Below are 72,089 nucleotides of genomic sequence, written 5' to 3'. Positions count from 1 at the left end.
AGGCCCAATATACCGGGGACTAAGCTTCCCCTTTTTGCCAAATCTCATTACACCCTTCATTGGTGACACTTTCAAGAATACCCAATCTTTCACTTGGAACTCTACGTCCCTTCGACAATTATCCGCATAGGATTTTTGACGACTTTGAGCTGTTAATAACCGATCTTGTATGAGCCTGACTTTCTCTATGGCTTGCTGGACCAAGTCTGGCCCTATCAATTTTGTCTCTCCTGCCTCGAACCACCCAATTGGGGATCTACACTTTCGCCTATATAAAGCCTCATACGGTGCCATTTGAATTCTAGAATGATAACTATTGTTATAGGCAAATTCAATGAGTGGCAAGTGATCATCCCAATTACCTCCAAAATCTATCATACATGCCTGTAACATATCCTCAAGAGTCTGAATGGTACGTTCAGCTTGTCCATCAGTCTGCGGATGAAATGCTGTGCTAAGGCTCACTTGGGTCCCTAAACCTTCTTGGAAGGACTTCCAAAAATTAGCTGTAAACTGGGTCCCTCTATCAAAGATAATGGATGCTGGGACACCATGGAGTTGCACTATCTCTTTAACATAAAGCTTTGCATAATCTTCCGCCACATATGTCGTTCTAACTGGTAAGAAATGAGCTGACTTCGCGAGTCTATCCACAATCACCCATATAGAATCATACTTACGTCGAGAACGGGGTAAGCATGTAATGAAGTCCATGTTGATTTCTTCCCACTTCCAAGTTGGAATTTCTATAGCATGCAACAATCCGCCCGGCTTTTGGTGCTCGATTTTCACTTGTTGACAGTTGGGACATTGAGCGATGAATTCCGCTATGTCTTTCTTCATCCCATTCCACCAATATATAGATTTAAGATCATGGTACATTTTCGTTTCCCCGGGGTGGACAAAATAACGGGACCAATGAGCTTCTCTCAATATTTGGTGCCGTAAACCTGCCACATCGGGAACACATAATCTGCCTCGGCATCGGAGAACTCCATCTCCTGCAATCTAAAATGATACTCCTCCTTCTGAGGGAGTGTATCTCTGTAATGCATTAGCATGGAATATTCGTATTGTCACTCTTTCACTTCCGCTACTAGCGACGAGACTGCTAAATTCTTAATGGTAGTTCCCCTGCTACCTGAGTCCACTACTTGAACTCCTAGGCTAGCTAACCGCTGGAGCTCACGAGCCATTTCTCTCTTCTCTGGTCGTACATCATGTAAACTTCCCATAGATCTGCGGCTAAGAGCATCAGCCACAACATTTGCCTTTCCGGGGTGATATAAGATATCACCATCATAATCCTTTAGCAATTCCAACCATCGTCGTTGCCGTAAATTCAACTCTTTCTGCTTGAAGATATACTGAAGACTCTTATGATCTGTATAAATATCCACATGGACACCATATAAGTAATGTCTCCATATCTTTAATGCATAAACCACTGCAGCCAATTCTAGATCATGGGTTGGATAATTTTTCTCATGTTTTCGCAATTGCCTTGAAGCATACGCAATCACCTTACCTTTCTGCATCAACACACAACCTAGCCCAATGCCTGAAGCATCGCAATAAACAGCATATCCTTCCAATCCCTCTGGAAGTGTCAGGACTGGGGCAGAAGTCAATCTATCTTTTAACTCTTGGAAACTACACTCACAAGCATCTATCCATTGAAACTTTGCTGATTTCTGGGTCAACTTTGTGAGTGGTGCAGAAATGGAAGAAAAACCTTCAACAAATCTCTTGTAATAACCTGGTAAGCCCAGAAATCTACGAACCTCCGTAGGAGTCGTGGGCCTTGGCCAAGTATTCATGGCCTCAATCTTTTGGCTATATACCCGAATACCATCGGCTGCAACAATGTGCCCCAAAAATGTCACTAAGTTAAACCAAAACTCACACTTAGAAAATTTGGCGAATAGCTCTCGAGTTTGAAGAACTCTAAGGACAGCACGCAAATGATCTGCATGTTCTGCCTCGAATCTAGAATACACCAAGATATCATCGATAAATACAATCACAAACAGATCTATGAAGGGCCTGAACACGTTGTTCATCAAATCCATAAATACTGCCGGTGCATTAGTTAACCCAAATGACATTACCCGAAACTCAAAATGGCCATATCTTGTTCTGAAGGCTGTCTTAGGGATATCTTTCTCCCTAACTCACACTTGATGATACCCAGACCTCAAATCTATCTTGGAAAACCATTTGGAACCTTGCAATTGATCAAATAAGTCATCAATCCTTGGAAGAGGATATTTGTTCTTAATATTCACCTTATTCAATTACCGATAGTCAATGCACATTCTCAAGGATCCATCTTTCTTTCGGACAAACAATACAGGTGTTCCCCACGGGGATGAACTAGGCCTAATAAAGACTTTCTCAAGTAAGTCTTTCAATTGCTCCTTCAACTCTTTCAATTCTACGGGAGCCATTCTACAAGGAGGAATAGATATAGGCTTAGTGGCTGGCAATACATCAATAGCAAAATTAATCTCCCATTCAGGAGGAAGGCCTGGAAGCTCTTCTGGGAACACATCCGGAAATTCATTTACTACGGGAACTGACTGAAGAGTCGGCAGTTTAGCTTCTACATCTTGAACCCGAACTAGATGATAAATGCATCCTTTCGTGATAATTTTCCTTGCCTTTAAATAGGAAATAAGCCTACCTTTTGGTAACGTAGTATTCCCTTTCCGTTCAAAAACTGGTTCCCCCGGAAACTGGAAACGAACCACTTTCATTCTACAATCGACATTGGCATAACAAGAAGCCAACCAATCCATGCCCGTAATAACATCAAAATCTAACATTTTTAACTCATGCAAGTCAATCATAGTACGATGGTCACAAATCACAACTATGCAGTTTCTATATACTCGGCTAGCTATTATCGATTCACCAACGGGTGTATATACCTCAAAAGGTTTGATCGACTCCGGTCCGACACTAAATTGACCCGCAATATACAGAGTAACATATGATAATGTCGAGTCCGGATCAATAAAAGCATATACATCATGAGAAAATACCGATAATATGCCTGTGACCACATCAGGAGAAGACTCAAGATCTTGGCGTCCAGCCAAAGCTTAATTACGGTGATGAGGACCGCTAGAACTGGGGACTCTCCCTCTGCCTCTACCATGACCGACTGGTGCATGTAAACCTGGCCCCATAGGAAGTACAGACGATGAAGATCCGGCTACCGACCCTAAAGGCTGGGTCCTACCTCTACCATGAACTGAGGGGCAATCACGCATAATATGGCATGGTCGACCACAAGAATAGCAAACCTCTGAACCCAATTGGCACTGACCCCAATGTAATTTCCCACACTGGGAACATCGTTGTACGGGTGGCCCTCCTGACCCAAATCACCTCTGAACTGAGATCCCGAAAAACTCTGATTCGGCCCGGAACGAGTAGATCTATCAAATCTCTGGCCTGAAAACTGTAGAGGCGCACTAGTCATAGAAAAGCCTGAATGCCTAGAAAACTGTTGTCTGTGCTCGCCTCTAAACTCACTCATCGGACCCGAAGATCTGGCCCTCTTGCTATGTCCCCTATCATGCTCACGTTCACTTCTTTGCAGTTGTAGACTTTCTTCCAAATTTTGAGCATGGGCCTAAATGCGTGAAATATCCATATATGTCCTGAAATACACAATACACGGTTAAGGAGAAGGAAGTTCTTATATCATAGCTCTATCGCACGATGTTATGAAGAAAGAAGGTCAATCATTCCTAAAATGACCGCAGGCTCTTGTTTATAAGTGTGGCACGCACCACACCCATAACCAAGACTCTACTGGACACGGCTCGTAGACACACCCTGGGACAGAAATGCTCTGATACCACTTTTGTCACGACCCAAAAGGAGGGCCACGACGGGCACCCGGTGCTAGCCCACCCGGGCAACTCTTAACGTACCTTCACATTCACATCTAGGTGAGCCACATATTATATCATACGTTTCTATTCATCAATCATACGAATTCCATTGGTCAATAATACCTTTATATCAACATTAGCAACTAAGCCCACATCAATGTACAAAAGCCGACGAGGCTAACAAAAGGATATACAAAATATAGGCCGACAAGGCCAAACACGCCTAACTATATACACATGTCTACGAGGAGAGTATGTCATATCATATAGGCGGGACAGGACCCCGCTATGCCCATAATTAAGTACACAAAAGAATCAATACCAAAAGGTATAGCTCCGAATGAAATGGAGCTCCGCTAAGTAGTCCCTGAGAAATGTAGCTATGGATCAAGTCTATCTCTCTGGGAACCTGCGGGCATGACGCAGCGTCCACAAACAAAAGGACGTCAGTACGAAGAATGTACTGAGTATGTAAAGCATGATCAATATCAATATAGAGGCATAATAAGCAACATGAGAAATAGCATAAGATGGGAGATAGTAGAATCATCGTCATAAGCACTTTCGTGCTTCTCATGGAGACTTTCCATTTCTAATGCGTATTCGTGTTCATACAGCCATATCCGTAATCATTTACCTTGCGTCCATAATCGTGTTCATATATGTAGTCTTATTCGTATTCGTATCATATTCGTATTTATACTCATATCTATATCATATACATAACCATATCATATACATAGCATTTATATAGCATGCCCGACCACGAAGGTTCGGTGTTTCACGTACCCGACCATGGATAGGATCGGTTATCATACATACTTGGCCAACCAAGGCTCAAGGTTACACATACCTGGCCCTACCAAGGCTTCAGGGTTATCCATACCCAACTGTAAAGGTGCGCGCGCGTTACATAAATGTATATATATACATTCTACCCGACCTTATAAGCTCGAGGTTCCATAATAGTCATACATAGGCACATATACATAATAGCTCATAATCATCTTTAACATCATTACTGTTATCATCGTCATCGTCATTACCATTATAGTCATAATCAACATCATTATCACCATTATCATCATCCATTACATCTGTCTTTATAGGCTTACTCGTCATACAAGAAACTTAGTACAATCGTAACATGTCGAGAATCGTGAGCTTAATAGCTCTGAACATAGAATCATTTGAAGGACATCATAGCCTTATAGAAGATTCAAGTGAGTGGCAAAAGAACCATGCCTTAAGAAAGAAGGGTTAGCCTTACATACCTTTCCGTTCAACTATTCTATCACTTGCACGTTCTCCTTCAATGCTCACGCTTCTACCTTCATTAAAGTTATACTATCATTAGAAATCGATAGCTAGCATACATGACTATGGCTAGAGAAAATAGGACAGCATCTCCTTTACTTATACGACATTCCTCCATATTATATATCCACTCCCAAACGTAAATAATTCATTCACAATATCATAACAATAGTCTTTATTCATTCTACATTATCCATATTTCTCAATTCACTTCAAGTCACCCATATCCATAGTCATAGCACACTATTACATTCGTCCATATGCAATGTCTATCCCATGTTCTTAACATCATTTATAACATGATTATAATCATATCATCTCACGAATCATTACTCAACCCAAGCTACTACTCACAAACATCACTATTCTCCCATTCAAGACCCATTTTCTATATTCGTTTACAATCCAAGTGTTTCAACTTTAAAATACCTTAAACAACATGGAAATACCATAAATCGTACCTTAGATGTTGTAGGAACAAGCTTCGGGTGGAAATACTTCACTTGAGCCAAAACCCTAGTTCATCTCCAATGGAATTTCTTGTGGTCCTCTAACCCTTGGAAGCTTTCTAACAAATAAGCACTTGATTCTAGTCTTTGATCTTTATGTTATCTTGGACTTGAGTGGAATATGTTTAGAGAAAGGTTTTTGAGCTCTCAACACTTGTGGAATATGAAAAATGAAGTAAAAGAACCCAAGGCATCTATTTATACAAACATTGAAAAACAGCCCGTCGGGACTTCCACGGGCACTTATACGGTCCGTATAATATTGTACGGACCGTATAAGCGGTCGTGGTTCACCAAACAGAAAATAAACTCCCTAATGGGAGTTATACGGACCATTTATACGGACTGTATAAAGTTATACGGACCGTATAAGTAGTCGTATAACTCCATTTCCCTGAAGTGGTTTCCGTCGTTTCGTTCGATCTCCAATCCTTATGGAACCTTCTTGACACTTGTATAATACTTTATTAGCCATACAATAGGCTCTATATCATCCCTTTAAAACATCACCACATAAACATTAGCTCAATCATAACGGAATCTTTCCGAACACGACTTACGTTTCGCTCTCTTCAACAAACTAAACTTCACATATTCATAGAACTTCAAAATCTTATTGTATGAACTTCAAGCTATCTAATCGTTCGCTTAACCTCGTAGGGATTTCATAATCACCTTAAGCTCACATTAACCCATCCACAAAGCAACACATACGGAATTTCCGAGGTGTAACAGATATCTTCAACTTTAGCTTTTTGGTTGAAGTCAAAAGATGGTTTTTCTTATCAAATGAGGCCACTAATTTATGATTCAAACTTTAAGATTTATGAAGAAACATCCATTCCAATGGCTTGGATTTCCTTTCCAAACTTATTGCCAACATTTTTTGCTAAAGAAGCTTTATTTACATTAGCCTCGGCTATTGGAAAACCTTTGCAACTAGACTTGGCTACTGTTATTAAGACAAGGCAAAATTGTGCAAGGGTCAAAGTTCAGGTGGACTTATTGGCTAATCATCCTATGTTTGTGATGATGGAAATAGAAGATGAAGTAAAGAAGGAGTGTAGAGAAGTGAAGGTGAAAATTCAGTATGATTACTTCTAGTTATTGTACTGAATGCAAACTGCAAGGACACTCTGAAGATGATTGTAAAGTATTGCATCCTAAACTAAATTCAAAGAATAAAGGTTCAGATAAAGTTGAAGACAAAGTTAAAGAAAAGGTTGAGGTAGATGAGCCAGTAAAAGCTTATCAACAAGGCTATAGGAAAAATTACGAATGGAATAGACTAGTTCAGAAGTATATGCCAAAGGTCTTATCTAGTGGCAAGGTGGTGACTTATCCTGGCAAAAACAAAGGAAAGCATCAAAGCAACCAATTGACAAATAATGGAAAAAATGAAGTATTTGATGATTCCATGAAGGAAAGCAATGGAAAAACTGAGACTACTAACAAATTTGAAGTTTTTAACTCAATTGGTAAGGAAGGTGTTAGCAGTAGTGAGATTCAGATGAGTGAGGCTAATGAAGATAGACACACCTTTTTAGTGTCATTAAAAGTGGCTGGGAATAAAAAGGAGTGGGTAGAAAATACCTTTGGATCAAGTGTGGCTGATTCAAAGATTACCAGTGAGAAGTTGAAAGATGTTGAGATTATGGTGCAGGTGCAAAAGGAGGGGGATAGTCCTTCTATGAATAATGAGCCTAAAGAGGGGGAAACCCAAACTTCTAAGAGTAGGAAAACACAGCCAGTCATCAAGAATAATGAGCCTACAAGGCTGGTACAAAAGAGGAAGGCTTCTAATAAATCAAATTCTCAATGATGATTACAACTCTTTTTTGGAATATTAGATCAGTGAAGACTTGAAAGGCTTTCCACAGGGTTCAAATACTGAATAAGCATCATAAGTTTGTTCTAATTGCCTTACTGGAACCTTTTCAAAGTCAAGGCATATTAACAGTTACAAGAGGAGGCTAGCTATGCAATATGCAAACTTTAAATACAATATGAAGATTTGGTTTTTTACTCATGATGGTGTGGATGTAGAAGTTTTAATGGACACTGTTCAATAGGTCACAATCAAACTTTTGATCCATAATAGTGGAAAATCTCTAATTGAAACTTTAGTTTATGCTAAGTGCACAGTTACTGAGAGAGTACTCCTGTGGGATGACATCTATAGCTTGGCTAGTCAATTACATCTACCCTGGATGGTTGGAGGAAATTCTAATGTTATCATAAATGAGGAGGGAAAGATAGGTGGTTTACCTATTCATGCTGCAGAATATGAAGATTTTGCCTTCTGTACGAATTCTTGTGAGCTTACAGAAGTTGAATTTAAAGGAAGTCCTTTTACTTGGTGGAATGGAAGAGCAGGCCAAGATTGTATCTTGAAAAGATTAGACAGGATATTAGTTAACCAGGCTTTTCAAGACATGTTTTCTAATTTGAGTATGGAGGATCTTTCCAGGATTAGTTCTGGTCATGCCCCTCTTTTGTTGGCTGTTGGTGAACAAGCTCAACAATTCCACAAGAATTTTTTATTTTTGAAACTTTGAATTGATCACGAATCTTTTCTAAGAGAGGTGGAGCAACATTGGACAACTGAATACATGGGAGATCAATTTCTCACTTTCAAGTTTAAAATGAAGAAACTAAAGGCTTGTCTTTCACAATGGAGTAGAAATACTTTTGGAGATCTGGTCCAACAGCTAACTATAAGAGAGGACATTATGAAAATTTTAGAGAAATTGTTTGAGGAGAATCCTTCTGAAGAGAATAGGATGGTATTACAACAAGCACAGGTAGAGTTCAAAAAATACCTCCATTTTGAAATGGAGTATTGGAGACAAAAAAACAGTTACTCAATGGTTCTCAGAGTGTGATAGAAACACAAGATATTTCCATAGTCTTATGAAAGGTAGAAGGAAAAGATTATGTATATCCAGAACTCAAGAATTTAGAAGGACAATGGGTAGAAAATTTCGATGATATAGCTGAGGCAGCCATTTCCTTTTATCGGAAGCAATTTACACATAAAGAGGTTAACATTCCAATATGCTTGAGCACATTCCTGAGAGGATCACATAGGAGCAAAATGCTGAATTATGTAGAATGCCTACACTAGAAGAAGTGAAGACTACAGTTTTCTCATTATCAGGTGATAGTGCTTGTGGACCTAATGGTTTCTCTGGGGTGTTTTATCAGAAGTATTGTAACATCATTGGTGCAGATGTTTATAATGTGGTTCAAGATTTTTATGAGGATCATACTTTGCTAAAAGCTATCACTCACACAAGTCTAGTGTTGCTACCAAAAAAGGAGATTATAAATACTTTTGCTGATCTAAGGCCTATCAGCCTTAATAACTTCATCAACAAGGTAATTTCAAGATTGTTACATGATAGACTTGAGGCCATTCTACCTTTATTACTCTCACCAAATCAGTCAGGATTTGTGAAAGGTAGAAATATCAGTGAAAATGTGTTGCTTACTCAGGAGTTGGTCACTGATATAAGAAAGAGAGGGAAACCTGCAAATGTTATCATAAAGCTAGACATGGCAAAGGCATATGACGGAGTTTCTTGGGGATATTTGATACAAGTGTTAAGGAAGATAGGATTTGCAGACATATATGTAGATATGATATGGAGGATTATTGCTAATAACTGGTATTCTATTCTGGTCAATAGGCAATTTCATGGTTTCTTTCACTCAACTTGAGGGGTCAAGCAAGGAGATCCTTTATCTCCAGCTCTATTTGTTCTAAGTGTTGAAGTGTTGCCTGCAGCTATGAATGCATTATTTGAAGAAGACAGTTTTAGAGGCTATGGAATACCAAAAATGGAGTTCAAACTTGAATCATTTGGCATATGCGGATGACACAATAATATTTGCCTCTGCAGATAAGGTGTCATTACAGATGATTATGAAGATTTTGAAAGATTATGAAGAGTTTTCTAATCAGAAAATTAATGTAGATAAGAGCTCATTCTTTATGCATTTTAAGGTGGCTGAGGTTTTGATTCAAGAAGTGCAGCAGATTACAGGTTTTAGTAAAGGAGAATTTCCATTCACATACTTGGATGGCCTTTTCCCCAAGTATTAACCAAAGCACTCCATCAGACTTATATGACCCGTGCCTCGGGGCTTACGCCATGCTGAGGCATATGTAAAGTGCCTCGCCTGAGCCCACGCCTTTTAAAACACTGCTATAAACAAATTGAATATTTTAGGCTGTTGATATCTAATTTTCACCTGATAAAACACATATTTTTAATTTCAAATTTTCCTAGTCAAAGACGGAGTAAGGATTCCCTTAAAAAATTAAAAATTTAAAAATTTCGAGAAAATTGCGAAAATTGATGTTTAATTATTATTTTCATAAAAAATTAACAATTACAAGTTATTTACTTTCACACACGTGATTTGAAAAGAATATACATATCTCGCTCCGTCTAACTCGGAAAAATTGTTAATTAAAAATGACGTATGAATTACGGCTCATTTTGACCGCATTTTTTCACATTTTTAAATATTGCTCGGAAGTATATCATATTGGGCTCGTTTTGAAGCTCATATTTTAAAACGACGTATTATAATTTTTATTTTGTCAAAATATTATTTTACGAGGGGTGTATTAGAATAATTAACCTGAAACTATATAAAAACTATGCTACATTTTTATAAAAAATAAGAAGGGGATTTTATCCATTTGTACCTTTGTTGGTACTATTTGGATAAGGTCTTTTTTTTTGGGGGGGGGGGGGGGGGGGTAAGTAAGGCCAAGTGGCCTATTTTTTTCCATAGATTTCTAAATGTTTAGTTGGATGATCTTAAAAATTTGGATAAGGATTTTTGGGGCGAAACGTACGGCCAAGTGGCCTATTTTTGTCCATAGAATTCTAAATGCTTAGTTAGAAGATCTTGAAAATTTGGATAAGGATTTTGGGGGGAAAAGTACGGCCAAGTGGCCTATTTTTGTCCATAGAATTCTAATTGCTTAGTTGGATGATTTTTGAAAATTTGAATAAGGATTTTGGGGGGAAAAACTATGGCCACATGACCTATTTTTGTCCATGGAATTCTCAATTGGCTTGCCTAAAAATAGAAGGGATGGACATTACGAAAAGGAGAGTTTTTTTTTTTTTGAGATTTTTTTTGGCTGGTCACATTTTAGAGGGAAAAAAAAGGGAATCTTCTTTTTCTATTTTTGGAAAAAAAAAGAGGAAAAAAGAAAAGAAAAAAACGAGTTCAAATTTAGCATCCTAAAAGCTAAAGTTTGATTTATATATTCAAAGCTTAGCAACAAAAGATACAAAATATAAGATATACATATAGAAAAAGAGGGAAAAAAATTCAAAAGAAAAAGTGTTTTAAAGATTTGTGAAGTGTTTAGTGCTTGAGGTAGATTGAACCAATCCTCATTTTGATCTTTAAGTTGCCCCATCAAAAGGTAACCTCTCATTCTATTACTTATTTCCTTTCTAGTTATGATTATATGTATTTATTATGATACTTGTGTTAGTTAAAAATAATTCTTTGCTAGCTTAGTCGTGTTTGATGATTAAGTGGATATTATGTGAATTTGATACCATTGAAAAAAATGAAAATAAATTAGAAGTTTGATTTAGACAATGTTAAGTGATTTTAGGTTAGTTAAATAGATAAAAATAAGAAAAAGAGAATCCATCCCTTATTTCATTTTAAGTTATGATTATATGTTATTTATGATGCTTGTATAGTTGAAAAGGACTATGTGCTAGCCTAACTTTGTTTACATGATTAAGTGAGTATCTTATGGATTTATTACTATTTTTGACAATGTTAAGTGATTTTAGGTTAATTAAAATTGATAAAAATAAGAAAAATAGTAGCTTAAGTTAAAATTTTGACATTGTGTTGATAGGTTTAGTGTGATTTATTCATTCTTGTTAGCTTTTGATATATAAAAAAAAAAAAAAAAAACCTTAGTTCTTGTGAGTTTGTTACTAATTCATAGCAACTATTGGGCCTTTTGCATAAATTGTCCTTTTATTTATAAGTATGATAATTATGGGCTTGGTTTAAAAGTATTGTAATTCATTTTTTTGGCTTTGTAAATTAAATAATTGACCTCGGCCCATTACTAATGTTTTGTACACCTATCTTTTGCGACCTCCCCAATTTGTTGATGGATCTTTCGAGGCCCACTAACATTTCTAGATCGAGTCAACCCTTATCATGGAAGGACTAAGGCATTGGAGTATAATTTGGAGTGGAAATATTTATTTATGCATTTTTCTATTGGGCTTGGTCTGCCCAATTCCCTACTCTTTATATTATTTACTTGATTATATATATGTATGATTGTATATAAATTGGAATCCTGAATGAGATTATCACACCTAAGAGTTGCTAAAATTGATTTTCAAAAAAACAAAAAAAGGCATTTAGGATTGTGGATGATTTTGAGGATTTTGGATACCTTTGATATGATTTTGAACTTATAGGCAAATTTTAGGACTACTATGATTGATTTGAAACTTGAGTTGGAAAAAATGTTTTGTAAACTTGGATTATCATTTTGGGTGAACTGTTTTGACTATTAAAAAAAGCTAATGAGTTAACTTTGAGACTTTTTGGAAAGATTAAAACCAAGAATTGGATAAAAGTTCTAAAAATATGACTAACCTATGGAGTATATTAGTATGCCTATAAAAACTATTTTCTATACTTAAAAACATTTTTTTTCTAAAAACCCTTTTTCTAAACTTGGGTGGGCTTACGTAGTGTTCTAATTAGGTTAACGCCTTCGGGTTTTAACCTAGGTGTTCTAGTACTAAATCCGAAAACGCACAATTTTGGGAAAAACTCTACTATTTTCGTTTCTTGAAAAAGAGTGTTTTTTGGCATGAATGACTAATTTCTATTTGCGGAACTATGAAACAAAAACTGTTTTTATCACAAGCAATTTATATCTACAAAGGCATACTATTAGAACCCGTAGGTCAACCGTATTTTACGGATCCTTAATATTGGGGTACCTAACACCTTCCTCGGGAGATCACCAGAACCCTCACCCATACTTTGGTTAGATTAGGATTCTTTTAAAATTTTAATCGTTTTAAACGAAAACTTTTCGAATCGGTTTTCTTAATTTCCTAAAAATTAGGCGGTGACTCTAAAACATCATCCATTTAGAGTACCATTACGTAGAGGTATATTTTTTCCTTTTTTCCGGTATGATTGACAACCGTACTTCCCCAGGACACTTTCCTTTTTAAATGAGACAAGTGCAAATGCGAATCGGAAAAAAATATCGACCCGCTACAGGGATGTCCCATATTCCATGCAAAAAGGCAAAAGCAGTTCTATAAAGAGATGATGAAGAAGGTGAGGGACAAACTACAAGCTTGGAAAGGTAAATTACTGTCATTTGGAGGAAAAGCAGTTTTAATCTCAAGGGTGCTACAAAGCATGCCAATCTACTTGCTGTCAGTCATGGTGCCTCCAAAGTGTGTCATACAAGATCTGCATAAGATTTTTAACATATTTCTTTGGCAAACAAAAGAGGAGGGAAGAAGTAAACATTGGGCTACATGGGAGAAGATTTGTTATCCTAAAAATGAGGGAGGCTTGGGATTCAAATTTTTATATGATATATTAAAAGCTTTGTTTGCTAAGATTTGGTGGAAGTTTAGGACTACTGGTACCTTATTGTCTAATTTCATGTGGAATAAATACTGCAAGAGATTCAGGCCTATAGTGGTACAATGGAAAGAAGGTTCACAAACATGGAAAATGATGTTGCAGGCTAGGGATGAGATTGAGCAAAACATCTGGTGGGAACCTAGGAATCGAACATCATCAATGTGGTTTGATAACTGGTCCAAGTTGGGATCATTTCATGATGTATTACCCGTACAAAATGGCATAAGAGATGACTTGGAAGAGTTTATGACTTTGTATTCCTGTAATTTTCCAAAACTACAGGCATCCATTCCTAACAATGTGGTTGAATATGTGAACCATGAATTGGGATTTTTGGTTAGATCAGAAGAAGCAGACAAGCCTTGGTGGAAAGTTACAAGTTCAGGCAAGTTCACAGTAAGCAGTGCATGGGAGGAGATGAGACAAAAGCAACAAGTCTCTGAATTATATGGGAAAATATGGATCAAAGGAGTGCCATCCAAAATCTCCTTTTTGTCTTTGGAGAATTTGGTTTTGGAAACTGTTTATTGATGAAGTTCTTATGAGAATGAGAATCAGCATTACATCAAGGTGTGGGTGTTTTTTAGACCAACAAGAAACCATGGATCATGTATTTGTTACAAGACCATTTGCCAGAAGGATATGGCGGTACTTTTCAGCTGCAGCAGGTATTATAGGATCTTATCATCAGACAAAATAGGCAGTGTTATTATGGTGGAATGCAAACTGTGTCTCGAGATTGAAACCTGTTTATCAGGAAATGCCAGCCTTCATCATGTGGCAACTATGGAAAAGTAGAAACACCAGAAGTCATGGAGAACAGTATCAGTGCAAAAAGCCATACATGAAGCGAGTAGGCAGATTTTCATGTTTGCACAGCATACATATCCATGGTTACCAGAAGTACCAAAGAGTTGGTACAATACTTGGAGAATAGAAGAACTCCTTTAACCTGTAAGCAAGTAACATGAAAGCCACCTTGGATTGGATACAAATGCAACACTAATGGAGCATCTAGGGGAAATCTAGGACCTAGTTCTGTTGCCTTTTGTGTAAGAAACAATACTGGAGATTTCATATATGTAAAGGCAAGAAGAATTGTAGACAGTACAAATCTTGTAGCAGAGGCATTAGCTTTGGAGGAAGGATTAATGTTTTGTATTACACATGATCTGCAACCTCTTATTATGGAAACAAACTCACTCACTATAGAGAAAATCTTGGATGGAATATGAGAGGTGCCTTGGAGTATTACAATGATTGTTAGGTCCATTCAAAACTGTATGAAGCAAGGATGTGATGGTGAAACATGTGCTAAGGGAAGGCAACTGTGTGGCAGATTTTATCACTAATCTGGTTTTTGATTTTGCAGGTACAATTGAGTATGATCACTTTACTGATATTCCATCTCAGGGAAGGAGATTTCTTAACATGGATAGAAGCCAAATTGCAAACTTCAGAATCAGAACTGCATCAAAACTTTGAAGTATCAATAACAATGACAGCAGCTATCAAGGAAATACTCATATGCAATCACAGTAAAGGACACTACAGGATCAAATGGAGCATCACACAACCACAAAATTCTAGCTAGATATCTCTACCATTGGAATTGGATCAAAACTTGCAATATCCTTATTTTTAGTGTGTGGTATTAACCATTGGTTCAGCCTACTAAAAATGCTGATATTTCAGGTTGAGTTCCAAGTGACAGGATCTGGTTTTGTTTAGATCAGTAGATGGAGTTTCAACTCTTCAGCAACTTTGATCAATAGTTAGTATGACACATTACTAGAAAACATTAAAGGGAAGACAACTACAATCAACATTGCCTGAAGTGACACTTCATGAGAGCTTGATTCATTCCACCTGTGAGACTTGAAGGTGTGAAAAATGAATACAAGCCAAGGTTGTCTGAAAGTTAGTTGTTTAGGATTTGATTCTTGCTAGAATATTGTGTTATGTTAATTCCACTTGTAATGTTAGAATAGCTTAGCATAGTTTCTTGCTTTATTTTTTTGGATTCTTCTGTAAATACTTGGATTTCTTTAATAAATTTCACACCAGTTTGGTGGTTTCATTTTAAAAAAAAATACGAACCTAGTACACCATATACTGACAAGTTATCATAGAGGACCGTCAATTCATTCCTTCAAGAAAAACACTCAGTCCTCTATGATACCAACATGTTATACCATATACTGATAAGGCATCATAGAGAACTGACTGTCAGTTCATTCCTTCAAGAAAAACACTACCAACCTAGTATATATTATATACTGACAGGGTATTATAGATGACAGATTCATTCTATAAAAAACATTGCTCAATCCTCTGTGATGCCCACATGATATATATGATAAATGACTTATTCATTCCTTAAAAAGAAAGCACTCATGAGTCTGCAATGATACTCACATGGTATATTTCATATACTAATAGAGTATCATAGAGAAATTGTTCATTCCTTCAGGGAAAAAACACAACTCATTTATTACAAATTACTCCCTCCGTTTCAATTTATGTGAACCCATTTGACTAGGTACAACATTTAAGAAAGAGCGAAGACTTTTGAAACTTGTGGTTCAAAATAAGTCTTGAATATTTGTGTGGCTATAAATCATTCCATAAAGTGAATTTGTTTCCAAATTAGGAAAGAGGTCATTCATTTTGGCACGGACTAAAAAGAAAATAGGTTCACATAAATTGAAACAGATGGAGTACAAAAAAAAAAAAATAACAAAAAAACACTTCCCAGTCCTTTATGATACCCACATGGTATATAACATATACTCATAGGGTATCATAAAGGACTGATTCATTTCTTTTAAAAACAACTCTTCAGTCCTTTATGATACTCATATGATATTTATTATATATTGACAGGATATCATAAAGGACATGTTCATTCCTTCGAAAGAAAAGAAAAATTATACTAAACATACAACAAAAGAAGTTAAGCTTAATTTTGATAAAAGAAGTTAAGCTTAATTTTGATATTTTATTTTAGAATTATTTTTAGATATGCGTTTTGCTTTTATTTTGAAAAGAGAAAAACTCATAGAAATATATATTCTATTAATCTAGTTTTAATAAATAAGTTAGTGAGTTTAGTATTTTCTTTATTACTTTTGTTTATAATTTTATTAATCTAAAAATCATTGTTACTGCATTTAATTTTATATTTAAAATAGAAAACAAAAAGGAAAGGAGAAAAAAACTAGAATAAGAAAAAAAAAGAAGAGACAAGAAATAACTTACCTGCTGATGTCGGCTGTGTGCTTCGGCGTCAGTTGCATTTCAGCAATGCAAAATAAAAGTGATGGCCCATTCGGGTAATATATTTCAGCCGAATGAGTAGTAGTAAATTAGTTCATGAAGGGGCATTCTCGTGTAATTAGTTTGTGTGCAGTAGACATTTTGTATTGTTTTCTCTAAAAAAAAAAACACCTAAAAGGCCAATTTAAACAAAGACTAATTGCCCAATATATAACTTCATGGATCAACGTCCTGGAACATAAACCATTTTACTCCATAAGACAAAGCGCGCTCGATGGAAATTCTCATTATAGAGCGTCGTAGAAGGTTACTACATTAAATATCCACGAAAATCACGAAGCACATGAAAATTACTGATCATCATTGTACAGTTTGTTGCCCGTGACAACCACTCAACAACAACATATTCAGTATAATTCCACAAGTGAGATCTGAGAAGGGTAGGATGTACGCAGACCTTACCCTTAACTTTATGATAGTTTGTTGCCCATGACCAAGTCACGAATATCCATAGGATAAGCATCAGAGGGTAGAAGGGCGTTGTAAGCTCTATTTATAGCAATGGAATTGGCGATTTCAGTCGGATGAATATTATCAGAAAAGAGGTGTATAGACCTAATGAGACATGGTGCTTTTCCTGCGATGCATTGCCCTTCAGGCATGGTCTTCAAAACTTGGCAGCATGGATAATTCAAAAGAGTTAGAGCTGGAAAAAAAAGAAAAAAATTAAAAATTGATAATATATTACAGTGTTGCATAATAAAACAGACATAGGAGGAGTAAGAAATTCAAACTTCATGAGTTCTGAATTTTAGAACGACAACTTCAAGGGCTAGTAATTGGGTTGTAAATAACTTCTTAAAAAAATACAATATTTGAGCAAACATTATCGGGTTCGACGAACCCATAGCTGTGCTTCTACCTCCGCCCCTATGTATACAGTGGCGGATGGAGAACATAAGTAATTGGTTCATATGAATCCATCGTTTTTGTACATGGAGATAGGTGAAAAATTACAAATTTACCCTCTTCCGTTTCATTAAGTGACTTAGTTTAATTTTACTAGGCACAAAGTGTAAGAAAATAAGGGGCACTTTTGAATTTTATGATCTTATACTAAATATGTGTGCATGTACAACAATTATCTTTAAATCATGTGGTTTTAAACAAGTCATATACACTGTTAAAATTATAGAGTTATCAAATAGAAAAAGAGACACGCTTTATTAAATAGATTAAAAATGAAATTATCACTTAAATTGAATTGGAGTGAGTAATATATAAATTAGATTATGAACCCATAATTTCAAAAGTGTAATGATTTTTGTGGTAAAACCTAAAGATTAAACCCATTAAATCAAAATCCTGAATCTGCTTCGGTATAGATAAAACTAATGTTAACATACCGATCGGTGATGAAATGCTGTAAATGTTTATATATATGAATTGTGCGTCTGGTAAATTGGTATTGAGATCATCAACAAGAGCTTTTAGGTTTTTGTTGAATAATTGAACTGCTTTATTTGTTGAATCCACACATAATAGTGTGCTGTGTTTTTTCAACTCTTGTGGAATGCAGCCAATTTGGGGCAGTCCAAAAAGGGTGATTTTCCTTGCTCCATCTTCATACAAATCCTAGTACCCATAAAATTCCAATATGAGTCATAGAAGTATTCTAATCAACTCAAAACAGTTATTTATAACACGTTTACTTTTTAAAAAAATATGAATGTAACAATCTGCACCAAAAGAAGATTATTCAAACCTTTAATTGTTGGGAGTACTGTTCTATCAAGATTGTTGCGTACTAACTTGGTGTGTACAAATGACTTGTTGGGTATATATCTGGCAAGAGAAAATTATTGATGTAGTCATTGTTACATATTCCCACAATGAAGAGGCACTTATTCAAGTACTTTTTGGCTGAGGGTGCATTCCCCAGTAGATCAGCAATACGAGAAATTGTGACTTTATGATTTTGCGATTGTTTGCCCAAGTAATTCCGATCGCCCTGAAAATTAATCTCTCTTTTGTAAGTATCAAACAGCTTTAGTTTGATTCTAATAGACGATCAAATATAAGCTAATCTTAGAGGAAAAATTATTGATTAAGCTTTACTGGAGGGGCGTGATTATATAATCTAGCTTGTTCAGCTAGGATAAGAAAAAGGTTTAATGAAATTATGCCTTATCTTATGTTTCATGAAATGCATATAGAGTCAAATGAAATGGTAGAATTATATATCATACCTTATCATATTTGGACAAATAAAGGGATTTATTTAGTATTGTAAGTTCAATCATACTAACGATATGCCGTGTGCTATAAAAACGGTTGAGGAATTCTTGCTCCAGCTACTCCTAGAGCTCTATGGAATCAGGTTCGAGATTTGTGTACCAATAAAAAGCATTTTCTTTCAGAGATCGGACGAGCTGCTCAACGAGATAATCACCATAAGTCTTAGCATTGTTGCACATCTCGATGAAGTGCGCTACATATTGTTTGGCATTTCCTTTCCCATCAAAATGTTGCAACTTAGGAGGTTGATAGCCAACATGCATCTTCAAGTTATTAATCAATTGCGTATACGAATTTGCATACGTGAGAGAAGGTATGGATGAGGACTCAGATTTATCTGTATGGCCCCCATGATGAAGTCCTTCAATTGGTCAACAGAAATCAAAACTTCAACGGAGACTTGAATTTCTTTGGTTGTTGTAGTTTTCTTTGTGGAGGACTGTCCTTTCTCTTGAATTTTAGAAAGCTTTATAGGCCTGATTCTCTCTCAGCCATGCTCTCCAAATTATTTTTCAATTTCGAAAGTTTGGCATCTAGTTTTTGCACGTGCTTTGTCAAACCTTCAACTGCTTTAGTCAAACTTGCAAGTTGTTCTTCTATAGTAAAAGCGTCAATCATCATTGCTTGCAAGACCATCGCGGAGGATGAAAAATGATGTAGATCACTACTTGAACAGAATTTAGACAGGGAGCAACTTGATAGGAAATTGAAGTGTATCCAGTGTTCAAGACATCATGATCATCATCTTCTTGCATGAAGGGGTTGTCATATACTTGCAGTGGAGTGCCATAGTTAAATTGTTCATTCGACCACCTCATCAATATTATTCCCTTCCACAAGCAAGCGGGAAGAGGGTACCTTTTTGGAGAAGATGAACCATAGGTTTAAGGAGGTGACCCTTAATTGAGTCGGATTTAGGGTGTGCTGGGACCTAAGTTAATTCAAGTATTGATTTTAATTTCTTAAATATCTTTTTCTAAAAATTTACAGGTGCCACATCATTAAATAGGTATCAAAAATTGTAAGTGCGGTTGAAATGACCATGGAGACTAACTAGGCAAAGTTGGATAACTTTTAAAAGACAAAATAAAGATAAGTGACTTTAGTAGCTAATTACTTAAGACATGCGACATGAAAATTAGCTCCTATTTTTTTTTTTAGCCCCAATAGTGCAAAATATAACATGTTTTTATATGATTGAACACCCCTTGCCAATTATAGATCTCATACTCCTTTTGTCTCAATTTATGGGATACACTTTCCTTTTTAGTCTGTCCAAGAAGAATGATATATTGCTATATTTAAAAATAATTTTACTTAAAACTTCCATTTTTATCCTTAATGAAATGGTTTACAGCCATACCAATATCTATGACTTATTTTAGACTACAAATTTTAAAAGTCTTCATTTTTTTTCTTAAACTTTGTGGCTAGTCAAATTATATCACTTAAATTGGGACAAGGAGAGTAATAATCTTCCAGAATTGCTATAGTTAGAGAAAAAGATTCTTGGTGGAAGGCTCCTCTCTTCTTTATTAGTAATACCGGTAAGTCTGTATGAAGTCTAATAGGAAGTCCAATTGATTGGTTTAAACTATTCCAAAATACTTTTGCGAACATAATTACGCTAATTTATACATTAAATCAAGAGTTTATACCAAATCTTTAACTCTATGAAAACTTAAATATATTTATTTCGATTTACATTTGAACAAGAAGATAAAATTTCTTATTCTTAAGATATATTGCTATCATATAATATACTTAATTAGATATCATTTTGCTTCACAAGATTAATAGCAAAGTAACAAAAATAGTTATAGCGGGATAAGTCGCAAATATCCAACTATACTTACAACATGACTTCCTGTTTCGTTGCGAATTCCAGCATAACCAGATGCATAATTCACCCCTTGCAATAACTCATCACCAGTTGCACTTGCAAAAGGTGGAATGTAGTGATCAAAACCAAGGTGTTCGGCTACAATTTAAGGAAACAACATAAGCTAATGGATATGACAAAGTCAAAACTAAAACATACGGTAAACAAGATCACTAATAACAAAATGATGCTACTAATTACGTTTGCGGATTATAAATTAAAATATTGTACGAAATAATCAGAAATATCAAAAGATGTTAAAGATATGTTAAATAAATCAATTTATGACCTCTCTAATGATTTAAAATTTCAGATAAGAATATAAGATGAACACACATTTTCAACATATGGAATCATATTTGTTAGAATAGTTAGTGTTATTGGAGTATTTGGCAGAATGAAATTTGTCCTCATTGCTAAGATTGAAGAAAGTAGAAGTGTTTTTAAACACTTTTTATGTTACTTGATTTGAATTATCTGAAAATAGTTTTGGAGGAAATCAAAAAGTTTGGCTGTATTATTAAGTAGGCTGAAATTAATAATATTTTTTAGTCACCTATCAAAAATAAAAAAATAATTTAAACCTTTTTATTTTTAATTAATTAAGAAAATTACTTTTAAGAAGTTTTCAAATTTGAGATAGGTGACTGTTAATTTTAAAAGATGTCTGTTGGTAAGGTTTTGAGTCTGTTGATTCCAACAAACTCCTAAAAATATTTTAAATCCCCGTATCTTCTCCAAAACAAATAACAATTATAATACATATCTTCTTCTCTTACTGCTCACTGCAAAACATATTTGTTCTTGTGTGAAATTCGAATTTATTGCTGAAAACTCCAACATTATTGGCTTTAAAAAAATCGAGAGGAATTCTGCCACCATGGATCTGTGCATCAACTAAGTGGGAGGATATTTTCTGTTTCTAGAATCTATTTTCTAACAATATCAGACAGATATTTCTGTTCTCACCGTTACCCATGCATGTGAATAAGCGTGTTGGACACTTAATTAAGCAATAAAAATGTATGTTGTTTAACACCATAACCTTTTAAATAACATGATCACATGCTTCAACAAATTATAAGAGCAGATGTAGATAATCTTAAAGCTTGGAGAAAGAGAAAGACCTAGTAAGTCAACCATATTCCGGCCATTGGTGTATCGACCAGTAGGACCATCAGGGAAGTCAACTCCATAAGGTAGATAATTAGTCTTTCCCGTTGTGTTAAGGTCATTGTTGTTGCCATTATCAAGTAACGAATCCCCAAAAATGAAATAGCAAGGTACTTGTGGTGCACCTTCAACTAAGTACAGTATTAAAAATACAGTTAGTGTTGTAACATAACACGCCATTGGGAGAAGTCTAAGAAGAAGTAGATGAAAATTTTAGGGAACTATCGATTTGAATGGTGTTGATTAAGGTGAGAGATGCACTAGAATATATAGGAGAGGCTTTTACTTTGTTGTAGAATTTTTATTTCATCATTATTCGTGCTTGCTTGAGGGGTAGCGTGGGGGCAATTGAAAAGATTTAATTTGTTGGAAAGTTTTTAACAAATGTGAGGACGATTCTGAAAACGAAAGGAAAAATAAGTTGGGAGCATTTCTATCTACTCCTTTCAAGGATAAGGGAGCATTCTCAAGCATATATCTTGTTCTTCCTTATGTACCATATCTTCCTCACGGTACTCACCACATATCTATCATATTTCAATTTGACCCAAGATCAGGTTTTTGAAAATATATATTGTTAGAAAAGATACACCCTCCGTCGTATGTTACGTGACACACTAGGCACAAAGTTTAAGAAATAAATGAAGTTGTTTGAATTTGTTGTTTAAAATAAACTTTAGATATTTATGTGGATATAAATCATTTCATGAAGGATAAAAGAAGAATTATAAAGTTAAGTTGTTTCTAATTATAACAATGTGACATTCTTTTTGAGATAGATTAAAACAAAAATTATGCCACATAAATTGAAATGTAGGGTAGTTTCGAAATAGTCCCTTGAGTATGCACTGAACAATTTTAGTCCTTTCAGTTTTTCAAAATGTAACACTTTTAGTATCCGTCAAACATTTAGCTAACTCTGTTTTAAAATTTAATGGGAATAATGAAAAAAAAAATTAGTAGAAACTCACATTTAGAAGTACAATTTTTGTAGTTTCTACTATTTCGGATTTACTTCTATAGTCTGGTGCAACTTTTTGTAAGTGTAATTTCTGCTCTTTTTTTTTTTTTTTTTTTTTTTTTTAATCTTGTTAATTAGTGTCTAGTGCAGTGTTTTGTGTTGTATATTTTAGGATTTGATGAGACTTTTTATTTTTTATGCTAGACCATTTTATCATTTCCGTCAAATCTAACGAACGATCATACTTTGTTAAATATTTAATAGAGACTGAAAATGTTAACTTTTGGTAAATTTTAAGGATCAAAATTGTTCAATGCATATTTAAGGAGCTTGAGTTGATTCATATATCTGGCATGACAATCAGGAAGTGTATATATAATGGATTGAGTTGCTATGGGGACTAATTATTGGTATCAATCAAAGTGGTGATGTTACTGAGCTTGATTTATCGAGGTTAGTGTAATGCTAGCTCGAGGACGAGCAACAGTCTAAGTGTAGGGTGGTGATCTTCAGCTAAAATTACATATATTTAGTCATCATTTAACTTACATTTTGGTGCAATGATTGTCTTTTGAGTATTAATTATATTTTTACTATGTAAAAATAAAGCTGTGTGAAGATAAATACATTTTGTGAAAAATTGATGAAAAAGTTTTGAAATTACTTTTTTAAAAAAAAGGGGGAGGGGGGGGGGGGGGAGGGGCGGGGGGGCGGGGGGCGAGAGAAAAGAAGAAAATATTGAAAATGAGGGGAGACACTAGGGAGACATCATAATGATCGGAAGAAGTGTAGTTGTACAAGAGAACTAACAATTGAGATTAGAGAATGAAATTGAAGACTTACTTCGCGTTCTGGGGCTTGCGAATTATATTCATCACATAGGTGTCTCGAGGGAAAACACGTCTCTGAACTTTATTTTGGCCATGTGCGCCACATTTGTTCAGCAAGAGTTGCACGAGCACGTATTTCTCTTGGTCCAATTAGATTTTGATTTTTAAAATTTCAAGTCTTTTGGTACATTTTTTTTTTCCCCCCTCTCATTTTAGGAGGATTTATAGTGTTTCCACACTTCCCCTCCAGTGTGACTCGAACCCAGGACCTACCGGTCGTGGGTGAAGGTGCTTAACCACTGAGCCATCCCTCACTTGTCAGTCTTTTGGTACATATAAATACATTTTGCACGGTTTTACACAATTTTAAGCTCAGAGAGAGTTTGAAGTCGCAGTGAAGGTCGGAATTATTGGGTTTTTCCTTTTCTTCACGTCTCTGAACTTTATTTTCGCCATGTGTGCCACCTTTATTTAGCAAGAGTTGCACGACACGGTATTTCTCTTGGTCCGATTAGACTTTGATTTTTAAAATTTCAGGTCTTTTGGTACTTATAAATATAATTTTGCACGGTTTTACACAATTTTAAACTTAGAGAGAGTTAGAAGTTGCAGTGAAGGTCGGAGTTATTGGATTTTTCCTTTTCTTCTCCTAACTACTGTTTTTATATTTTCTTTGGATGATTTGTTGTCTTTCCTCCATGTCTAGGTAGTGCTAAACTTCTTGTTCTACGGTTATGATTCTTTCATGATTGTTGTTATTTGAATATTGATTTCAATTAATTAGCTTATCGTATTAGTTTATCTACTTAATCCTTTGATTTTTTGATCACCAATTGAATACTATATGGAATCTAGAGTTCAGGTTGATAGAGGGAATTCTAGATTGCAAACAGGGTTAACTAGAGCATGATCTCAACCCTGGGCCTCGGGGAGAGAATTTGCATCTAGCATAGGTAGAAACATAGTTCATCTTGCTTGGTTAATATACTGCATTTGTGTTAAGGTTCATGACCATAAAAATAAAGGTGTAAAATAATACGAATAGGCAGCTAAAAACTCGAGAGATTTTCTTAGTCATAATATTGACCCTATTAATCAGTAAACCAGATAAATTAAGAAGTTGAATCAATTGAAGAATGCAAAGTGATTGTTAGATAGCTCATAAACCTAAATCGTTTTCATCACATTCATAACATAAAATTCCGCTCTTTCTTGGTAAAGTTCACTATTTGTTTTTTTTAGTTAGTTTGTAATTATAACCTTTGAATTTCATCTCTTGTACAATATTAGCATTAGTTAATTTAGTTTATGGTTGATCATAAGTCCCTGCGGGTTCGACATATGATTTTGAAAATCACTATATTACTTGTACGATCATGTACGCTTGTGTGTGCATTTGGGAGCAACAAGTTCTTAGCGCCATTGCCGGGAACTTAAAAATTATCTGTTTTTATAGATTATACTTTTACTTTTATCTATACAAGTGTTTTTAGTTATTCTATCTTTGTTTAGTTTTATGTATTTTTCTTAATAAGACATTTTTATATTGTCATGACTTAGCATTTTTTGAATATAACTTTGAAATTTATGTAGCTCGACGTGATATACTCACCATTTTTTCTATTACTTCGCTAAAGAAAAAATTGAGTTCTTACATGAGATTGAAAGTTTTTATTTGGCTGTTCACAATTTGGATGAGGATTTGAGTGCAAATGCAACGACCTGTTGGACCGTTATAGTGGTTTTGACCTAAGTATCCTTGTTGACCCTTCCCCAGAGTCCCGTTAGTATGATCTATGACTTAGTGAAGTCATTGGTTTAGTTCCCAAAAGGTTTGAGTATGATCTGAGTTATTGATGGAGGAACTAGTTAAGCTAACGAGTTGGAGTTGACCACGGTCAATTCTAGGTTAGGATGGCCCCGTGACAATTTTTTGGAAGTTCCAACAAGTTAATATGATGATTTTAACTTGTCCAAAAGTTTTGGTGAGGTGCTGAAGAGTTCCAGATAGGTTTGGATTTTGTCCCGCTCGTATTCGATGTTTTCGCCGTAGGTTTTTGGATAGAAAGGGTTCCACATTGATCAAACGACCTTTTTTTTTTGTGTAAGGTTCGAACCATTAGATCCGTATCGTAATTACGAAGCTACAGCAAAAAGCATCGTCGTGTTTCGTCTCCGTATGAGAGAGTTATGACCATTTTTGTGCAGACTGTTCCAGCAGGTCCGCTGTAGCAGACCCAGGGCTGCCATAGCAGGACCGCTGCAGCGGCCATGATGACCGCTGCAGCGACCGATGGGGCCAGAGAGCCCTATTTTTATATCTCAATTCTGAACCATTACCCACAAGACCCCAAAGTCAGTTTTCAAGAAAGAAAGAGGCAAATTTCAATCCGTTCATTAGTGAAAGCATCTTGGAGGGTAAGTCCCCACATTTATTTGTTCCTTTCCCTTTCTTCTTCAAGTTCCATGATTAGTTTAAGGTCCATCAATGGTGGGTGAAAATCCTATAACCCTAGAATTAGTAAACCCTAAAATAATTGATGGGTTATTGAGTTTGTTGTTGATTAATCATCTAGGAGTATAGATTATCATTTTCTAGGAATGGAATTTGATTTCTTATGGTTGAAATTGCATGTTGAGACTTAGGGTTTTAACCAAAATAGGAACTTTGTCCTAAAATCTATTTGAAAGGGTAAAATTAATTAGAAACCCATGAATTGAAACTCAATGATTGTACAGATAGAAGTTATGATAAATTCACCATTAAAGGATGGTTTCATCCATTGAAAAGGGTAGAAGTAAGTGGGTCTTCTTCCCCGAATTGTTGTTATTTTTTAAATATATGGTTTGTTGCTTACTTAGCATCATAATGTTAGACTTTGATTGTTTTGAGGTGCTTCGGAAACAAAAGGCTCGTATGGAGTAGTTCGTGGCTCCTGTTCTGCATTCGAGATAGGTTGCGGCTTACTTTAGTTAGACTTTGATTAGCGAAACATATGTATTGTGTAGAATTGATGGGAGAAAGCATGATTAGGTCTTTGGACATAGTGTTTTGGTTGAATATTAGCTAGGTTGGTATGACTTCTAATTTTGTGGGCTTGTCGCCATTAATTTATGTACTGAAATATGAGGTGTAGTTGTATTCATACTGTGGTGATTCAGGATGGATTTCTATTAGGTTGATTGTTGTTGATGGTGGCTTGTTGCCCTGCTGTTGTGATTAGACTTATTACCTAAAATGTCGTGCTGCACTCAGTTCTCTCTTATTGTGACACATATCATCGGAGAAAGGAAGGATAATGAGTTTAGACTTGAATTGTGATATAAACTTATGACAGTACATAGATGCAAATTTAATCTATGATTTACTGTTGATGATAATATATAGAATAATGGAGCATCTTGGTGATACAAGACTAAGTTGTGAGGCGTACTTGCTATATTTGGAAGTAAAGAGGGACATAGACTCTTATGTTGGTTCAGACGGTTTCTATGATTCATTTCATGATTGACTTGATCTAGGTCTTGATACAACTTGTGGCTTGTGACTTATACCTTCATTATTGCTTCATTGGCTTGCATTGATTTACTATGTTTACACTCATTTATGCATTCATACACTCATACATGATGGAAATGGTTCGGAAACGATTCATGAAAGACTTGTGGCATGATGCCTTGTGTTTGACATTTATATTGCTAATTTTTCATAGTCCATACATACTAATGAAATGGAATACGTTGAGACATACATTGTGATGTGAAATTAGTAAAGAAGTTAATATAATCTTCTTGTTAAAGTTGTGATACTATTTGATTCATGGTACTTGATAATCGCTCATTAAAAGTGATGTGACAATATATAGATATATGTATATGAAAAGGCACATTTGACATGGGGTAACGATGTGGCCTAATTGTGAGCTCGTGGTCCGAGGTTCATTCCGGATCGAGAGGTATATATATGTGAAAAGGCATATTTGACCGATGGTGAGGGTGTGGCCTTGAATGTGGCTCGGTTTCGAGGAGTGAATCTAGAACAAGTGGTACATGAACACCATGGGTCCCCTGCAGGTCATGACATGGACACCATGGGTCCCCTGCAGGTCATGACTTCTGGGCATTAACACCAGTGAGCATGTGTGTACAGTGAGTATTTGGCCAGTGCATTGCATGCACTTCATTATATTTTGCATTGTACATCATTAAATTTTATTCTGCATTTTGATATGGATGTTGAATGCCTATTAAGACTTGACAGACTTGCAATTTAGAAGCTTCATCTTAGGTTTTGACTCTGTTATGGGATATTCTGTGACTTGAATTTGAGTATTAAGTGCCTGTGTGTTTATCTTGTTGATTTTATGCTTATATACGCGAACTAATCTTAGTTGGTCTATGATGCTTACCGGTACATAGTGTTTGTACTGATGCTGCACCCTTTTTGAGTGCAGATTGTGTTCCAGAGATTCCATCCAGAATACATCTCTAGCTTGAAGCTAGTTTGCTCAATCAGATTTGAGGGTGAGCTTCTACCCATGGCATGCCACCTGAAGATCTCTCTTTTCAGATGTCTACTTCCATTCCAGACATTATTTATTAGTATATTTGACATATATTTCATTCTTTAGACATTGTTGGTTAGAGTCCTTGTATGATGACTTTCAGATTTTGGGGGTGTAATAGTTATGACTTCCGCACTTATATTATTTATTATTTATGACTTGGTCAGACTATTTATTCGTTCACTTATTTATTGATTGTCAGAGTATAAATGATTAAAGAAGTTGAAATTGGCTAGTGATTAATGGGTTAACGGGTAAGGGTTCGCCTATTAGTGATAATAAGGTAGGTGCCCGTACGATCCGTAATTTGAGTCGTGATAGTAGGTTGATGCATTTAACTCTCAATAGCTTAATGATGAGTTGTGTGTAGTTGAAATAGCATTTAAAAGTCAAATTGAGGAGCTAAAAGTAGAGTGTCAATCACTAGACCATATTATTCTTGATGATGCCAATGTTGAGATCTAAGAGTATACTAGAGTCATGTGAGGAAGTAAATAGTATTATTTTTTAAGACTCTAGTTTGTGTAAATATGAGGTTGTTAATAATAATGCAATTCAGGAGCTAGGGCGCATTGAACCTCATTCAAATAATTTCTCCACATTGTGTTTGGATTGTGAGATAATAATCAATCCATTTGAACCAATGGTGGAGTCAAAGGATGAGGAACAAAGTGCCTGTATTCTTGAATTTGTTGAGCCAGAAAGACATAATTCTTTGTGCATCATGTAAATTCTTGTGGAGAAAAAATATATGGTTGAAACGTTCTTGATATGAGGAAAATACTTTTAAAATAATTGATGAAGAGAGGACTGGAAAATAAAGTTAGAGAAGAGAAAAATGGGTGATTAAGTCTAAAGGGCAAAGTGCTTAGGCAAGTATAAGTCACTATCATATAGTTGTCCTACCCGCCCCCTAGCTAAAATTAAAACACGTTAAAGTCTTATTTGATTCTATTCGAGCACACCTAATTATTATATATATATATATATATATATATATATATATATATATATATATATATATATATACAATGGCCAAGGCTATAGTTCTTTTTTGCATACATGTGAATTCTTTTATGAGTGTGAGAGATTCTTCTTTGAAACTAAGTCCTTAAATTACATTCTATTATTTGATTTGAGTGTGTGGACTATCTCTTATTTTGAGGGTACTTGTTTCATGATATATATATATATATATATATATATATATATATATATATATATATATATATATATATATATGGTTAGCTTTCTTTGACAGAGTAGGTGAGCGAGCTTAAATTTGATGAGTTAGAGTCCGTCTATGTGGTTAAGAAGTTAACCATTAGTTGTTAGCTTGAGTTGACTCATATATCTTGCATGACGATCAGAAAGAGTATATATAACTGTCTGAGTTGTTATGGGGCCTAATTGTTGGTATCAGTTATAGTGGTGGTGTTCCTAAGCTTGACTTGTTGAGTTTAATGCTTGTTCAAGGACGAGCAAGAATCTAAGTGTGGGGTGGTGATGTTCGGCCAAAATTGCATATATTTAGCCATTATTTAACTAACATTTTAGTTGTTTTTATCATTTTTTGAGTATTACTTATAATTAATTGTGCTTAATATTATATTGTTATTAAGTAGGAATAAAGCGGTGTGGAGATGAAGAGATATGAGAAAAATTGGCGGAGAAGTTTCGAAATTATTAATTGAGAGAGAGAGAGAGGGGAAGAAAAGTGACTGAAAATGAAGAGAGACAACTAGGGAGACATCATAATGAAGTGATGATTGAAAGAAGTGCATATGTACAAGAGAACTAACAATTGAAATTAGAGAATGTACCTGGTTGCACGTTTTGCTTCTTCTAATTTATATTGACCGCACTGGCGGCACAAAAGAAAACACGTCTCTGAACTTTAGTTTGGCTCTGTGCGCCACCTTTGTTCAGCAAGGGTGGCACGAGCACGGTATTTCTCTTGGTCCGATTTGAATTTGGTTTTTAGAAGGCTTGGTCTTCTGGTACTCTATAAATATATTTTTTGTATGGTTATACATAATTTTGAACCCAAAAAGAGCTAAAAGTTGTCGTGGATGCCAGAGTTATTGGGTTTTACCTTTTCTTCACCTTACTACTCATTTTTATATTTTTTTTGGCTGATTTGTTGCCTTTCCTCCATGTCTATGTGGAGTTAAAATTCTCATTCTAGAGTCACGATTTTTCATGATTTTTGTTATTCGAATATTGATTTCGATTAATTAGTTTATCTTATTGATTTATTTACTTAATCATGAGCTTCATTATTTGATTGTTTGATCACTATTTAACTACTATGTACGAATCTAGAGTTCACCTTGAGAGAGGGAATTCTAGATTGCAAATAAGGTGAAGCAGAGCATTATCTCGACCCAAACCGGAGGGCCGCAACGAGGAACCAGGCCTTACTTGTCGAGCACCACCCTAATATACATCAACAACCATTCTGCATACCTAGGTGGGGCAAGAGGACCATCATGAAACAATCTAAGTAAAACATAAGTAGTATTAAACGAGGAACAATCCCAAAATGACATACATGAGATACACGGGCCTACAAGGCCGACATGAACATCCGTATTTCAACCCATAGGCCGACAAGGACATACAAACATCGATAAACATGATAGCTGTCTACAAGCCTCTAAAGAGTACATAAACGTCATGAGGTCAGAACAGGGCCCCGCCATACCTATAAACATGTGTGCGTAAGTAGACTGACTCTCAAGGGAAACTCCAGAGAAAATAGAGCTACAACACCTTCCGCTGAGCTGGCAACCTACTGAGAGTACCGTCAGCCTATCTATCGAGACCTACAAGCATGAAATACAGAGTCCCTAGGAAAAAGGATGTTAGTACGAATAGAGTACCGATTATGTAAGGCAGGAAAGTAACATAGGAAAGACATGTCAAAAATATGAGATAAAAGGAATCAACCTGTATGTCTGAAGTGCCGTTGAGGGCCATGATATGCATAAGTACTGTATATATATGTATATAATGTTGTTCATACATATATATATATATATATATATATATATATATATATATATATATATATATATATATATATATATATATATATATATATATATATGCATATATAACGCCATCAAGCCTCTGTGGGCATCATCATCATGGCCAACTAATCAGTGGTGCGTATATAATGCCTTTGCGCACACACGCACACACATATGCGTATATGACGCCATCGGTCTCTGTGGGCATCATTAGTATAATATCATATATGTATAAATGCGTAAGTATAATAAGAGTACATTCTCAGTTCGTCGGAGTGAAGTAAGGTCGGTAATCTTCCGAATATATTATGTGAGCTAATTCATCAACATATGGCGTCACAAGAAACATAAAATACCATCAACATATGATTCATTAGAAATTGAAGATCAATGTGATATAAATCATGTGTATATCATGGGAGACAATGGATATAAGCTTCTATTCCACTACGAGTAGAGTCGTTTATGAATATTGTTCGCTTACGTTTTGTTTGTTTAGAATAATCCCAAAAGAATGTGTAATGAACCGTTTGACCGTTACGGTACTTTTGAACTTGCTGACCCTTTTTTCGAGTTTCATTAGCTTATATTAGACTTGCGGGGACGAGTAGTGCGATTTCCGAGGTCATCAGATGAATGTTAGATTGGTTTTTGTGATAATGAGCCTTTAAGCCAAAAAGGTTGACCTAGCATTGACTTTTGGTTAAAAAAACCTTTTTTGAAAATTCATCGATTCCGAGAGGTCCGGATTGTCATTTGTGACTCGTAGGTATATTCGGTTCATTTCCCAATGCATTGGAGTGCGTTTTGGGACTTGGGTTAGAAAATTGGTTTTGGGGTACTGGGGGTTTATTTTTAAATACGAGTTTAGCTTAATATTGAGTTGTTTTAGAAATTGATTAGTGGGTTTTGATCACTTAGACTTGAATTGCATGTTTCACTTTCGAATTTTCTGTTTTACCGTTGTGGGCTTGTTTCCCCAAATCCCATAGGCTTAAGTTGACCAAAATGAAAGCATAGCAATATGGGTACTGTTCTTTATGATTTCTAATCTAGATTACATTATAAATAGACCCTAAGTAATTTTAGGCATTGAGGAAGCGTAAGGCGCTCGCGTGATTTGTTTGGGATTCCTGTTCGACACTCCAAGTAGGTCATGGTTTACCTTTTGTTTAGACTTTGGGTAGCGACTCGTATGTAGTACTTGAGAATTGTTGGAGAACATGTGAACCTTCGGGTATGAAGTTTGGGTTAGAATTCTTAGGATTGGTATTGTTGTGTGACTTGTGTGTTCGGGCTCATGGCCCCTAGAATCCCCAGGTTATGCTTTGCTTTTCTTATGAGAATTGGTGGTTTCTTTGTATTATGGGAGATTGGTTGGAAGGAACGGATTTATGTGATACTTGTCCTTATATGAATTGATTGGAATCCATATGTTATTTATGATAATCTCATTGCATGACATACTTTCTCATATCCATGGTATATTTGTCTTGACCTTGATATTGAGAAATGGTGATGACAAGGCTAAGTATGATTCATGCGACATTACTATATTTGCGTAGCCATCTCTATGTTGTGTGATACGGAGTGGTTAGCATGATATTGGATGGAGGAGTCATTCTAGGCTGTGTGATACGGAATGACGGTACATGGACTTAGCGGTCCCCTGTGGGTCATGACTGTCGAGAGGTGGACATCGTCCCCCCGAAGCATGTGTGTATCATTGCATTGCATTCCATTTTCATACATATTTTATGTTCTTATTGTCATTTGGATTGATATTGATCTTCGGTGATACTTGAGTTATTTGGTGACTATTTGGTTATGTTTGGATTCGTGATTTACTTGAGACATCGTTGGGTGATTGATTGTACTACTTGGACTTGTTGACTTTTATATGTTTGTGAGCATGATTATCTTTCCATTTTCTTGTTTGCATGCGTGATCTAACTGTTGTCAGCCTATGATCCTTACTCAGTACCATGTTTTGTACTGATGTTACCTTGCTATACTCTGTTTATGAGTGCAGAGTTTTCTATTGGAGAGACTTCCACACCTCGCGACTAATCCCGAGGCGGCGTTCCTAGATTTCTGAGGGGGAGCTACTGATGATCCATGCAACCTGAGACTCTATCTTCTTTATTGTCCCATTTATATTTCAAGATAATATGTATTTCAGATGATGTATTGACTATTCAGACTTGTCGTAGCATTTAGTAGCTCTTGTACTGATCAGACCACGATTGGGGATTTGTTTATCTTCCGCACTTAGTATTTACATATTATGTCAGACTTATTGTATTATTCTTGGGTTTTCATTTATTTATTTATTGTTGGTTTGTTGCATAAAGGGCGGGTTCGCCTACTGAGGTGGGAAATAGTAGGTTCCCGAATTAGGGCGTGACAGAATGAAAGAAGGTTCCTTAACATACCTCAATCTCCTTGTTTCCACAATACTTCTAAAGCAGCCCACGATACACTTAATCTATATTAACACAATAGGGCCCTCAAATAGTGTCAAGAAGGAACTTATGTTGTAAGTGTAAGCTAATAGCTTGTCTATGCAAATTTGGGAAGAATCTCCCCTGTAACATCGACTTCCTCCAATTCCATACTTCAACAATAACAATCCATAACAACACAAAAAGTACAACACCAACAACAATATACCATTTATCAACAACAAGTCATCAATATTTCACGACGACCGGCAAGCTCGGATTGGGACCCGTATAACTTTTGTATCCCCTTATAAATATCTTATGTTAACTTAATGATATAAAAAACTATGCTACAAACATATACATATCATAAACCAACCTTATATCTATCACATAATGCAACAAAATAGCCCATCAACTCAACAACAATAACATGAACAACTTTCAAGTACTCTAAGACTTCTTCTTCTCCAAACCATTCAAATATACTTATATATCCTTAAAAATAATTAAAACAAGGTTAAACTTACCTTATAAAGTAGAAATAACCTATCACCAAAGTTTCCTCTTCAATTGAAACAACCCTCAATATCACCACAACATCATACAAGCATTCTCTTGTAATCTCCAACACATTTAAGCTTATATTTAGGTAGATTCACTTCCTTGGACCTTAGAAATATGTTAGGAGGGTCTTTGGAAAGTTTATGGATGGATTTTGGGTGAAAAATGATGAGAATTAATGTCCCCATAAAATTTAAAACATTTAAAGTCGGCCACCGGCTCTGATATGCGTTGAGGTCTGCTTCGCAGATCACCACCTGCGAATGCATACCCTTATGCATTTCAAGGCAGAAAGTTGGCTATCATTTTTCCTTCATATTCATCCATTATGCAAGGCATAATGGGTTCTGCGATGCGGAACGCCCTTCCGACACTCCCAAACTTCGACGAAGCTCATTTCCTTCAATTCGTTAAACCTTTAACCTTTACGACATACTCTTAACACTAGTTCAAGACCTTTCTCAGCCTTATAAAGGTTTCATGGCCTCTTCGAACTCTTATTAAATAACTTACAATACGAATGACGCGAAAACAATCTGAGGTGTAACAAGCATGATCTCAACCCTGGGCCTCGGGGAGCAGATTTGTGTCTAGATTAGATATAAACGTAGTTCGCCTTGCTTGGTAAATATACATAAGTTTTAAACGAATTTGCTTTCATGACCATAGAAATATAGGCGTGAAAGTAATATGAATAGGCGGCTAAGAACTCAAGAGATTCTTAGTCGTAATATTATCCCTGTTAATCAGTAAACTAGATAAATTAAGAAGTTGAATCAATTGAAGAATGAAATGTGATTGATAGATAACCCATAGTCCTAGATTATTTTTGTCAAATTGATAACATAAAATTTCGCTAAAGTTTATAATTTTTTTTCTTTTTATATTCATCACTTTAGAAACAGGACGTTTGGTTTTAATGCTCGTATAGATAATTAGGATTGTTTAGTTTTGTAAATAGTTAATAATAAGTCCTTGTCGGTTTGTTGGCAATAGAACGTGTATATTTTGATGATTGCCAAAGTGAAAAAACCAGGTCAATGGACATGTTCCATCCCAGTAACAGATGCGAGATAAAGCGAACGAACTAGGTGCTTGAGCCAGGTCTATGAACAAGTTCCAGGTCAAAGTCTTGCTACGAGTGGAACTCTTGAATTAAGAGATGAGGAATTGGCGGACAAGTTCTAGGTCTTTTTGTCATTATTATCCAGATATGCTTCAGACTCCTAAAGGGATATTGAAGCCGCATGACACACGCAAGAAACCCAAGTCAACTCAAACCCTAATTCTTATATTAGGCCTCATCGTGTAGGCTTTGTGGTTAGCCGACTTAATGCGCACCGAAAGCTATATATATCCAAGTCCTCTTTTGAAGAATTTGACACAATCACTTAGAGAGAAAATCAGAAATCGAGATACTTGTAAAATTCATCTCCAAGTTAAGGGTAACTTGAAGTGGGCTTAACAGTCTAGGGAGAATTTTGGGATAAGAATTAAAGTAAGTTCCTAGGTTACAGAGTTTGTTATCTGCACTTACAATGGCTCACAGTAGTATTGGAGTTTTGAGAAAAATCCTGCAGAGGTGTAGGTCATGATTTTTTCACCCTTGTGAGCCATGTAGTTTCAACGTCAAAATGCTGCGTCCTTACTTTCCTACATGATACTATGAAGAAGACAAACAAGGCTATACCTATGGTTAATTGAAGTAGATGTTCCAAACACTATGCAATGTCAGAATGAGAAAAAATGCAATGCACATGAATCTTGTCCAAAAGCATGTTCCATCAGATACAGACAAACACAGTCAATATAGCCTTGTTACATCTCGGAAAATTTTTCGTTGGTACGCAAGTAAACGAACTAGTGAGGAATGGCATTTGATGACCCTAGTTGAGATTTTAAAGATGTTAGAGATGAGGGAAGAGGGTTGCCAAGAGAAGGGAAAAGTATTTGATAAGTATCGGGAGGGAATTACGAGCAATGAGTTAGCAAGGACTTAATGATGTCTTAGAGAAGAGTTATAACGTCCCTTAGATCGATAATGAAGTGTTGAGCAAGTGTTAAGAAGGTTCCATAAGGATCGAAGGTCAAACGAAGTGATGAGAATAAGTTCAGTGGACTGATGGGTTATACGGCTCATTATACGGACCGTATAATGGACAGTAAAACCATCACAGAGAAGGTTGCTCGCTGGTGACGTTTTACGGTCAGTTATACGGACCGTAAAACCATTTTACGGACTGTATAATGGACCGTAAAACGGTCACAGCGGGGGGTGCAGGACATGCTCATTTGACGGTCAATTTTACGGACCGTATAATAGTTATACGGATCGTAAAACGTACCGTATAATGGATCCCGACAGATCAGTGGTGATTCATTAAATAAGGGACCAAGTTCATGAAATCATTTCAACATTTTATTTCTCTCTCTAAAACATCTCTCTACATTTAATATACAAGTTTTCAAGGATTATAAGCCATCAACAACATTAAATAAGTGAATCAAGAGTAAGAACCCATCAAAGATCATCTAAAGTCAAGAAATCCAAATGGAGGGAAACTAGGGTTTTGCTCAAGGTGGAGTATTATCAACTAAGGCTTGTTCTTACAACATCTAAGGTAATATTCATGATATATATGTTGTTTAAGATATTGGTGAGTTGAAATGCATGGATTGTAGAAAATATGGTAAAATGGGTCATGAATGATGAATAGTAACATTTTGGAAAATGGTTTGAATTGAGTTATGAGCCTTGATGTAATGTGATGCAAATGTGTTATAAATGATGTTGAGAACGCTAGATGAGTGATGCACGTGAATGGATATAGTCGTAGGTTCTAGCCATGGACATGGACTAATGAAAGTAAATTGAGAATATGGGTAATGCGCAATGATTAAAAGCTATTGTTATGATATTATAAATGTATTGTTGACGTTTGGGAGTTGAATTACGATGTGAAGGAATAGTTGTCCGATTTTCCCTAGCTTTAGCCATGTGTGCTAATTATCAATGCTAATTATAGTATGACCTTAATGTAGGTAGAAACGTGAGCATCAAAGGAGTACGTGAAAGTGTAGACTAGTCCGACGGGAAGGTATGTAAGGCTAACCCTTCTTTCATAAGGCATGGTTCTTTGGCCAAATCCTTAAATTCTCTATATGGGTATGTTGTCTCCAAATGATTGATATTCCGAGCTCGTAAGCTCATGATCCTTGATATGTACTACGATTGTACTACGCACCTCATATGACGAGTAATCCTATGATCTAGAGGTAACGATAATGATGATGATAGTAATGATGATGATATAATAATGATGCTAAAGGTGCCTACGGGCTATTATACTTATATGTGCCTATGAAGGGCTATAATGAAACCCCGAGCTTATACGCCGGGTAGAATATATGAATATGAATATGTATAAAGTATGTATACGATTACGAAACGCGCGCACACCTCTGCAGATGGTACGGATAACCCTGAAGCCTTGGTAGGGCCAGGTATGAGCAACCTTGAGCCTTGGTTGGCCAAGTATGTATGAAAAACCGATCCTATGAGGTCGGGTATGCTATGTAAATGTTATATATATGAAATGACTATGTATATAAAATGAATATGAAGGTGATAAGACTATGTACATGAATACGAATAAGAACATGTATACGAATACGAGCACAAGTATGGTACGAGTACTATTATGGAACACGGATGAGGATGTATGTATACAAATACGTATGAGAAATGAAAAGTTCCTATGAAAGGAAAGTAAGTGTCATGGTGATGATATTATTGTCCCCCCCTTCTATGCTATTTCATATGTTGTTCATTATGCTTATATATCGATATTGATCATGCTTTACATACTTAGTACATTCTTCGTACTGACGTCCTTTTGTTTGTGGACGCTGCGTCATACCCGCAGGTGCACAAGGAGACAAACTTGATCCATAGCTGCTTATTCAGAGATTACATAGCAGAGCTCCACTTCCTTCGGAGCCATAGCTTTTGGGTACTCATTCTTTTGTGCACATATTTATGGGCATAGCGGGGTCCTGTCCCGCTCATGTGTTATGTCATACACTTCTTAGAGGCTCGTAGTCACGTGTATATGGTTAAATGGACTTGTCGGCCTATGTTTTGTATATCATTTTGTTGGCCTCGTCGGCCCATGCATATTGATGTGGCATAGACGCCTATGATGATTGAAGATGTTGTCATCCAATGGCACTAGTTTGACGAATGAATGGAAATGCATGTATAATTATGTGGTTCACCTAGATGTAAGCATAAGAGTAAGCTAAGAGGGTGCCTGGGTGGGCTAGCACCGGGTGCTCGTCGAGGCCCCTAGTCGGGTCGTGGCAAAAGTGGTATCAGAGAAGTTCAGTCCTAGGGTGTGTCTACGAGCCGTGTCTAGTAGAGTCTTGGTTATGGGTGTGTTGCGCGCCACACTTATAAACAGGAAGTTGCGAACATTTTAGGAATGAATGACCTTCTTTCTTCATAAGAATCGTGCGATAGAGCTATGATGTAAGAAATTTTTGTTCCTAAATCGTGTGTTGTGTATTTCAGAGATGCCTAAAAAGAAAAAGACTACAGCAGCCCAAAAGGGCAAGACGGTGGCAGAACAACGACCCGAAAGAGCACCACCACCGGTAGTAGAGGCTAGTGAGTCCCAGAGTGCGGCTCAATCTCAGTCCTCCCAGACAGTACCTATTTCTGAGGAGCGTGGGGGAGCCTCAGCTCCAGCTCTAGCACCTCCACCGAATGCTTCTGGCCAAGATGTGAAAGAGGCCATTAATTTGTTGACTCAGTTAGTTGCGGCCCAGACTCAGAGTCAAAGTTCAGGGCATGGTGATAGGGCCGTTAATGCAAGGGCCCGTGATTTCATTACTTTAAACCCTCCGGAATTCTTTGGGTCAAAGCTGGAGGAGGATCCTCAGGATTTTATCGATGGTATGTTGAGGACGCTTCGGTTGATACATGCTTCAGATACCGAATCAGTAGAGCTAGCGTCATATTGATTGAGATATGTCTCGATTCAGTGGTATACGGTATGGATGGCTTCACGGGGGGGCAATGCACCTCCCCCGGTATGGCAAGAGTTTGTCGATGATTTTTTCCGTCATTACATGCCTCCGGAAGTTTGGCGAGCTAGGGCCGATAAATTCTTGAACTTGAGGTAAGGTAGTATGCGTGCCCTAGAGTATAGCCTCCGTTTTAATTCCTTGGCTAGGTATGCTTCGGCCATGGTAGCAGATATGGGAGACCGGGTACACCGATTTGTAAAGGGCCTAGGGCCACACTTGATAGACAAATGTTTGACTGCGTCCCTTCAGGACGGCATGGATATTGCACGCATTCAGGCGCATGCTCAGAACTTAGAAGAAGGCCTACAACAGCGGAGAAGTGAGCGTGAGAAAGATAGGGGTCATAGCAAGAGGGACAGATCTTCAGGCCCAACGAGTGAGTCCATAGGTGGACACAGGCAGCAGTTCCCCAGGCATTCAGGATATTCTATGACCAGTGCATCTCCACGGTCTTTAGGCCAGAGATTTGATAGGTCTGCTCGTTCAGGGCCGAGTCCGAGTTATTCAGGACCGCAGTTTAGAGATGATTCAGGCCAGTCAAGGCCACCCGTGCCACGATGTTCCCAGTGTGGGAAGGTTCATTGGGGTCAGTGCCGATTGGGTTCAGACGTTTTCTATTCATGTGGTCGACCAGGCCATATTATGCGTGATTGCCCCTCAGTACATGGTAGAGGTAGGGCCCAGCCATCAGGGTCGGTAGCCGGATCTTCGACGTCTGTATGCCCTACGGGGCCAGATTCACATGCGCCTGTCGGCCATGGTAGAGGCAGAGGGAGAGCTCCCAGTACTAGCGGTCCTCAGCACCGTATTTATGCTTTGGCTGGACGCCAAGATCTTGAGTCTTCTCCTGACGTGGTCACAGGTATATTATCAGTATTCTCTCATGATGTATATGCTTTGATTGATCCGGTCTCCACATTATCATATGTTACTCCGTACATCGCGGGTCAATTTATAGTCAAGCCGGAGTCGATCAAACCTTTTGAGGTGTCTACACCCGTGGGTGAATCGGTAATAGCTAGCCGAGTATATAGGGATTGTGTAGTTATGATTTGTGATCGTCGTACCATGATTGGTTTGCATGAGCTAGAAATGGTAGCTTTCGATGTCATTATGGGCATGGCTTGGTTGGCTTCTTGTTATGCCAATGTTGATTGTAGAATGAAAATGGTTTGTTTCCAATTTTCAGGAGAACCAGTCTTAGAATGGAAAGGGAACACGACGTCACCAAAAGGTAGGTTTATTTCCTATCTAAAGGCAAGGAAGATGATCACGAAAGTATGTATTTATCATCTTGCACGAGGTCAAGATATAGAAGCTGAGTCGCCGACTCTTCAGTCAGTTCCCGTAGTGAATGAATTTCCGGATGTGTTCCCGGAAGAGCTTCCAGACCTTCCTCCCGAGCGGGAGATTGATTTTGCCATTGATGTGTTGCCAGACACTAAACCTATATCTATTCCTCCATATAGAATGGTGTTATGTCCCGTGTTTTCGTATAATTGGAAAGCGAGAAATAATTACGATTTATGTGTTATAAGGATATATTTTTTTTCTTTGGTGAATATGACTATGTTGTACATCGGGGAAGGCCGAGGATAAATTTGGAATTTCGAAAATTAGTTTCGGGAATTACAAAACGGGACTTTTAATGAATTGGGCCAAGAAAAAATTGAATACAAAAATTGAGGCCCAAAGAGTAGGGTGGCCGGCCCTAGCAAGGTCCAAGCCCATTTTTTTTTTAAGTCATGTGATGTGCACATGACCAATACTATGGATATATATCAAGAATACTTAGCAATTATCAAGATCATCAAAGAAAAATTCAAGAACACCACCAAAAGGGGCATTCGGCCGAACCTAATGAAAGGAGAGAAAAAAATTTCCCAAGCTTTGTTGTTGATCCAAAAAATCCTAATTTCTACATAGTTGTGAAGTACTCAAGGCCCTCTTCAACGGGGTATAATTAGTTTGGCACAAGAACCTCGTTTGCGACAAGTCGGGTTTTCAAGAAAAGGTAAGAATTTTGCCCCTTTAATGTTATATAATTGTTATGAATGTGTTAAGGATTGAGAGTAGACGGGAATCCCGTAACTTTGATGTATATAGAAAGCCGTGGGTGTGGGTGTATATGGTATGTTGGCCGTGAGTTATATGTAGTGCAAAGGTATGGGAATCTTATCTTGTTTAGTTGGTTTGTGGCGTCGTTATAACATTTAGGACGTAAATGATTGGTTAGTGAATTAAATGGGCATTGGAAAATGATTTCGGACATTATCGGAAAGTGTATACCTTTGGTATGATTGTGTATATCATTGTATATTTAGGATGTTAAAGACTTTAAGCGTGGCATATAGTTGATGTTAATGAATTCGGAATGAAACGACGCAAGTTAGAACTTTCGTTATAAGTTTTGATGTACTTGAAGGAATTAGGGAAAGTAATGAATTTTGGATAATTTTGTATATAGTGTGGAATATGTTTGGGATGTGTTTGAATAATCGCGAATGAGTAAATGAATATAATGATGTGGATATAGATTTGGAGTTTTGGAAGTTTGAATGAAAAGTTGCCAACTTAGGTAATAAGGTAGGACTTTGAAGGTAGAGTGGTTTGATTATGATTTGTGTTGTTTGTTGATGTGTGGGCTGTTGTTGTTGTTGTTGTTGTTGTATTTTGAGCCGAGCTAAGTCTCGGGGATGTTAGATTTATAGGGGAAGTGCTGCCGAAATTTCGGTAGGCAAAAATTAAGTTAATGGCATTTTTAAGCCTAAGAATCTCAATTGGTAACTTTGACCATTTGCAGATTTTAGACGGAACGGGACTTGACTTTTGGGAGAGTATACGACGTCTGTAAGGTATGTAAAACTTCCGGAGCATTCCTGCTCCTCGAAACCTGATCCACAGAAAAGTTACTATTCATTCAATTCAATTGAAGCCTAAGGGCTCTATTTTGGCTAGAATGCCACCACTCGTCCGAAACCTATCGAAATGTGGTCGGGTAACTTAGAAATGATTATGTATGACCCTTTGGCCTATGAATGTTCAGAAAATATGTTCGCCACCTCAATTTGACTCGAGGTGGGCCCGCTAACCCCGATACGCCCTATTTGCCTTATTGGGCTATCTTTGTGAATAAAGTTTGATATGATACTTTCGATTTTGGAACTCCCTCCTATGAGATATGTTTTGAATATTATGATGTGCTAAGTTACGTTTGAGCCATACGTACCATTTTGGAAACTTTTGTGAAACGGATCTTTGTATCGACTAAGTATTCGCTTATTTTGTGCTATGGAACGATTTGTAAAACTATTATGTTTTGAAAGACTATTTTGAAGTATGATTTGCATTTGTTTGCTCACGACTCCGCTCGTGCCTTATTATAACTTCGTTCACCTGTTCCCGGGCCGGTTATGATTCGTGCGCCTTATAATAATTCGGCCGTATGCTGTGTTACGGTTCCCGAGGCTTCGCCATAGGGCCGGGTTCCGTTTGGAGTTATGCTGTGATATGGCTCGTGATGCGATACGCTCACCTCTGATTATGTTTGTGTTCGGGGATGTACGGAGATTTGAAACCTTCTTGTGTTATGCTGTGTGTGGCGCCAGCGTCGGAGTGGCGACCACGTTCCTAAGCGTTTGCATGATTTCGTTTGCATTGTATATACGTATATGATTTTGATACGGATTTTGACATACCGATTTGTATTCCATTTTGTTATCTGATTTGCTGTCAGTTTTGATCCATATTTCTGTACTCCGTGCTTTACATACTCAGTACATATTTCGTACTGACCCCCTTTCTTCGGGGGCTGCGTTTTATGCCCGCAGGTACAGACATTGGTGACCCTCCGCAGTAGGCTTCACTCTTTGCTATTCCGGAGTACTCCCCTTTGATCCGGAATCCACTTTTGGTACAGACTCCTTTTGCTTTGTATATATTCTGTACATTTGACCATTTGGGTACGGCGGGGCCCTGTCTCGCCATATGTCTTTGTTTTGAATTCGTAGAGGCCTATAGTCATATATGTGGGGCGAGGGTCCTATGTATGTTTGTTTGATTTTGTTTTCTGGTCTTACAGCGGTCAGTTTGTTATGATGGCCCTAAATGGCCCTTATGCTTATATTTGCACTTATGACCGGCGATGTCTATTCCGCCGCTCCGTTTGGATTCGATACGACATTTTGATTTTTGCGACCGCTTAAGACATATTTTGATGTAACCTATGTTGGTATGAATTTTATGAAATTCTAAAATACGTTCGGATTTGACAAATGAATATGTGATTTGGTCTGGGTACCCAGGTAGGGTGCCAGTTGCGGCCCACGGGGCTGGGTCGTGACAAATGGCACCCGCAGAATTGAAAGAGTTGAAGGAGCAGCTGAAAGATTTGTTTGACAAAGGCTTCATTAGGCCTAGTTCATCCCCGTGGGGAGTGCCCGTATTGTTTGTCCGAAAGAAAGATGGCTCTTTAAGGATGTGCATTGACTATCGGCAGTTGAATAAAGTGACGATCAAGAATAGATATCCTCTCCTGAGGATTGATGATTTATTTGATCAATTGCAAGGTGCCAAATGGTTTTCAAAGATTGATTTGAGGTCCGGGTATCATCAAGTGAGAGTTAGGGAGAAAGATATCCCTAAGACAGCTTTTAGAACGAGATATGGTCATTTTGAATTCCGGGTAATGTCATTTGGGCTAACTAATGCGCCAGCGGTGTTTATGGATTTGATGAATAATGTTTTCAGGCCCTTCCTGGATTTATTTGTGATAGTATTTATCGACGATATCCTGGTGTATTCTAGATCCGAGGCAGAACATGCAGATCATTTGCGTATTGTCCTCGGAGTTCTTCAAAGCCGAGAGTTATTTGCGATGTTTTCCAAATGCGAGTTTTGGTTGAACTCGGTGGTATTTTTAGGGCATATTGTTGCAGCCGATGGTATTCGAGTGGATAGCCAAAAGATTGAGGCCGTGAAAACATGGCCAAGGCCCACAACTCCTACGGAGGTTCGTAGTTTTCTGGGCTTAGCCGGTTATTACAGGAGGTTCGTTGAAGGTTTTTCTTCTATCTCAGCACCACTTACCAAGTTGACCCAGAAATCGGCAAAGTTTTAGTAGACAGATGGTTGCGAACGTAGCTTCCAAGAGTTAAAGGGTAGATTGACTTTTGCCAAGTGTTGACACTTCCAGAGGGATTGGAGGGATATGTCGTTTATTGTGATGATTCAGGTGTTGGGCTAGGTTGTGTATTGATGCAACATGGCAAAGTAATTGCGTACGCTTCAAGGCAATTACGAAAACATGAGCAGAATTATCCTACCCACGATCTACAATTGGCCGCAGTGGTCCACGCATTAAAGATATGGAGACATTACTTATATGGTGTCCACGTGGATATTTACACAGATCATAAGAGTCTTCAGTATATCTTCAAGCAGAAAGAGTTGAATTTGCGACAACGACGATGGTTAGAGTTGCTAAAGGACTACGATGTTGAGATTTTGTATCACCCCGGAAAGGCAAATGTTGTGGCTGATGCTCTTAGCCGTAGATCGATGGGAAGTCTAAGTGATGTACGACCAGAGAAGAGAGAAATGGCCCGTGAGCTCCGGCAGCTAGCTAGCCTAAGAGTCCGAGTAATGGACTCAGGTAGCAAGGGAACTACTATTCAGAATTCTGCAGTCTCGTCGCTAGTAACAGAAGTGAAGGAGCGAAAATATGAGGATCTCATGCTAATGCAGTACAGAGATACACTCCCTCAGAAAGAGGAGTCATCATTCGATATTTCAGGAGACGGAGTTCTCCGATGCCGAGGCAGATTATGTGTCCCTGATATGGCAAGTTTACGCCACCAGATTTTGAGAGAAGCTCACTGTTCTCATTATTCTGCTCACCTCGGAGCGACGAAAATGTATCACGACCTTAAGTCTATATATTGATGGAATGGGATGAAGAAAGATATAGCGGAGTTTGTAGCTCAATGTCCGAATTGTCAACAAGTGAAGATCGAGCACCAAAAGCCGGGTGGATTGTTGCAAGCTATAGAAATCCCGACGTGGAAGTGGGAAGTGATTAATATGGACTTCATTACAGGGTTACCCTGTTCTCGACGTAAGTATGATTCCATATGGGTGATTGTGGATAGACTCACCAAGTCAGCTCATTTCTTACCGGTTAGAACGACCTATGTGGCAGATGATTATGCAAGGCTTTACCTTAAAGAGATAGTGAGACTTCATGGTGTTCCAGTGTCTATTATCTCCCATAGAGGGACTCAGTTTAGAGCTAAATTTTGGGAGTCTTTCCAAGAGGGTTTAGGGACCCGAATTAGCCTTAGCACGACATTTCATCCACAGACCGATGGACAAGCTGAACACACTATTCAGACTCTGGAGGATATGTTACGAGCATGTATGATAAACTTTGGAGGAATTGCGATGATCATTTTCCACTCATAGAATTCGCTTACAATAATAGTTATCACTCTAGCATTCAGATGGCACCGTATGAGGCCTTATATAGGCGGAAGTGTAGATCCCAGATTGGGTGGTTCGACATAGGAGAGGCTTAGCTGATAGGGCCAGACTTGGTTCAGCAAGCCATAGAGAAAGTTAAGCTCATAAAGGATCGGTTGTTAGCGGCTCAAAGTCGTCAAAAGTCCTATGCGGATAATCGTCGAAGAGACTTGGAGTTCGAAGTGAAAGATTGGGTATTCTTGAAGGTGTCGCCGATGAAGGGCGTTATGAGGTTTGACAAAAAGGGGAAACTTAGTTCCCGGTATATTGGGCCATATGAAATTGTACGAAAGATAGGGAAAGTGGCCTATGAGCTAGACCTACCTCCGGAATTGGAGTCAGTCCATCCTGTATTTCATGTCTCGATGCTTCGAAAATGCATTGGAGATCCTACTAGGATCGTCCCGGTAAATGGTGTGCAAGTGACAGAGAAATTGACTTATGAAGAGATACCCATTGCCATATTAGACAGGCAAGTACGGAGGCTTAGAAACAAAGAAGTGGCCTCAGTTAAGGTTCTATGGAGAAGCAGTAAACGAGAAGAAATGACATGGGAAGCAGAAGAAAGTATGCAATCCAAATACCCACATTTATTTCAGCCCTTAGAAGAAGTCCAAGATGAGGCGTCAAGATCATAAGGTATGTATGCTGTCCTTTTTATGCTTTTTGGGTCGTGTGTGGCCAATTTTTATGCTATTATCTTGTGGCCCTGTGTGGCATCGATATTATGGGTTGTTGTGACAGGGAGATAGTGCCATATTATAGGGGAAACTCTAGCAAATTTTTTACAGAATTGCCGAACACTTTAACATTCGAGGACGAATGTTCTTAAGGGGGGAAGAATGTTACATCTCGGAAAATTTTCCGTTGGTACGCAAGTAAACGAACTAGTGAGGAATGGAATTTGATGACCCTAGTTGAGATTTTAAAGATGTTAGAGATGAGAGAAGAGGATTGCCAAGAGAAGGCAAAAGTATTTGATAAGTATCGGGAGGGAATTACGAGCAACGAGTTAGCAAGGACTTAATGATGTCTTGGAGAAGAGTTATAACGTCCCTTAGATCGATAATGAAGTGTTGAGCAAGTGTTAAGAAGGTTCCATAAGGATCGGAGGTCAAACGAAGTGATGAGAATAAGTTCAGTGGACTGATGGGTTATACGGCTCATTATACGGACCGTATAATGTTTTACGGACCGTATAATGGACCGTAAAACCATCACAGAGAAGGTTGCTCGCTGGTGACGTTTTACGGTCAGTTATACGGGACCGTAAAACCATTTTACGGACCGTATAATGGACCGTAAAATGGTCACAGCGAGGGGTGCAGGACAGGCTCATTTGACGGTCAATTTTACGGACCATATAATGGTTATACGGATCGTAAAACGTACCGTATAATGGATCCCGACAGATTAGTGGTGATTCATTAAATAAGGGACCATGTTCATGAAATCATTTCAACATTTCATTCCTCTCTCTAAAACATCTCTCTACATTTATTATACAAGTTTTCAAGGATTATAAGCCATCAACAACATTAAATAAGTGAATCAAGAGTAAGAACCCATCAAAGAGCATCTAAAGTCAAGAAATCCAAATGGAGGGAAACTAGGGTTTTGCTCAAGGTGGAGTATTATCAACTAAGGCTTGTTCCTACAACATCTAAGGTAAGATTCATGATATTTATATGTTGTTCAAGATATTGGAGAGTTGAAATGCATGGATTGTAGAAAATATGGTAAAATGGGTCATGAATAATGAATAGTAACATTTTAGAAAATGTTTTGAATTGAGTTATGAGCCTTGATGTAATGTGATGAAAATATGTTATAAATGATGTTGGGAACGCTAGATGAGTGATGCACGTGAATGGATATAGTCGTAGGTTCTAGCCATGGACATGGACTAATGAAAGTAAATTGAGAATATGGGTAATGTGCAATGATTAAAAGCTATTGTTATGATATTATGAATGTATTGTTGACGTTTGGGAGTTGAATTACGATGTGAAGGAATAGTTGTCCGATTTTCCCTAGCTTTAGCCATGTGTGCTATTTATCAATGCTAATGATAGTATGACCTTAATAAGGTAGAAACGTGAGCATCAAAGGAGTACGTGCAAGTGTAGACTAGTCCGACGGGAAGGTATGTAAGGCTAACCCTTCTTTCATAAGGCATGGTTCTTTGGCCAAATCCCTAAATTCTCTATATGGGTATGTTGTCTCCAAATGATTGATATTCCGAGCTCGTAAGCTCATGATCCTTGATATGTACTACGATTGTACTACGCACCTCATATGACGAGTAAGCCTATGATATAGACGTAACGATAATGTTGATGATAGTAATGATGATGATATAATAATGATGCTAAAGGTGCCTACGGGCTATTATACTTATATGTGCCTATGAAGGGCTATAATGAAACCCCGAGCTTATACGCCGGGTAGAATATATGAATATGAATATGTATAAAGTATGTATACGATTACGAAACGCGCGCACACCTCTGCAGATGGTACGGATAACCCTGAAGCCTTGGTAGGGCCAGGTATGAGCAACCTTGAGCTTTGGTTGGCCAAGTATGTATGAAACACCGATCCTATGAGGTCGGGTATGCTATGTAAATGCTATGTATATGAAATGACTATGTATATAAAATGAATATGAATGTGATCAGACTATGTACATGAATACGAATAAGGACATGTATACGAATACGAGCACAAGTATGGTACGAGTACTATTATGGAACACGGATGAGGATGTATGTATACAAATACGTATGAGAAATGGAAAGTTCCTATGAAAGGAAAGTAAGTGTCATGGTGATGATATTATTGTCTCCCCCTCCTTTGCTATTTCATATGTTGTTCATTATGCTTATATAACGATGTTGATCATGCTTTACATACTCAGTACATTCTTCGTACTGACGTCCTTTTGTTTGTGGACGCTGCGTCATGCCCGCAGGTGCACAGGGAGACAGACTTGATCCATAGCTGCTTATTCAGAGATTACATAGCAGAGCTACACTTCCTTCGGAGCCATAGCTTTTGGGTACTCATTCTTTTGTGCACATATTTATGGGCATAGCGGGGTCCTGTCCCGCTCATGTGTTATGTCATACACTTCTTAGAGGCTCGTAGTCACGTGTATATGGTTAAATATGTCTGGCCTTGTCGGCCTATGTTTTGTATATCATTTTGTTGGCCTCGTCGGCCCATGCATATTGATGTGGCATATACGCCTATGATGATTAAAGATGTTGTCGTCCAATGGGACTAGTTTGACAAATGAATGGAAATGCATGTATAATTATGTGGCTCACCTAGATGTAAGCATAAGAGTAAGCTAAGAGGGTGCCCGGGTGGGCTAGCACCGGGTGCTCGTCACGGCCCCTAGTCGGGTCGTGACAAGCCTACAGAGATGTTTAGTATGCAATATAAATGATTTGATGAATAAGACAACTAAACAAGGCAGCAAAGGGAGAATATATGACTTAGTGAAAGAAGCAGTTCATTGAAGAAATAGAACAAGTATGCAAAACAAGTTCTATACCAAAGAGTCATCATATGCAGAAGGAGGAATGATCACAGGTCATCAGGTGCAGTGGATTAATGACCTAGAAGCGCAACATTATGTTACACCCCGTAGTTTCTTATGTTGAGATTTGAGCTACCTTTCAGGAGGTATGTGAGATTATATGTGTTTTATCTTATGGTTATGAGGGTTTAAGTTCATAGAATAAGCTATGGAAGTATTGGAGGACAAGTGATTTAAAGAAATTAAGTTTGTTGGAACTTTGGAGAAAATATGAAGGGAATTTTGGCCAAACTTGGAGAAAGAATATCTTTTAGTATATGTAAAGTTTTGAAGCAAAGCAAAAGCTTAAAGTGAAGTTCATGAAGTATAGTTTCCAACGCAACAAACCGCGCGTCGATCCGACGTCGGAATAAAGAATTATAAGCAACTTAAGATAGGCTATCAGAGTAGGGAATTAACCCTACACGAACGCGCTAGAAGGTGGCGCGAACACGCAGAGGAGAACCTAGCAACTCAGTGCTAATGGGCAACAAGGCAGCGCGATCGCGCTGAGCAATTTTTGAGTCGGTGCTAGCTGACTCTAGCTTAGTATAAAAAGGGTTTTACCCACTTATTTTCAGACCAAATACCCCTTAAAAGTCACTAAATATTCTGGAGAATTACCCCAACTCTCATTCATCAAATTTTAACACAAACTAAGTGAAATCTCCGGATTTAGGTCCGGACAGCGTATAGTTGTGATTATAATATCGTATTGCGGTGGAACTTGGCTTGGATTCAAGGTGAATATCAAGGAGATTGCAGTTCTAGTGGAAGTAAGGTATGAATCCTCCCTTACAAATATTGATTTAAGCTTATTTACGAAAGAAAATTTATTAACTGACCGTATAATGAATTTATGGGTTGAGAAATTGGATAAAACATCGTGTGGGAGGTTTATGGAATATATTGGCATTGATAATATTGTTGTTGATGTTGGTAATTTTGTTATTATTGTTGGTTGCTAGATTGTGATTTTGGGCTAGGCATATAAATAGGGGAGATGCTGCCCGAATTTCGGCATATTTTAAAAGGATTTTAATTAAAGGCTTGAGACAAGTGTATGTTAGTGAGCCTAACAATAGTATGAATGGTTTTATATGTAGATTGCGAGACTATGAATGATCTTAAGTAGATTGCAAGATAAAAGATAAGTTGGAAAGTGAGCTTCCAGGTACGTTAAGGCTAAACGCTTCTTTCTTAAGGCATGATTCTTTCGTTGAGAACCTATACATGATATCTTCCATAATCCTATTTCTAAAGATACCAAAGTTTATAGTTCCTGATGTTCTTATGATATCATTGAGCTTGTTTCATGACTATAGATGTTATTCATTGTAGTTGATCTCATCTTATAATCTTGTTCCTTCATGGTGAGATATGCTCATGATGATAGTTCCATAATGTTAATCAGAGGTTTACTGACCTTACGTCACTCCGATGGGTTTTGAAATGTGTGCATAAGTAATGTTTTGTAGTACACGAATAGAGTGCTGGTAGAGGATCTCTAATAAGGTATTTGATGCTAGAAAAGAGGCTTATGATTGATCTCAGAGTTTGGTTATTGTTTAGCTAAGAAGTAAGAGGTCTTAATGGCCTAGAACTGTGCTTATAAGATTTATGTGATCGTGTATGCTATAACGGACAAGTGATGGGCATGAGAAGTGCATAGAGATTACTCAGGAAGGACAGGTCATGATCTTGATTATATTTACCGCTGGTCTACGATCAGTTGGGTAGTTATGTATTTACCACTGGTCTATGACCAGTCGGGAAGATGTTATCACCGGGCTACGGTCGGTTGGGCAGATATGTATTTACCACTAGTCTACGACCAGTTGGGCAGTTATGTATTTATCACCATGCTACGGCTAGTTTGGAAGTTATTACCACCGACCTACGGCCGGTTGGGCAGTTATCACTAGTCAGTCGGGCAGTTGCACTCTACCATCGGGTGGTAATCGGACGGGCAGTTACCACCGTGCTACGGCTGGTCAGGCAGTTACCACTAATCAGTTGGGAAGATAACACCAGGATAATATGTAGATCAAGATCACAGTATTGTACGTAGATGGAGTTAAAGATATAAGAGTATAAAGACATTTGCATAATAGATTCTCATTAGTAAGTCAGATGTGCCAACTTGATCCTTATCCTTCTTATTTGCAGTATATGTTTATTATATTACATTTTCGCCTTACATATTCGGTACATTATTCGTACTGATGACCTCTCTTGTGGACACTGTGTTCATACCCGCTAGTGTAGATAGACGGGACGAAGATCTTCCCCAGTAGGCTGCTTTCAGGTACTAGTTTTGATTGGTGGGCTTCACTTCTTCCTGGAGCATTGCCAATTCAGGTTTTGTATATGTATCTTGTGTGTTATCGGTATGTCGGGGGCCTTGTCTCAATTTGTATACTTCACTCAGTTCATAGAGGCTTTGCAGACAGTGTCTTGTATACCGCTTAGTTAAGTCTTGCCAGTTGCTATATTGGCTTCGTGGCCCATTGTATATATATACTTATGCATGATATTATGTTTGAGACATTAGTAAGTAAGATGTGCCAACTTGATCCTTATCCTTCTTATTTGCAGTATATGTTTATTATATTACATTTCCGCCTTACATACTCGGTACATTATTCGTACTGACGTCCTCTCTTGTGGACACTATGTTCATACCCGCTAGTGTAGATAGACGGGACGAGGATCTTCCCTAGTAGGCTGCTTTCAGGTACTAGTTTTGATTGGTGGCCTCCACTTCTTCCTGGAGCATTGCCGATTCAGGGTTTGTATATGTATTTTGTGTGTTATAGGTATGTCGGGGGCCTTGTCCCGACTTGTATACTTCAGTCAGTTCATAGAGGCTTTGTAGACAGTGTCTTGTATACCGCTTAGTTAAGTCTTGCCAGTTATTATATCGGCTTCGTGGCCCATTGTATATATATATACTTATGCATGATATTATGTTTGAGACATAGAGGATGAGAGTTACAAATTGGTTCGCTCGGTTTTCGTAAGATGCCGGGTTCTAGTTACGCCTCACCAAGGCTGGGGCGTGACACATTATATGAAAAAAAGAAGCTTAAAGTGATCTGAAGTGAAGTTGACCAGTTGCAGACACAGAGCTTACAGTTATAGAAACAGGTCTGTCAACATGTTCCAGCAAAGATCACAAAAGCAGTTCAATGGCAGATGAAGAATGAAAGAGATTGGTGGAACAAGTACAAGAACATGTTCTAGCTCAGACAGTGCAAAGATTCAGAGACAGACAAACCAGGTGGATGATACAGGTTTGTGAACAAGTTCCAAGGCAAGTCCTACAGTAACTAGGATTTAAAGAATTATGGAAAGAACTCTGCGGTAAGATTCCTTGCCATATTTATAGGGATTAGTAAGACTTCTACACATATTAGAATCAGACTCAACAAGGCAAGAATCCAAGTACTACCCAAACCCTACGTGTGTGTCATTGACCAACTAGGAAAGGGTTTTGTGTTAACCGACCTGTGGAAATTCAATGTTATAAATACCCAAGTCTTTCCAAGAAGAAGTTTCCTTACACATAAAGAGATAATTTAGAATATTAAGTGAAAAAGTTATATCCAAGAATATTCAATAATCCGGTTGCGTCCTTAGTGCAAGAAGAATGATTGAAGGAACTGTTTTATTTTCTAATATTCTCTAGTTCAATAGTCTAGAAATCTTGTATTAGATTTGTTCTACTGAGTTGTATCTTTATCCGCTTACATAGAAGCATACAAGTAGATAAAAACAACTATTATAAATTCAACTTCAGGTAGGAGTTTACTATTTGAAGGTTGCTTGCTAGTCTGATTGTGATTAGTAAGATAGGGATTAGAGTGTAGTTCCTAGGTTAAAGGTCTGTAACTTGAATTTGCAGTTGGCTAGTTATTGTAGTGAAGTTGTTGAGGAAATCCTACAGGTTTGTAGGTCGTGGTTTTTATCACCTTATGAGCCGGGTGGTTTCCACGTAAAATTACTGTGTCCTTTACCTTCCTGTTTGTTTTTATTCTGCAAAACACGCTTATAGAACAGGTTAGGTAACGTGTTCTATCCGCAAGCGAGATGTAGGTACACCTCGAGACGGACACTCAGGTCATGCAAAGCTAACAAGTGTTATCACAACAGGTTCTCTTTAAAGGGTTAACACCTTAGGGAAGATCATGATGTATCTTGCACCTCCTACATAACACTCAGAGGGTCAATCTATTAGAAGGCCGCCATTATTCAATGGATAATTATATCAATGGTGGAAGGCATGAATGGAAGATCACCTGCAAGTAGAAGATTATGAATTATGGGACAGGGTGATCGAAGGACCTAAATATCCCATGAAGAAGAAAGAAGATGGGACATAAGTGAGAAAAGAAAAGGCTGAGTACAAAGAAGGTGATTACATAATTCTTGAGAGAATGTCAAGGCCAAAAAAGCTCTACTTTGTGGACTTGGTCCATATGAATATAATAGAACCTCTGGATGCACAACAGCCAAGCAGATTTGGATGCTCTGAAGACTGCTCATGAAGGAACCAGCCAAGTAAGGAAGTTCAGGAAGGCAATTCTCTCTACTGATTGTGAAAACTTCCGGATGAAGCCAGGAGGGAAAATTGTTGAGATATTCACTCGATATACTTCCACTGTGACTGAACTAATCTCACTTGGAAAGGTTATCTCAACTAAGGACTCAATAAACAAAATCGAGAGCCCTGCCAAGAGAATTCAAGATGAAAGTTACAACAATTAGGGAGGCAAAAGACATAGAGGAGATGTCTTAAGAGGAATTGGTAGGAAACCTAAAGAACTAGGAGATGGATATGGAGAATGCAAGAACTGAAGATTCAAGTTCAAGAAGATCTCTAGCACTTAAAACCACTGATACAGAAGACGAAGAGGATATGGCTCTAATCACAAGAAATTTCAGAAAATTCCTCAGAAAGGAAAAACTGTCTAGTAGAAACTCTGATAAATGAAAGAGTTTTGAAATAGGACAAGTTGTGGGATGCTTTAAATGTGACAAAACTGATCACACAATCAGAGACTGCCCACTATGGGAAATAGAGTGGATGAAGAGAAGGGCAGAAAAAAAAAAAAGAGTAAGCCAGCAAGAGCAAGGAGTCAACTAAGGCTATGGTAGTATCCTGGGGATCATATAATGACTTAGAAGATGAGGTTGATCACACTGGACTCATAGTTGATGATCTTCCAGAATCATACATGGAGGAAGACATCAAGGTAAGTACTATAGGCTCAAGGACAGAATAGACATGATATCAGAAGATGAATTAAAGTCCTTAATAAAAAAATCAACTTATGAATTTTATGAGATAAGCACAAAGAGAAAAAAATTAGTAAGCTTATAAGATTAAATGTTCAGTTAGGTCAGCAGAAGCAAAGCTGAAAAGGAGAATATATCGTTAAAGGAACAGGTTGTCCAACTTGGTTAATCCATTTTGGCTCTTCAATTTGAAGTTCTTAAGTTGGTGCTTAGATTAGGAAAGCGTGAATTAAATGAAGAGCAGCCAGGGGTCGAGTCTATGCTAAAGAGAGTAAAAATAGAGCTGGCCCTAGAACAAGAAAATCAGCTCAAGACTACTACAAAAAGTGGATGATTTGGAAAGAGCAAATCGATGGATACAAACTTCTCAATTGCTTTCAAATCTCACGAGTCAAACAAACAACATTACAACAAGATTGGGATTTGATAGGATGACTGAGCTTGAAGTATCAAAAGAAGTACTATGCATCCTATGTGGTAAAATAGGGCACTGCAAATTTGACTGCCCTGTAAATATGAGCCTTGAACTAAAAAACCTAAAGATTATGAAGAATAATGCCACAATCATCAATGTGTAATAAAATATTGGAAAGAGTATTACATGAGTATTGCCTGGGTGGACAAAGGAAGAGTTCATCCATCCAAAGGATGAAAGAGAGGGGCCCAAGCGTGCATAGGTGCCCAAAACCAACCCCTAATTATTTTGAAGAAAAGGAGAGCAGAAGAGTAAGCTATAATGACTTATGAATAGTGCTTTCTCAATATATGAAGGGAGGAAAACGTTAATAATTCGCCTCACTCTTAAGATAGAAAGAAGATGATTCTGCGGAAAGAAACGTTATCAAAAGTGGAAAGGCAATCAAACAGGGGGAGTGTGCATGAAAAAAGTTTAGGAACTTGTTCCTCAGTTTAAAAGGAGACGGTCAAACAGGAACAGGTGTTGTACACACAGGAGATGAAGTGCTAAAAACCAGGGAGTAAAATCGGAGAACCCGTTCATGGCAAAAGAAAATTGTGTGATCATGTGCGTACGAACTACAATAATAAAGAGTTCCCACTAGGCTTATTAAAGGAAGATTATGCTAGCACTGGGAAGGATTAAAGGTGCACATGTATCCCTCAAAGTTGACTAGGAAGGCTAAGTTCATGATCTTGCAAAGTCTAACCATGATGACTATCACAGAAGCAGGTCTCAAATTAAAGATTGCAAATATGCTCCAAGGATATTCTTTTCCCGGCAGTCTATTATAAACTCAGATCATGGAACAGCTTAGAAAACCTATTTTATCTACCCTAATCATGACTAGTTGTCTAAGGAGTACATTGAGAGAAGAAAAAGTGAGTCATGATGATAGCCTTGAAAAGACAGCCAAAATCAAATCATGCTCCCCCCAAAAAGAGAACTTTTTAACTACCCGATCAAATTTCTACATAAACCAATATAGACTCACCCTCACCTCACAAATCTCATCCCATCTTTCTTACCTTGGAGCTTGAATGAAAAACTAGATGTGCAAATACTTCTTAAGCTCTGATCAGCCTCCCATCTCCTCACCCTCCCTTGATCCCTCCAAATCAAATAATGTACCTATAATTACCCTCACAAACACACCCTTCCTTGATGTCCAAATGACTTTACCAACTGGTAACATAAAAGGGAAAAGAGCATTGGTTGGAACACATAAACAAGGGGATATGGGAAAATTCCAAAATAAGGGATATAATGGAGAAAATCATTGATATAAGCTCATCTAAAAAGGATCCATTTGAGCTATCAAGAAAAAAGAGCAACGGAGATATAAGGGTTTAGGAAGAACTATGTAAGGTTGAAACAGAAAAACAACCCCTCACCATCAAGAAAAGAATTACAATCTGTATCTTCGTCCTCATGGGAAAAATTGGTGGAAAAATATGGTGGATCTTCATAGGGGGAAAACATGAATGTGGAAGGAGATCTCAAAGCAAAGAAGAAACTGGGGTCAATCAGAACCTCCAACCAAAGTCACGCCAGTAACTAGAACTCCATAGGATTAGTCTTTCCTTAAAAATATCCTTGTACAACTTTTAGAGGCCAGTTCGTATGATCTGGTGTATGTGGTTGTAACCAAGGGACAAGAATTATACTTGTTGACATCTAAAATATATTGCATATCTTACTATTTTGTGCCTAAATTGTATGACATGAATGTTTTCTTGACTAAACAAGTAAATGTTTTATCTGTGTATATGCAATAGCACCAGGGGGCATGAGTTGACTACTTCTAACAATAATCTGGGATTAAATTTTCAATAATGCCAACATGGGGAAGAGTGAACTGTGCTAACACGATTAAATTGGAAGTCAGGTCAAAGCTGTGAGTGTTTTGAACGGGTTGAAGGAACAAGTTAAATGAGCACACAAAAAATAGAGAGTCTGTTATCATCAGAAAGAGGGAATTTCTTGGCATTAACTAGACTAATGCATATATGAGTTTTGATGCTTGACAAAAGAAGAACAATTATTGACCATGATACATGAAGAAGACAACGCTACACCTATGGCTAATTAAAGAGAATGCTCCAAACACTGTGCAATATCTGAATGAGCAGGAATGCAAAACACATTGAACTGGTACAAAGACCTGATCAATCGTAAGAGAAAGCTACAAAAAATGCCAATGAATCATGTCCACAAGCATGTTCCATCAGATATAGACAAGCAAACAAACACAGTTAAGCTAGTCTATAAAGATATTCAATATGCAACATAAATTATTCAATGAATAAGACAATTGAACAAGGCAGCAAAGGGAGAATAGATGACTCAGTGAAAGAAGAAGTTCATTGAAGAAATAGAACAAGTATGCAAAACAAGTTTTATACCAAAGAGTCATCATATGCAGAAGGAGGAATGATCACAGGTCATCAGGTGTAGTGATGAATGACCTAGAAGCGAAGACATTAAATGAAAAAAGAGCATAGAGTGATCAGAGATAAAGTTGACCAGTTGCAGACGCAAAGCTTATAGTTATAGAAATTGGTCTATCAACATGTTCCAGCTAAGATCTCAGAAGCAATTTAAAGAAAGACGAAGAATGAAAGAGATTGGTGGAACAGGTATAGGAACACGTTTGATCTCAAACAATGCAGAGATTCAGAGGCAGATTAAGCAGGTTCGTGAACATGTTCCAGGGCAAGTCCCACAGTAACTAGGATTTACAAAATTATGGAAAGAACGTAGTGGTCAAGTATGAAATATTCCTTGCCATATTTGTGGGGATTAGTAAGCCTTTTATACGTATTAGAAGCAAACTCAGCAAGGCAAGAATCATAGTACTGCACAAACCCTACGTTTGTGTTATTGACCGACTAGAAAAGGGTTTTGTGTTAAACGACCCATGGAGATTCAATGTTATAAATACCCAAGCCTTACCCAAAAGAATTTTGCGCATCCACAAAGAGAGAATTCATAATATTGAGCGAACAAGTTACCAAGAATACTCAAGTATCCAGGGTTGCATCCCTAGTGAAAGAAGAAGGATTGAAGGAACTGTTTTACTATAATGTTCTCCAGTTCACAAATCTAGAAATTTTGTATTAGGTTTGTTCTATTGAGTTGTATCTTTATCCGCTTACATAGAAGCATACAAGTTGATACAAATAGTTGTTATACATTCAACTTCAAGTAGGAGTTTATTATTTGAAATCTGCTTGCTAATCAAAGTGTGATTAGTAAGATAGGAATTAGAGTGTAGTTCCTAGGTTATAGATCTGTAACTTGAATTTCCAGTTGGCTCGTTGTTGTAGTTAAGTTGTTGAGGAAATCCTACAAGTCTGCAAGTCGTGGTTTTTATCACCTTTCGAGCCGAGGGGTTTTCACATAACATTATTGTGTCCTTTATCTTATTTTTTATTCCACAGAACACGTTTATAGAATAGGTTAGGTTACATGTTCTGTCCTCAGGCGAGAAGTAGGTATACCTCGGGAAAGACACTCAGGTCGTGCAAATCTAATAGAATGAAAGCGCATTGGACCACATTCTAAATATTTTTCAACATTGTGCTTGGTGGGTGATATGGACATTGAACCACCCGAGCCTATGGAGGAATTTTGTGATGACGAACAATGGGTTTTTATTTTGAAATTTGCTATGTGTTACACTTCGGAAAATTTTGCGTTAGTACGCAAGTAAACGAACTAGTGAGGAATGGCATTTGATGACCCTAGTTGAGATTCTAAAGATGTTAGAGATGAGGGAAGAGGATTCCCAAGAGAAGGAAAAAGTATGTGATAAGTATCGGAAAGGAATTACGAGCAACGAGTTAGCCAGGACTTAGTGATGTCTTGGAGAAGAGTTATAACGTCCCTTAGATTGGTATTGAAGAGTTGAACAAGTGTTAAGAAGGTTCCGCAAGGATCGGAGATGAAACGAAGTGATGAGAATAAGTTCAGTGAACTGATGAGTTTTACGGCTCATTATATGGACCGTATAATGTTTTACGGACCGTATAATGGACAGTAAAACCATCACAGTGGAGGTTGGTTGCTGGTGGAATTTTACGGTCAGTTATACGGACCGTATAACGAACCGTCAAATGGTCACAGTGAAGGGGTGCAGGCAGACCCATTTCACGGTCTATTATATGGACCGTATAACCATTATACGGACCGTATAATGGACCGTATAACGGAACCCGACAGATCAGTGGAATGTTATTAAATAAAGGACCAAGTTCATGAAATCATTTAAACATTTCCTTCCTCTCTCTAAAACATCTCTCTACATTTATTATACAAGTTTTCAAGGATTATAAGCCATTAACAACATTAAGTAAGTGAATCAAGAGTAAGAACCCATCAAGGATCATCTAAAGTCAAGAAATCCAAATGGAGAAAAGCTAGGGTTTTACTCAAAGTGGAATATTATCAACTAAGGCTCGTCCCTACAACATCTAAGGTAAGATTCATGCTATTTATATGTTGTTTAAGGTATTTGAGAGTTGAAATGCTTGGTCACTAGGAGAGTATAGCAAAATGGGTCATGAATGATGAATAGTGACGTTTTGAGAAATAGTTTGAGTTGAATCATGAATATTGTTGCGTTGTGATATGAATATGTTATAAATGGTGTTAAGATCATGATCTAGACATTTCGACGAATGGACGAAGTGGGGTATTATGACCTTGAAAATGGGTGAATAAGAAGCAAATTGAGGAATCAACATAATGTGAATAATATGGATGATTAATGACTATTGTTACGATATTGTGAATGTAATATTGACTTTTGGGAGTTGAATCACGATATGGGCAAATGTTGTATAAATAAAGGAGATGTTGTCCAATTTTCTCCAGCTTTAGTCATATATGCTAGTTGTCGATTCAAATGATGGTATGCCCTTAATGAAGGAAGAAACGTGAACATCGGAGGAGTACGCGCGAGTGTAGAATAGTGCGATGGAATGGTATGTAAGGCTAACCCTTCTTTCATAAGGCATGGTTCGTTGGCCAAATTCCTAAATTCTCTATATGGGTATGTTGTCTCCAAATGATTGATATTCCGAGCTCGTAAGCTCATGATCCTTGATATGTACTACGATTGTACTACGCACCTCATATGACGAGTAAGCCTAATATAGACGTAACGATAATGATGATGATAGTAATGATGATGATATAATAATGATGCTAAAGGTGTGTACGTGCTATTATACTTATATGTGCCTATCAAGGGCTATAATTAAACCCCGAGCTTATACGTCGGGTAGAATATATGTATATGAATATGTATAAAGTATGTATACGATTACAAAACGCGCGCACACCTCTGCAGATGGTACGGATAACCCTGAAGCCTTGGTAGGGCCTGGTATGAGTAACCTTGAGCCTTGGTTGGCCAAGTATGTAGGAAACACCGATCCTATGAGGTCGGGTATGCTATGTAAATACTATGTATATGCAATGACTATGTGTATAAAAATGAATATGAATGTGATAAGACTATGTATACGAATACGAATAAGGACATGTATACGAATATGAGCACAAGTATGGTACGAGTACTATTATGAAATACGGATGCTGACGTAGGTGTACAAATACGTATGAAAAATAGAAAATCCCTAGGAAAGGCAGGTAAGTGCTATGACGATGATAGTATTGTCTCCCCTCCTATGATATTTCATATGTTGTTCATTATGCTTATACATCGATGTTGATCATGCTTTACATACTCAATACATTCTTCGTACTGACGTCCTTTTGTTTGTGGACTCTGCGTCATGCCCGCAGGTGCACAGGGAGACAGACTTGATCCATAGCTGCCAATTCTGAGATTACATAGAGAGCTCCATTTCCTTCGGAGCGATATCTTTTGGGTACTTACTCTTTTGTGTATATAATTATGGGCATAGCGGGGTCCTGTCCCGCTCATGTGTTATGTCATACACTTCTTAGAGGCTCGTAGTCACGTATGTGGTTAGATATGTCCGGCCTTGTCGGCCTATGTTTTGTATATCATTTTGTTGGCCTCGTCGGCCCATGTATATTGATGTGGCATAGACGCCTATGATGATTAAAGATGTTGTCGTCCAATGGGGCTAGTTCGGCGAATCAATGGAAATGCATGTATAATTATGTGGCTCGCCTAGATGTAAGCATAAGAGTAAGCTAAGAGGGTGCCCGGGTGGGCTAGCACCGGGTGCTCGTCGCGGCCCCCTAGTCGGGTCGTGACAAAAGTGGTATCAGAGCAGTTCAGTCCTAAGGTGTGTCTACGAGCCGGGTCTAGTAGAGTCTTGGTTATGGGTGTGTGGCGCGCCACACTTATAAACAAGAAGCTGCGGACATTTTAGGAATGAATGACCTTGTTTCTTCATCAGAATCGTGCGATAGAGCTATGGTGAAAGAAATTCTTGTTCCCTAAATCGTGTGTTATGTATTTCAGAGATGCCTAAAAATGGAAAGGGTACAACAGCCCAAAAGGGCAAGACGGTGGCAGAAAAGCGGGCTGAAAGAGCACCGTCACCGGTAGTCGAGGAGGACGAGTCCCAAAGTGCGGCTCAGTCTCAGTCTTCCCAGACAGTGCCTATTACAGAGGAGCATGAGGGAGCCTCAGCCCCAGCTTCCGCACCTCCAGCCCCTCAACTGAATGCTTCTGGCCAAGATGTGAAAGAGGCCATTAATTTGTTGACTCAGTTGGTTGCGGCCCAGACTCAGAGGAAAAGTTCAGGGCATGGTGATAGGGCCGTTAGTGCAAGGGCCCGTGATTTCATTACTTTAAACTCTCCGGAATTCTTTGGGTCAAAGCCGGAGGAGGATCCTCAGGATTTTATCGATGGTATGTTGAGGACGCTTCGGTTGATACATGCTTCGGACACCGAATCGGTAGAGATAGCGTCATATCGATTGAGAGATGTCTCGATTTAATGGTATACGGTATGGATGGCTTCACGGGGGGCCAATGCACCTCCCCCGGTATGGCAAGAGTTTGTTGATGCCTTTCTCCGTCATTACATGCCTCCGGAAATACGGCGAGCTAGGGCCGATAAATTCTTGAACTTGAGGCAAGGTAGTATGAGTGCCCTAGAGTATAGCCTCCATTTTAATTCCTTGGCTAGGTATGCTTCGGCCATGGTAGTGGATATGGGTGACCGAGTACACCAATTTGTAAAGGGCCTAGGGCCACACTTGATGGATAAATGTTTGACTGCGTCCCTTTAGGACGGCATGGATATTGCACGCATTCAGGCGCATGCTCAGAACTTAGAAGAAGGCCTACAACAGCGGAGAAGTGAGCGTGAGCAGGATAGGGGTCATAGCAAGAGGGCCAGATCTTCAGGCCCAATGAGTGAGTCCAGAGGTGGACACAGGCAGCAGTTCCCAAGGCATTCAGGCTATTCTATGACCAGTGCACCTCCACGGTCTTCAGGCCAGAGATTTGATAGGTCTGCTCGTTCAAGGCCGAGTCCGAGTTATTCAGGACCGCAGTTTAGAGATGATTCAGGCCAGTCAAGGCCACCCGTGCCACGATGCTCCCAGTGTGGGAAGTTGCATTGGGGTCAGTTCCGATCAAGTTCAGACGTTTGCTATTCATGTGGTCGACCAGGTCATATTATGCATGATTGCCCCTCAGTACATGGTAGAGGTAGGGCCCAGCCATCAGGGTCAGTAGCCAGATCTTCGGTGTCTGTACGCCCTACGGGGCTAGGTTCACATGCGCCAGTCGGCCATGGTAAAGGCAGAGGGAGAGCTCCCAGTACTAGCGGTTCTCAGCACCGTATTTATGCTTTGCCTGGACACCAAGATCTTGAGTCTTCTCATGACGTGGTCACAGGTATATTATCAGTATTCTCTCATGATGTATATGCTTTGATTGATCCGGGCTCCACATTATCATATGTTACTCCATATATTGCAGGTCAATTTATAGTCGAGCCGGAGTCGATCAAACCTTTTGAGGTGTCTACACCCGTGGGTGAATCGGTAATAGCTAGCCGAGTATATAGAGATTGTGTAGTTATGATTTGTGATCGTCGTACCATGATTTATTTGCATGAGCTAGAAATGGTAGACTTTGATGTTATTATGGGCATGGATTGGTTGGCTTCTTGTTATGCCAATGTTGATTGTAGAATGAAAATGGTTCGTTTCCAATTTCTGGGAGAACCAGTCTTAGAATGGAAAGGGAATACGACGTCACCAAAAGGTAGGTTTATTTCCTACTTAAAGGCAAGGAATATGATCACGAAAGGTTGTATTTATCATGTAGTGCGAATTCAAGATGTAGAAGCTAAATCGCCGACTCTTCAGTCAGTTCCCGTAGTGAATGAATTTCTGGATGTGTTCCCGGAAGAGCTTCCAGGCCTTCCTCCCGAGCTGGAGATTGATTTTTCCATTGATGTGTTGCCAGACACTAAACCTATATCTATTCCTCCATATAGAATGACACCCGCAGAATTGAAAGAGTTGAAGGAGCAGCTGAAGGATTTGCTTGATAAAGGCTTCATTAGGCCTAGTTTATCCCCGTGGGGAGCGCCCGTATTGTTTGTCCGAAAGAAAGATGGCTCTTTAAGGATGTGCATTGACTATCGGTAGTTGAATAAAGTGATGATCAAGAATAGATATCCTCTCCCGTGGATTGATGATTTATTTGATCAATTGCAAGGTGCCAAATGGTTTTCAAAGATTGATTTGAGGTCCGAGTATCATCAAGTGAGAGTTAGGGAGAAAGATATCCCTAAGACAGCTTTTAGAACGAGATATGGTCATTTTGATTTTCGGGTAATGTCATTTGGGCTAACTAATGCGCCAGCGGTGTTTATGGATTTGATGAATAATGTGTTCAGGCCCTTCCTGGATTTATTTGTGATAGTATTTATCGATGACATTTTGGTGTATTCTAGATCCGAGGCAGAACATGCGGATCATTTGCGTATTGTCCTCGGAGTTATTCGAACTCGAGAGTTATTTGCAAAATTTTCCAAATGTGAGTTCTGGTTGAACTCAGTGGCATTTTTAGGGCATATTGTTGCAGCCGATGGTATTCGAGTGGATAGTCAAAAGATTGAGGCCGTGAAGACTTGGCCAAGACCCACGACTCCTACGGAGGTTCGTAGTTTTCTGGGCTTAGCAGGTTATTACAGGAGGTTTGTTGAAGGTTTTTCTTCTATTTCTGCACCACTCGCAAAGTTGACCCAGAAATCGGCAAAGTTTCAATGGACAGACGCTTGCGAGCACAGTTTCCAAGAGCTAAAGGGTAGATTGACTTCTGCCCCAGTCTTGACACTTCCAGAGGGATTGGAAGGATATGTCGTTTATTGCGATGCTTCAGGTGTTGGGCTAGGCTGTGTATTAATGCAACATGGTAGGGTGATTGCATATGCTTCAAGGAAATTGCGGAAACATGAGCAGAATTATCCTACCCATGATCTAGAATTGGTCGCGGTGGTTCATGCATTAAAGATATGAAGACATTATTTATATGGTGTCCACGTGGATATTTATACAGATCGTAAGAGTCTTCAGTATATCTTCAAGCAGAAAGAGTTGAATCTGCGGCAACGACGATGGTTAGGATTGCTAAAGGACTACGATGTTGAGATTTTGTATCACCCCGGAAAGGCAAATGTTGTGGTTGATGCTCTTAGCCGTAGATCGATGGGAAGTCTAAGTGATGTACGACCAGAGAAGAGAGAAATGGCTCGTGAGCTCCGGCAGCTTGCTAGCCTAGGAGTCCGAGTAATGGACTCAGGTAGCAAGGGAACTACTATTCAGAATTCTGCTGTCTCGTCGCTAGTAACAGAAGTGAAGGAGCGACAATATGAGGATCCCATGCTAATGCAGTACAGAGATACACTCCCTCAGAAAGAGGAGTCATCATTTGATATTTCAGGAGACGGATTTCTCCGATGCCGAGGCAGATTATGTGTCCCTGATGTGGCAAGTTTACGCCACCAGATTTTGAGAGAAGCTCATTGTTCCCGTTACTCCGTTCACCCCAGAGCGACGAAAATGTATCATGACCTTAAGTCTATATATTGGTGGAATGGGATGAAGAAAGATATAGCGGAGTTTGTAGCTCAATGTCCTAATTGTCAACAAGTGAAGATCGAGCACCAAAAGTCGGGTGGATTGTTGCAAGCTATAGAAATCCCAACTTGGAAGTGGGAAGTGATTAACATGGACTTCATCTCAGGCTTACCCCGTTCTCGACGTAAATATGATTCCATATGGGTGATTGTGGATAGACTCACCAAGTCAGCTCATTTCTTACTGGTCAGGACAACCTATGTGGATGAAGATTATGCCAAGCTTTATCTTAAAGAGATAGTGAGACTCCATGGCGTTCCAGTATCGATTATCTCCGATAGAGGGACTCAGTTTACGGCAAAGTTTTGGAAGTCCTTCCAAGAGGGTCTAGGTACCCAAGTGCGCCTTAGCACGGCATTTCACCCACAGACCGATGGGCAAGCTGAACGTACTATTCAGACTCCTGAGGATATGTTACGGGCATGTATGATAGACTTTGGAGGGAATTGGGATGATCATTTGTCGCTCATTGAATTTGCTTACAATAATAGCTATCATTCTAGCATTCAAATGGCACCGTACGAGGCCCTATATGGGTGGAAGTGTAGATCCCCGATTGGGTGGTTTGAAACAGGAGAGACTAAATTGATAGGGCCAGACTTGGTCCAGCAAGCTATAGAGAAAGTCAAGCTCATACAAGATCGGCTGTTAGCAGCCCAAAGTCGTCAAAAATCCTATGCGTATAATCGTCGAAGAGACTTGGAGTTCGAAGTGAAAGATTGGGTATTCTTGAAAGTGTCACCTATGAAGGGTGTAATGAGATTTGGCAAAAAGGGGAAGCTTAGTCCCTGGTATATTGGGCCATATGAAATTGTACGAAATATAGGCAAAGTGGCCTATGAGCTAGACCTACCTCCAGAATTGGAGTCGGTCCATCCTTTATTTCATGTCTCGATGCTTCGGAAATGTATTGGAGATCCTACTAGGATCGTCCCGGTAAATGATGTGCAAGTGACAGAGAAATTGACTTATGAAGAGATACCCATTGCCATATTAGACAGGCAAGTATGGAGGCTTAGAAACAAAGAAGTAGCCTCGGTTAAGGTTCTGTGGAGAAACGGTAAATGAGAGGAAATGACGTGGGAAGCGGAAGAAAGTATGCGATCCAAATATCCCCATTTATTTAAGCCCTTGGAAGAAGTCCAAGATGAGACGTCAAGGTCCTAAGGGTCGTGTGTGGCCAAATTTTATGCTATTATGTTGTGGCCCTGTGTGGCATCGATATTATAGGTTGTTGTGACAGGGCGATAGTGCCATATTATAGGGGAAACTCTGGCGAAATTTTTACAGAATTCCCGAACACTTTAACATTCGAGGACGAATGTTCTTAAGGGGGGAAGAATGTTACACCTCGGAAAAAAATTTGTTGGTACGCAAGTAAACGAACTAGTGAGGAATGGCATTTGATGACCCTAGTTGAGATTCTAAAGATGTTAGAGATGAGGGAAGAGGATTGCTAAGAGAAGGAAAAAGTATTTGATAAGTATCCGAAAGGAATTACGAGCAACGAGTTAGCCAGGACTTAGTGATGTCTTGGAGAAGAGTTATAACGTCCCTTAGATTGGTATTGAAGTGCTGAACAAGTGTTAAGAAGGTTCCGCAAGGATCGGAGATGAAACGAAGTGATGAGAATAAGTTCAGTGAACTGATGAGTTTCACGGCTCATTATACGGATCGTATAATGTTTTACGGACCCTATAATGGACCGTAAAACCATCACAGTGGAGGTTGGTTGCTGGTGGAATTTTACGGTCAGTTATACGGACCGTATAAATTTATACGGACCGTATAACGAACCGTCAAATGGTCACAGTGAAGGGGTGCAGGCAGACCCATTTCACGGTCTATTATACGGACCGTATAACCATTATACGGACCGTATAACGGAACCCGACAGATCAGTGGAATGTTATTAAATAAAGGACCAAGTTCATAAAATCATTTAAACATTTCCTTCCTCTCTCTAAAACATCTCTCTACATTTATTATACAAGTTTTCAAGGATTATAAGCCATTAACAACATTAAGTAAGTGAATCAAGAGTAAGAACCCATCAAGGATCATCTAAAGTCAAGAAATCCAAATGGAGAAAAGCTAGGGTTTTACTCAAAGTGGAATATTATCAACTAAGGCTCGTCCCTACAACATCTAAGGTAAGATTCATGCTATTTATATGTTGTTTAAGGTATTTGAGAGTTGAAATGCTTGGTCACTAGGAAAGTATAGCAAAATGGGTCATAAATGATGAATAGTGACATTTTGAAAAATAGTTTGAGTCGAATCATGAATGTTGTTGCGTTGTGATATGAATATGTTATAAATGGTGTTAAGATCATGATCTAGACATTTCGACGAATGGACGAAGTGGGGTATTATGACTATGAAAATGGGTGAATAAGAAGAAAATTGAGGAATCTAGATATTGTGAATAACATGGATGATTAATGACTATTGTTACGATATTGTGAATGTAATATTGACGTTTGGGAGTTGAATCACGATATGGGCAAATGTTGTATAAATAAAGGAGATGCTGTCCGATTTTCTCCATCTTTAGTCATATATGCTAGTTGTCGATTCTAATGATGGTATGCCCTTAATGAAGGAAGAAACGTGAACATCGGAGGAGTACGCGCGAGTGTAGAATAGTGCGATGGAATGGTATGTAAGGCTAACCCTTCTTTCATAAGGCATGGTTCGTTGGCCAAATTCCTAAATTCTCTATATGGGTATGTTGTCTCCAAATGATTGATATTCCGAGCTCGTAAGCTCATGATCCTTGATATGTACTACGATTGTACTACGCACCTCATATGACGAGTAAGCCTAATATAGACGTAACGATAATGATGATGATAGTAATGATGATGATATAATAATGATGCTAAAGGTGTGTACGTGCTATTATACTTATATGTGCCTATCAAGGGATATAATTAAACCCCGAGCTTATACGTCGGGTAGAATATATGTATATGAATATGTATAAAGTATGTATACGATTACAAAACGCGCGCACACCTCTGCAGATGGTACGGATAACCCTGAAGCCTTGGTAGGGCCAGGTATGAGTAACCTTGAGCCTTGGTTGGCCAAGTATGTAGGAAACACCGATCCTATGAGGTCAGGTATGCTATGTAAATACTATGTATATGCAATGACTATGTGTATAAAAATGAATATGAATGTGATAAGACTATGTATACGAATACGAATAAGGACATGTATACGAATATGAGCACAAGTATGGTACGAGTACTATTATGAAATACGGATGCTGACGTAGGTGTACAAATACGTATGAAAAATGGAAAATCCCTATGAAAGGCAGGTAAGTGCTATGACGATGATATTATTGTCTCCCTTCCTATGATATTTCATATGTTGTTCATTATGCTTATACATCGATGTTGATCATGCTTTACATACTCAATACATTCTTCGTACTGACGTCCTTTTGTTTGTGGACGCTGCGTCATGCCCGCAGGTGCACAGGGAGACAGACTGGATCCATAGCTGCCTATTCATAGATTACATAGAGAGATCCATTTCCTTCGGAGCCATATCTTTTGGGTACTTACTCTTTTGTGTATATAATTATGGGCATAGTGGGGTCTTGTCCCGCTCATGTGTTATGTCATACACTTCTTAGAGGCTCGTAGTCACGTGTATGTGGTTAGATATGTCCAGCCTTGTCGGCCTATGTTTTGTATATCATTTTGTTGGCCTCGTCGGCCCATGTATATTGATGTGGCATAGACGCCTATGATGATTAAAGATGTTGTCGTCCAATGGGGATAGTTTGGCGAATGAATGGAAATGCATGTATAATTATGTGGCTCACCTAGATGTAAGCGTAAGAGTAAGCTAAGAGGGTGCCCGGGTGGGCTAGCACCGGGTGCTCGTCGCGGCCCCCTAGTCGGGTCGTGACACTATGCCAAGAAGACAAAATGGCATGCCTCACTTAAGGGCCAAAAAGTGCAAAATGCGACACCTTAGAGTTGGCTCCTTCGCTTTTATACCACCTCCCCATGAGCGTCTTCATAAACTTGAATTAAAGTTGGGAAAAAAATTCATATCCTCCAAGTGAAGGGAAAAGTGGTAAAGTTAACATATGTTGTGCCACGATGTTAAATGCGGCGCTCTATGGGAGGCAACCTATATTACCCTTATTTTTAATTTAATTTTTCAATTTTAATTTTTAAATAAGTTTCTTTGATTATTTTTAATCATTCTAGTTTCATAATTTTTGGAATTGATTTAAATAGAATTTGAGTGTTGAAGTGGCTACATAGTGCAAATATGCACAATACTATACAAAACTCTCAAGATCACTTTTGGCTTTTCCAATTTACACTTAGCAGTCGCAAAGTGGAGCCAACATGTATTTTTGGTTAAAAGGGCTTGTTGTACATATTTTTGTCACAAAGTGCAACATTACCATTGTTTCAAAATTGTTGGAAGAATACTGTCATAGTGCAGCCCCAAATTTATTTGGTTCTAAGTCCATTTTAGTGCTAAGGTGAGTGTCTTAACTTAAAACACACCTGAAATATAAGTCATCTTTTTTCTCCAAAGCAAAACTTGTACTCACCCCCCCCCCCCCCCCCCACCCCACTCTCAAGCCACAAAATGCCACGACAGAACACCAACCTCGTCTCTCACAACCAGACCCCCACCATGTAAGTCTTCTCTCCCTGTCCAATTTCCTCTGTCTTCTTCTATCCCCTTCTCTCTCTATCTCTCTCCCACTCTCTCTATTGGCAATTTTTTTCTCTTCTTCTCTATTTTCTTTCCATGTAGTTTCTTTTTATATGGAGTTGAGAGCACCAATTGTGAAATTCTTATGAGGTTCATTGATTGATATATATTTTTGAATCATTGAACTATAATTCCCATGTTTTGGCAGGGTAATTTAAGCTCTTATTTGTATCAAAGACTTTGCCTAAAAATTATGCACACAAATTGTTCAATAAATTGTCTGAGAGGCGATTTCAATTACCGGTGAAGTCAGAATAACCAAGCGATATGAGGTGATGTTTAGAAGTGAATGTGGGATAGTTTAGATTGATCTTAATGTGTTTTGTTCAGATTGTCCGAGCTATATCTTAAACCTGTGAATATCCTTAATATGTCTTGTGTTTAATGATTTTTCCTGTGGTTGAATTGTTCTACATTGACTGAAAATGCTGTGTGGGAAAGGTTTAATTAGTATTGACTTGTGTCTCTTGACCAACTTTTGTTGCACTTCAATTTGTGAGTTATGTTAGCTGCCAAATTGAGCCTACTCTTACTCTATGTTGCTTTAAAATTGTATGTCGACTGTTTGTTTCAGAATGTCATCAGTGAAATTTGAGTAACTAAGCGATATTTGGGGAGGCATAGAAGTAATTGTGAGGTAGTTCAGGGTGGTTTTAAAGTGCTTTGTTCATATCTTATCAATTTCTAAGGAACTTGAGATTAGGTATTGGGAATTGGATTTTAAAATTTCATTATGATCTACAGCCATTAATTTTCAACCATATTCATAAATGTGAGTTTAAAGTGTATATTTTAATCAGTATAAAAGGCTGAATTTCACAAAGTCTCTGGCTTGTGCTTATAAGTAACTCATATTTACTTAGTGGTGTAATTGCACACTAGTGTCATGTCCGCCGGTTATAGCCCGGGGTATTATAATATACATATATAACACATATTTCCATGCCCGCTGATTATAGGCCAGGGTGTTATTACACACACACACGATGCATGAAACACATGGATTAGCGATACTAAGCCATTTGTTGTAACATAAGGTTGGTATCCCCCGAAAACATTATAGAGCTAATATGAACATCATCAAGTCTTGGTAAGATACAAGAATATACATACATATGATTTCATAGCCTCTCATGATTTTGGGATTTCTCATAGACATCAAGATGAGAGCATCCAACTTACTTATCATAATATGGAAGGAGGAAGGAAGGAACACGGACATTGTTAGACTTAGAGTAGAATCGTTTCTTTTGCGACGTTCGTTTGCATATACATGTAGTTAGACTTATGCCATAGAAGTAAGGAGATGAAGAAGCCTTAAAATACCTTGTAGAAGTTCCACTCTAATCGTCACCACAACCCACTCGTTGTACTTCAACCTCGACCTACAATCATAGAGCAATTCTATTATCACTATTTGCTACTTCCGTCTTTACGTACTTAAGTGATGAGTAATTGTACGATAATTCGGGAAGCATTTCACCTATATTACTTACATTTCCCAGGTCAATAATAATCATAATAAAAAAAACCAACCTATAGCAAGTTCATACTTCTCAAATTATAGTTGATTAAACCGATATATGGAGTGACAAGCTCATTTTACAATCAGTAAAGTTATTCTTTCATATTTTGGTTCATAATTAACAAAAATCCCATGATAATCACACTTCCAAAGTCAATCTATAGCTACAATACCCATGCAATTCCCTTTTCTACCCAATAATCAAGTTACAAGCCAATCACCAAAACCCTAGTTATAATTTCATGAATTTCCAACCTTATGATCACATCCAAGCTAATAATT

The 72,089-nt window shown here is 38.0% G+C and overlaps 1 pseudogene; it reads right to left on the bottom strand.

The window, feature by feature from the left end:
- Window positions 1–16,991: 16,991 nt before the first annotated feature.
- LOC132629365 (GDSL esterase/lipase At1g29670-like) lies at window positions 16,992–22,533 on the bottom strand (annotated as a pseudogene).
- Window positions 22,534–72,089: the final 49,556 nt, after the last annotated feature.

This window comes from Lycium barbarum, chromosome 2, assembly GCF_019175385.1.
Source record: "Lycium barbarum isolate Lr01 chromosome 2, ASM1917538v2, whole genome shotgun sequence".
Taxonomy (NCBI): domain Eukaryota; kingdom Viridiplantae; phylum Streptophyta; class Magnoliopsida; order Solanales; family Solanaceae; genus Lycium; species Lycium barbarum.
Note: the sequence above shows the minus strand (reverse complement) of the source record. Positions and strands in the feature narration are given on the sequence as shown.